Source organism: Arachis stenosperma, chromosome 9 (genome assembly GCF_014773155.1).
Source record: "Arachis stenosperma cultivar V10309 chromosome 9, arast.V10309.gnm1.PFL2, whole genome shotgun sequence".
Lineage (NCBI taxonomy): Eukaryota > Viridiplantae > Streptophyta > Magnoliopsida > Fabales > Fabaceae > Arachis > Arachis stenosperma.
In genome coordinates, this window is record NC_080385.1 from 21,400,504 (window position 1) to 21,472,592 (window position 72,089).

At 31.3% G+C, this 72,089-nt stretch overlaps 1 long non-coding RNA gene across 3 annotated transcripts; it reads right to left on the bottom strand.

Annotated features, from left to right (window-relative positions):
* Positions 1 to 19,387: 19,387 nt before the first annotated feature.
* On the bottom strand, positions 19,388 to 23,223 carry LOC130951425 (uncharacterized). Of its 3 annotated transcripts, none has more exons than XR_009073968.1 (6): positions 22,812 to 23,223; positions 22,424 to 22,525; positions 20,670 to 20,762; positions 20,431 to 20,538; positions 19,902 to 20,264; positions 19,388 to 19,689 (listed from the first exon to the last, which is right to left on the bottom strand). It is a non-coding gene; the product is annotated as an uncharacterized LOC130951425 (long non-coding RNA). The 3 variants fall into 3 exon arrangements; XR_009073969.1 differs by having other exon boundaries at positions 22,424 to 22,530; XR_009073970.1 differs by lacking the exons at positions 22,424 to 22,525; positions 22,812 to 23,223 and adding an exon at positions 20,867 to 21,023.
* Positions 23,224 to 72,089: the final 48,866 nt, after the last annotated feature.

Here is a 72,089-nt window from a genome sequence, read left to right on the forward strand (position 1 = left end):
TCATGCCTTCTCTGAGTGGCTTCAAATCCAAACCTTTTAGGATGGGGTCTCTTAAACCTCAAGAACGATTATTAATTTATCGGCTGGAGGTTCTTTACATAGAAAGACCCCCCTGAAGAGGCATTGAAATTGATAGAAATAGTGGTGGCCAAAATGGTGTGATGGCATTAGATACTATGGATGCAATTCTAGCTCAAAATAGACTCATGACTCAACAACTCTCCTCAGTTACAAGACAACTCAGACATAAGCAAGTTTCAGCCATTGGAACTCAAACCTCATGTGATTTGTGTGGAGGAGCACACCCGAGTGAGGAGTGTGAATTGAGCAAAAAAGACCATTCATTCACTTATGAAAAAAGGATGAGCAAAAAATCTAAGAGCCTCCAAAAGATATAAAAGAGGAGATCTTAGAGGAAGAAAAAACTCTTGCACCAACAAAGATCAAGAAAGAAAAGGTGAAGACTTATGAACTGAGGATTCTATATCCTCAAAGGCTACAGAAGCAAAATCAAGAGAAGAACTTTTTCAAGTTCTTAGATGTATTTGAAAAGCTACAAATTAATATCCATTTTGCCGAAACCCTAGAACAAATGCCACTCTATGCTAAATTCATGAAGGAGCGACTGTCGAAGAAAAGAACCCTCAAGAAGGATGAAATGATAATTCTCACCAATGAGTGTAGTGCCATTATTCAAAAGAAACTATCACGAAAGTTAAAAGATCTCGGTAGTTTCTAAATTTCTTGCACTATTAGGGATGTCACCATTGGAAAAGCTTTTTGTGACTTAGGTGCTAGCATCAATTTGATGACTCTATCCATGATGAGGAGGCTACAAATTGAGAAAGTAAAGCCAACAAGAATTTCATTACAACTAGCCGATTGATCAATAAAGTTTACACATGGGATAGTAGATAATGCATTGGTCAAGGTCGAAAAATTTATTTTTTTTGTTGACTTCGTGATCCTTGACATGAAAGAAGACCATGATGCCTCCATCATCTTAGGAAGACCATTTTTAGCCACCGAACAAACACTTATAGACATCCAAAATGGTAAGCTAACATTAAGGGTTCATGATGAGCAAATGGATTTTAATGTTTTCAAAGTCATGCAACACCCTAGTAAAACAGAGAGTTGTATGAAGATTGACATAATTGACTTCCTAATCCAAGAGATTGAAGACAAAGGAGCCCTTGAAGATCCTCTTCAATACATAGATTCTAAAACGGATGAGGGGCTGGAGAATGCACAATTAATGGAGGAAGGCACTGGAAGGTGCTATGAGACAACTCGACTCTCAACCTAGAAGAATCATATGTCAAGCTAGTGACATTAAAAGAGTGCTTGTTGGGAGGCAACCCAATCTCAGTTAGTGTCTTTTCTTTTCTTTTTCATTAACGCATTTTCATTAAATTTTGTTGCATTCTTCTTCTTCCCTTTTCTTTTGCATATGAGCATTTGTATTTTTCTTTTTTCTTTATTATTTAATTTGTTTTTCAAATTAAAAAAAGGAAAAAGTGTGAAGCCCAGCGCCCAGACAAGGAAAGCTCCCTGGGAGCAAGTTTTTGGGTGACGCCCAACGCCTACTTCCTAAGCCCAGCGACAGTGCTCAAGCCCAGTGCTTGGTACACAAGCCTGGCGCCTCCAATTGCTCCTTAAAGGGTGAAGCCCAACTTCATAACTTGGTGCCCAACGCCAAGCAAATTATACCTTAGGTGACTCCTTGGGTCATGCGTCCTCTTCAAAAAGATTTTAAACCTTGTTTCTTTAATTCATGTTTTTGTTCTTTAATTTTAACTTAGTAAAAAGCTTTCACAACCATTGCATGCATAGTTACTAATTGTTTTTACTTTTTTTCACTACCACCATGAATTATCTTTCAAGAAAAGTCCATTATTATGCATGCATAACACATCAGTTTAATCACACATCTAGCATGCATATCACTCTTTCCAAGCTAGTGCTGCATATCATAATTCACATGCATGAAAGCTTGCATTAACACGTTACCTCTGTACACCTCAATTTCAACTTTCAATTTTTCGTTTAGTTTTTGTTTTACACTTATTTCACTACACACATGCACACCACATATATCATCTTGCATTCACAGTCATATGATTCATATTTCACTGTATTATAAGTTCACATGCATTTTTTATTCATACCACATCATATACACATTCAAACATCTTTTCTTTTCTTCATGTAACATTCCATTCTTTTCATACGACCAAACTCTAAGTTTGGTATTGTGATTGTGTTGAGTACTACTATATTTGCTAAAAACTCAAAATGCCTCTATTCAAAAAGAGAAAGGAAAAAGAACCGGCTATTCCGTCCTTTGATATAACCCGGTTCTGATCCAAATTACATGAGGATCAATATAGAATGTGGGTAAAAGAGAAGGCAGTGATTCCCAATGTGAGGTTTGACTTGAACCAGAAGAATATCCGGTCATTCAAGCCAAAATCTTCCAATGAAAGTGGAGTGTCTTGGCAAGTCCAAGTAATATAGGCCTTACTTTGGTCTATAAGTTCTATGTTAATTCTTGGCTAACTCATGAGGAAGAGGCTCAAAAACCCGAGAAACTAACTTTCTTGAGCTATGTTCAAGGCCAACCCATTGACTATGGGTCTCGAAATATCCGAAGGATTCTCTGCTTTCCTCCTCCACCTCATTCTTCTAACCCAAATTATTGTGAGTATGCCATAAGAATGATAAATAACAGAAAAAAGTTAAAGGTGCTCTATGATATCTGTGTTTCTGGGACACAATGAAAGCTTGATGCAATGGGGTGCCAAATCAATTGAGAAGGTCGGACCTTGTCCCTGTTGCTAAGGGATGGTTAAATTTTATCCAATATTTACTTGTGTCTACCTCCAATCATTCTGTGGTGATAGTGGACCAAGCCATCCTTATCCATTCTATCATAATTGGAAAAGAACTTAGAGTGGAGAATCTCATTTCCCGCATATAAGAATCATAGCCCAAAGCTCAGATTTAAGATCAAGGCTCGGATTCCTGGGCGTCATCCATCATCTCTGTGAAATAATTAGGGTGTCCATTGAACAAGACACCCCTATAAAAATTGCAAGACTCATCACTGTGGCAGTAATGAAAAGAAGAGTAAGAAGATACCACAATAAAGGGCAAGAAGAAGAGCCGCAACATCAGCTTCCTCTTACTTCTCTTGCATCTGAACCTCAAGCTGGACCAGTCAACCTCAAGTTTAAGGGTTGACTTGGAAAAGTTCTAGTAGAAATTCTAACAAATTCCTCAACCCACAACAAGTTTCTCCTTTCGAGAATCTGTATCAAATATAGGAACAAAAAAGAAGAGTAGAGAAAGTTCGAAGACCATGGGAGGAGGCACAAACAAGAGAGAAGAGGTGGCGTCCTAGAACTCTGGAGGGAACAATTGAGAGAGAGAATGAGGAATGTGACAATGATGATAAATGAACTTAGTAAATATTTTGTTTCTGGTGGTTAGTTTTTCTTTCTTTTTCTTTTTTCCTTTTCTTTACTTTGTCATTTTTTTTCTTTTTATGCATCACGTTTTCTTTTATTTTTTTTGTTTTCTTTAGTACTTACAACTTGTACTTGTTCTCTAGCGCTCTACTAATATAAAGAGAGGGAATTTTAATGAAAAAGTTTGAATAATAACAAGAAAGTTCAATTAAAATGTGGTGGTTATTAGAAGTGTGGTTATACTTTATGGATCCAAGATATTTGAATGAATCTTGAGAAAAAGGGGGATAGAATCTTCAGAAACAAAGTTTTGGAGACATATTATGAGACTCCAACATTCAAATCCTTGAAGCAGTTTAATCAAAAAAAAAAAAAAAAATGAAAAGATCGTAAAACTCTAAAGAAATAAGGCTCTGATATCTAATTTGTATAAATAATTAATTGATATTTTTTATTCAATCTTATAAAATTTAAAAAATTATCATTTTTTGTTTTACCGAAACAAAAAACCTTAAAAAAAAAAGAGAATTGGATTATTTTTTGTTTATAAATATCCAAATTTTGATCCTTAATAGGCTACAAATAGTTCGAACTGTATAGAAATAATAATCATTTATTCAGTAGAGCATGTCATAGTCAATTTTAAAATTTTTATTAAATTTATTTTTTTAAGGTAAACTTCTTTCAATTATAAAAACACAAAAATCTTATTTTAATTTTTGGTATATTCATATCATATGCAGAATACATATAAGATATCTAAATTAGATATTATTTCTATAATAATTTTTAGTTATATTTGGTTTACGTATACTAACAGTTACTATTATTTCATATAGGCATATAGCATCTATCAATTATTTAAAATTTAGAATTTTCACCACAAATAGATGTATTCACAATTTATCAAAAGTATTTTTGTTTTAATAGTAAGAATCGTAATTAAAATTATTTGAATCAGCGAAGATATAATACATTCATCCTCAATTTTTTTTTAAAATTTAACTTTAAAATAGAATTAGATTTTTTTTTTTAATTTTAAAATATTACATTTCCAACTAATTAAACAGGCTTTGTGTCTCTCTATTATCCCACCACCAAGATTACACTTGATCATTTAAGACTTATTTGCAGTTAATGACTTTCTTCCCAACAGACTTTGAGGTAAGACAAGAAGTTCTATTATTGTCAAGATCCAAAAGTTCATTATTCGTTTTTCCTCAAACATTCTTCCTTCACACCCTCTTCAAATGACATGGGCTCAACGTTTGATGATATTCAGAGGGAAAAAAAAAGTTTGAGATTTTGAAAATGCACCTATATGATAAGTGAGTTGAAACTAGATATTTGAAAGATATATAGATTGGAATGAGTTGGTGTATTTGTGAGTAGCATACAGTGATAATCTTTTAACACTACAGGAAATAAGGGGTTTAGCCACACAAAAAATCGTGGTTAAACTCTAAGATAACCGAAGTAATTATACATTGGCCACGAAAGAATATTTGTGACTAATCGAGGGGTTACATTTTCAATTTGCCACGATATTAGCATTATTAGCCACAGTTTTGAATATCGTAAAGACCTTTAAAGAGACACAATTTGTATATTATTGTCCATACATAATGCCGTGACTATATAAAAATAATCAAATCGAAAAGTATTTTACCACACTTCATTTGTGTAGGCCGAATTTTTCAGTCACAGTTTTTTTGTGGCTAACATTAGATTATTCATCACACTATTTTTGTGACTAACTCACTCTGTTTTTCACATGCAATCCGTGACTAATTTGTACTAATTTATTCTAATTGAATAATTTTATTAATTTAAAATTATATTTATATATATAACATTAATAACAAAGATCAAACTTTTTAAATATATAATATCTAACATTTTTTTATAAAAAATATTAATAAGAATTCAGTATAATAATAATAATAATAATAATAATAATAATAATAATAATAATAATAATAATAATAATAATAATAATAATAATACAAGTCTAAACTTATATATAATAAGAAATAAAAAAAAATTTAACATAAATAAAATAAATTTTAATCCCTTCTAGAATAAATATATTTAAAATTTCAACTATTACTTATTAAATACACCAATTAAATATCTGGCATATCACAGGATAAAGTATACACTTTATTCTTATATTTTGATAACAAAAATTTGTACAGAGCTGTCAACTTAATTTTGATTTCTTCATCTCCATGGCTTTTTCTCTAAAGTTTTAGCCAACTTCTCTAAATTTATCACACGTCCTATATTTTCAGCACCAAAAATCTTTTCAATTTACAACGTTGCTCTACGGGCCATTACACCCAGAAATCGCACCAATAAATTTGCGTCATTATCTCGACTTTGTCCATGTCCATCAAATTTCATGATGTCTTTTTCATCAATTTTCAAATGCCAAACTTGAATTGTCGTTCTTTTGCCAATTGTGATTTTTCCTGTAAAAGTGTCCACAACTGAATACAAAATTGAATAAAATAAATAAACTAAATATTAGAACTCAAAAAGTCACGTGAAAAAAATTGAAATTTCATATACCTTTGACATTCACAACTAAAGGGTCATTATAATCTTCATTGGTAGGTACAGTTAGTTTTGACTTATTTCGTCCTAACCTTCTGCAAATTTTTCATTGTTGTTGATATTCTGTGGTTATTAAAAGCTTCAATGTTGGAGCTTTGGAATACCTTACGTTCTTCAAAAAAGAGTGCTAAAAGTAAAGTAAAAGATAACATGAATGATGGGAAGTTATATTGGAATTTATCCATGGTTACTTTAACTTTCCGCCAAAAGCTACCTGAGAAGTTAAGCGCACATTAAAATTTTAAATCTAAAAAAATCAGTTTGATCATTGTTGTTTAGATTTTTTAACTTTCTTTAATCTTAAAAATATTTTTTCTATTCTACTGTTTATTATCTACTAAATATACTTTAAATTATTTTATTTTTGATACAATAGTTATTTATTTATTTTTTAATAGTCAAATATGATTAAAAATTTAAATTTAAATTTAAATTTTGAGCCTGTAATATTTTATCTTTAATTTTTATTATAATAACAATAAATAACAAAAAAACTACTTTAATAAATATATAAACTTCACAATCTCTCATTTCATACGGTTGATAGTTGATGATTCAAACAATACACTATCCTTTAATTATTTACCTATTATACACGAAACAATATAATAAAAATTATACATTTAAGTAAGTTTTATAAATACTTTTACCTGAAAAATTTAATGTTTAATAAATTTTAATTACTAAATTATTTACTAAAATTTTATTACATTAGACAAATTAATTATTATATAAAATTGTTATAAGAAATTTTACAAATTAATTTCTTTGTTACTTAATAAAATTGCAAACTTTTATATAAGTAACTCAATTAATATTATTAATTTTATAACTAAAAATAATTATAAAATAATTAATTAATAGAATATACTAATTAAATAATAGTATAAATAAAAAATTTAATTCATAATTTCACCAAATAATTTTTAAAAAGATAATTATGCATGTAATAAAAGTACAGTACTCACAAAAATATATAGTAAGTACTAAACCATGTAAATAAAGATTAAATTTTTTTTTAACTTATCCTCATTTCTTTAAATTAAAAATGATAAAATAATTTATTTTTAATAAAAGCTGAAAAAAATTTATACTTAAAAATTATTAAACTTTTTATTATCTATTCAAATTATATTATTTTAACTAAATAAATTTTATCTTTATAATTAACTTAAATATTATAATATTATCCTTATTTTTATAATTTTTTATTTTATCTAAATTTATTTTTTATATTTTTAAAATTAATTTCATAAATATGTGTTAATGTCAGACTATTTAAAAAAATGATACTGTACATTAATAAATTTATTTAAAAAATTAATTTATTCAAGACAAGATAGCCATGTCACGTTAATGTAAGCAGGAAATACAGCTATGAAAAATATGATCTGTGGCAAAAGATTAAATTTTAGCCACTGTAACAATGTTTCGTAGTAAATAGAAGACACGCTCATTTATTTTTATCACGATTTAGTGTTCGTAGTTAAAATTTGGTGGCTAAACTCCGTTTTTGTGGTAGTGTAAGTTGGTTGTTTCTTGAAACAATTAATGATGTATAAGGGGAAGAGTTATTTTTTACGTATAAGCGTTTTTTCATACAAGTCATATAAGTTATTTATATTCACGCGTTTTTTACATTTTTTTGTCTGTGCCTCTTCTTCTTCTTCTTCTTTTTTCTTCGTGCCTCCTCTTCTTCTTTTTTCTCCATGTCTCTTCTTCTTCTTTTTCATAATTTTTCTCTTTCGTTATCATCGTCATCAACACCACATCTTCTTCTTCCTCCTCTTCCTTCTTCTTTTTTTATTTCCTCTTTTTTTTCTCTTTCTCCTCCATCATCAGTTATCTCGTTGTTGAAGATAACAAATAATTCAGGTTCAGATTGTCAATTGAACCAGAACAAAATTGATTATTGTTTTTAATCCAATCAAGTGGCTAAGGTGTGGCTCAATTCAGAAGAAAAAATATAGCATTAGAAAAAATATTTTTCTGCAGCAAATTTGGGTGTAGCACAAAGATATTTGGGTGTAACACAAAGATATTTGGGTGTATTTTAAGAATTTTTTGGTGTATTTTTATTTTGATAAGTTCTGCATAATTCAAAACTCTTCCTCTTCGTCCTCCTCATCTTCTATATCATCATCATCTTCTTCTTCTTTTTTTTCTTATTCATCTTTTTTTTATTTTACCTTCTTAAGTTTTTTTTTTTGTTTTACTCTCTTAACAAGAATAAAAACAAAAAAATCAAATAAAAAAGAAGAAAAAACACATAATACTACAAAATTACTTAGAATAGGATGAACTTACATTCATTTAACTAAAAGAAATAAATAAATAAGGAGAAGAAGAAGAAGAAGAAAAATGCAGCATTAGCACTACAAGAAAAATCACTTTTAACGGCCATTTATTTTACTTTTAGCGGTAATAAAAATAGTCGCAATACATTTACCAGCAATGAGACATTAGCCGTCTTATGCATTGTCGCTAAAAGGTTTTAGCGGCAATTATAACATTTGCCGGTAAAGACCTTTTTAATGGCCGCAAAAAGTATATAACTATTAGCGGCCTTTTTCTTGGCAATTTATATGGCCACCAAAAGTATTTCTAAAATTGCAATGTTATTCATTTTTAGCGGCCATTACTATTGCCGTCGGAACCCATTTTATCGGCAATTTATATGGCCACTAAAAATTATTCTAAAATTGTAATGTTATTTACTTTTAGTTGTCATTACTATTGTCGTTAAAATCTTAAGACTTTTTTTATTTATATTATACTCATTTTCTTAAAAACAACAAATTACTTTTTTTTTCTAGAATCTCAATTATTTGTACTACCAATTATTATTATTATTATTATTATTATTATTATTATTATTATTATTATTATCATTATGCATATTATAAATATACTGAAATTAATTACTACAAAATGAGATATTTCATTAAACTCAAAAGATTGATATACAAATTTCTCTTAAGTATACATTTGTAAGCAAGTTGCAATGAATCATAAATACAACCATGTCTTGGATCACAACATAATCAAACCAATTGAAACCTAACACAAAATGTATTGACGATAGTAACCTGACCATGAACAAGTCTATAAATATAATCCATACTTGTGCTTCCTGGATCTTCATAGGATTTTCACTGGCCTTTGCTTCTGATAGAGTCCATTATCCCTTCATCACCCACCGTTATCCTATCCCCAAAAAATTCCATTGTTTGTTTTGCAGAAAAACTCCCGTTTCTTCGCCGCCCCGTCGTGTGCGCAACAACCTCCAGAACTGTCGTGCTCTGCTTCCTCGCGCTAACGCTCTCGCCGGAAGAACCTCCGTCACTTCTCATGCGGCCGAACATCCGTGACCTGCAACTATCAGCGTCGCCGACGTGAGTTGCAGCCACGAACCCCGTGCTCGCATCATCCCAGTGCCAGCCTGCTGCCTGGGTCTTGTTGAATTACTCGAAGAATAAACATCTATGAAAACTGAGAAAGTGAACATCCAAAATCATATAAAAACGAACATCCAATGTGAACGTGTATAAATAACAACGTAATTACTTTATAAAAGGACTAGCTACCAACCAAATGACCGTGTACAAACCGGCGACGGGAAAAAGTGAACATCCGGCGACAGGAAGAAGGCACAAACCGGCTACGACGGAGGCGCTGGACGTCCAGATTGCTGTAGTGCCGCGAGCTCGACTCACACAATCTGTGCGTCCTCCTTACGTACGGTGGCCTGTGCGGACGACGGCGCCAGTCGGAAGAGTGTCGGCGCGATGTCCGACGGCGACTGGCAACCGTGGTGGCGCTGTACTGGATTTTGCTTTGAGAAGAGAGTGAGAGAAGAAGTTTATACCGTATTGAGAAAAGGAGGTAATCCTAATTTGATTCCATAACTGACGTGAATCATGATTTAATTCAAATTTTAAATTTGAAACTATTCAAAATTAATTAATTGCCTCTAATTTAATTAGGTAATCTTAATTTAATTCCATAACCGGCGGGAATCATGATTTGATTCAAATTTTAAATTGAAAACTACTCAAAATTAATTAATTGCCTCTAATTTAATTTTAATTTCAATTTAACTCCATTGTATACATTGTATAAAACATACATTAGTTCCTCGTACTTTTCCATGCTTATATTATAGAAGCTTATATATCACTCTATTACATAACAATGATCTTGACTAACGTAATATCATTAGCTAATTAACTTATTTTATCAACTTAATTTGTTTTTCCACTATTAAAAACTGTAAATACATTAATCAAAATTGAAAATAAAAAAAATTATAGATCTAAGTAACATTATTATGACCAATAAAGTTTTTTATGTTAAAAAAAAGCACCTAAAATTTTTTACTTTTTGTACATGATTACGTGCAAAATTTATATGGATCGAGTGCCAAATGCTAGTTTGAGAAAATGATACAGACGTAATTTAAAATTGAGATGAAGAATAAACAACGATAAGAACCAACTATTTATAATTTAGTGACACATATACGTAAAAGTAACAAGCAGTGAATGAAAACGGTCAACAGAAGATTAAAGATTGAGATGAAGTATGTCCTAATAAAAATAACATACAAAACATAGCCCTTTGTAAATTAGAATATTCATTTAAGGTGGCTACATCTGAACTTCTCAGTGAGGGAGTTTTGTTAGAGCAAAAGGGCCATGGCCTCCCAAAATTTTTGTAAAAATATTAGTAATTTTACTTTAAAGAAAATAAAATTAGTTTGTTTGATTAAATTGATATATTTTCAATTTATGTATTTAAATTTTATGTTTATCTTCACCATTCTTTCAAACTTTTTATCCTATCCTATTTGACATAACAAATAGCATATATTTAAATTAACAACAAGTGACATATGTTTAAATCAACGGTACAAATTAAATATCATTATAGAGTTAACACTAAATTATATTTAATTTTTCATATAGTTTCATGCATTATTTTATTTTATTTTATTTTTAAAATAATAAAAATTATAATATAACTAATAGTAATATCAGTTATTAATAAAAAATTATTATTTTATTTTTAAATTAACTTTACAAATTTAATGCTATTACAGTATAACACTTTTTATTAATAAATTTTGATATTTTTATTTTATTAGAAATTTAAGATTTTGTTTTGTTGTATTATATTATTTAATTTATAATAAAAGTAATAATAAAAATAATTAATTTTGAGACTTTTGAGAAATAAATATTATCAAAAATAAAATTAATTTTTTAAAATATTAAAAAATAATTTATAAGTTATAATTAATTTTATATAATTTAAATAAAAAATTAATTTTTAAATAAAAAAAATTAGTTTTTTAAATAAAAATAAATTTTTATGTGCAAAAACTAATTTTTTTCTTGTAAAAACTGATTTTTTTAAAATTGATTTTTTATTTAAAATCAAATTGTCTTATTAACTTAAACAAAAATTTTTATTAATCAAAATCAGAAATATTTTTTGTTAATCTTAACCATATATAATTCTACATATTAATAATAAATTTAAAAATAAAATAATTATATTTATAAATTTTATTTTAATATAAATCTTATTATATAATTTTTTATTAAGATTTCTCTCTAAAAAAAATTTTCAAGCTCAACCACTGCTTCTGACCAATGTATATTGATAAGGAATGAACTCAAATAAAAATTACTCCATTCTCTTTAATGGTATCGATAACAATACCCAGTTTATTCCATGATTTCCTGTTAGGTTTCTTTGCAGCTTCCCTTTGAGATCTTCGGGTCCAAAAACACAGATGTTGATACAGAGAGTTGATTGAGCATGGAGAAGGCGAAAGAATTAAAATTGCTTCCAATATCTAATCATTGCAATGGTCAGAATTCAAGTCAATTTCTATGAATAATTAACAACTAACAAGTAGAAATGACAATAATCATATATAGCAACATATAGAACTTGGAAAAAAATCAAATATGAAAGTGAAAAAGGTTCATCACTGACAAAAGAAAAGAATAAACAAAACAAATTCACCCAGACTTATATCAAAGTTTTCTGAACATGCCAATACCACCGAATAACCACTTTTCTTAGCATCTCCCTAACAATGAGTTCCTTCTATTAATAATGAGAAAGCATACCAAGTGATGGAAATATGACGAAATGAACCACAGCTCCTCAAATTTTATTCAAATTCAATCCCAATAAGGCATGTGGGCATTCACATTTTCTCAAAATTTCAAACTACATATAAAATCATTATTTTAAAAAAATAATTCTCCAAGAGCATACATCTTAAGCTGAAAACGTTAACCAAAGGGCTTTCGCTCACATCAATCAATCATCCATCCATGAACCAAATAAATAAATAAAATATATGAAACTGTAAATAAAAATGTATAGGATTAAGGTTAACAAAAAAGAAAAAAAACTAATTTCAGTTAACCAGAAATTTGGTTTAGGTCAGTAAATCAAACTAGTTTTAAATAAGAAAACCAGTTATTAACGGGTTACAGAAGTAGTAAGACGATTTTAAAAATAAAATCCAATTTTAAAAAGGTTATAAATTTTTTCATTTAAAAAACAGGTTTTTTTTTTCATTTAAAACCAGATTTTGCATTTAAAAGCCAGTTTTATGCAAAATCAATTTTAACTTATAAGTCAATTTTTGATACTTTAACAAGTCAATTTAGCCTTTTTACCATTATAAATTCGGTTTTAAATCTATAAACCAGTTTTTTACCCTTTTAAATGAAAGATCACCGGATTATACTATAAATACACATATGAAGATCGAATATATCAATTTAGATACGCATTCTAAAAAAATGCTAGTATCATATTGAAAGCAGCATAGCCACCACAAATTCTGAAGCATTTTCTCTAGCAAATCTAAACACTTATTTCTTTTTCAATTCTTTCCTTAAAAACGGCTAAAAATATAACCATTAATATTACATTTTTCTATAAATTTAAGTTTAAGTTTTTGGATAACTAAAAGATCGAGAATTCAATCATTGATAACCCAAAAATTAAAAAAAATAGCATAAAACAAAAAAAATAAAAAAAATGTCTATGCAAAATTTAAACAAACCAAAAAAGACCTTAACTTAAAGGAAATTATTAAAAATATAACAATTAATATTATTTTCTCCTATCGGCAGGGACGGATGTATTCAAAAGACAGTAGAAGCAACTGTCCCTAGTGAAATTTCAAAAAGTAGTGAGTAGTTCTTAATGAAATATCATAGTTACCCCTACTACATAATTAATTTTGCCCCCACCCCAAATCCCTAACTCTTCTTCTTCTCCCCTTTTCCAATTTTCTTCCTCTGCTCATGCCTCTGCCCTCCAGACTCCAAAGTTATTGCCGCCGCTCCGCGTCTCCGCCAGTGCGACAATGTTACTGGCTCACTACCGCTGATGTTGCTCCCTTGTTCAGCATTTCTCCCACGTGACTCCGCCATTTTCTCCTTGTATCGCCGCGATTCTCCCGCGTGGCTCCTTCAGTTTCTCCTTGCATCGCCGCCGCGCCGCGTCTGGTGGTTCTACCTTCTTCTGCATAACTGCGTTCTTCTTCTGCATCATTGGTTTTGATTTGTGTGGTTATGTCGCTGCATTCCTCTTTTGCGTTTCTTCCTTTGACAGTTCGGCATCTGGTTCTTTCTTCTTATTCTACGATCCTCTTCTCTGTTAAGTATTCAGTCTTCAACAGTTCAAGTGTTCAACCTTCGTCCTACTGCTTGTTGCTGCTGGGTGCCACACTGCTACTGGCTTCTTCCTCTTGGAGTTCAATAGTTCAGTTTTGGACTATTAGTACTCATGATTCACTAAAACCGATATATGCTTGCTTAGTTGTTTTGTTGCTTAGTTAGTTAGTTGCTTTATTCAGTTCATTATTTATTTGTTTCATTGTTTGATAATTGATATAGTTGGTTTGATAATTGTGATTGAATTTGTTTTAATGATGTAATTGCTAATTTAGTTTCATTGATTTGTTTGTTAATTATTTTTTTTGTATTGAGTTGTTTTGAATTAGGAATTTGGGATATTATTAGTTGTTGCTGTTGTTTGTTGGAAATTAATTTAAATGGCACATGTGTGTTAATTTTGTATTTATAATTTCATACTGAACTTTTCAATTTGTGTAGAATTGTGAATTAATTTCATTAATTAATTAACTTAGGTTTATAATTTTATCCTATTAGTGATGGAAAAATATTTCAAAAGAATTTTATTATTGGTGATTGGATCCCAAAATAATTTATTGACCTCTTCTAACAAAAGGAGATTTTTAGAATTCGAAGTAGAAAGTTTTATAGCAGATCCAGGACAACGACTAAAGATTTTAAGTTATCATCCAAATAACAGAGACAAAGTGCATGTTTGGGTGCCATTATTTTGTTAAAAAAATATCTTTTTTCATTAAAAAAAAGATCTTTTTATTTTTTAATGTATTTGACAAATTTCTAGTAGTAAAAGTAAAAGTACTAGTAAAATAAAAAAGATCTTTTTTGAGAAGCTGTAATTTACATCTTTTTTAAAAGATATTTTTTCCTTAAAAAAAGATGTTTTTCATGTAATAAATAAACAAAAAAGTACTTTTATATTGTTATACCCAAAAATAATTGATAGATAAAAAGATCTTTTTACATGAGATATCCAAACATAAAATTACTTTTACTTCTCTATAAGATCTTTTAAAAAAAGATAACTCGAAAAAAGATCTTTTCTTAAAAGCTCACCCAAACAAGCCCAAAGTTAGATGTGCATATTTGCAAAAAGGTCCTTGTCAACTAATGACTCATGATTTTTCGCAAACTACTTGTGGTTCTTCTTTTCGAAGATTTAAGACTAATTGGTTTGATGATTATGATATTTGGCTAGAGTATAGTATATCAAAAGATACGGTTTTTTGTCTTTGTTATTATCTTATGAAACTTGAGACTGAAGGTGGCGATACTTTTGTAACTAATGGCTTTTCAAATTGAAAAAAAAAAAAGAAGAGATTACAAACTCATGTTGAGATTGATGATAGTGCTCATAATCAAGTTTGGAGAAAATGTGAAGCACTTATGAACCCAAAACAACACATTAGTGCTACTATTGAAAAACAACCTGAGCAAGTTGAAAAGAATTATCAAATTCATTTGATAGCCACAATTAATTGTATTAGATTTTTTTTGGGACAATGATTGGCCTTTCTTGGTAATGATGAGACAGATGATTCTGTTAATTAAGGAAATTTTTTGGAACTTCTAAACTTTTTTGCACAACATAATGAAGAGATTGATCATGCTTTCAAAAATGCTCGCATGAATCTTAAACTAAGAGCACCCTTAATTCAAAAAGACATTGTAAGAGCTGCTACAAGTGAAAGGATAAAAGTTATTATTGTAATCTTGGGGATATATTGTTTGCTGTTTTGGTTGATGAAGCCCATGACATTTCTATTAAGGAGCAAATGTCAGTTTGTTTAAGGTATGTGAACAAAAAAGGGCAAGTTAGAGAGTATTTTTTTAGTCTTGTTCATGTTTTTACAATGCTTTATCTCTAAAATTAACATTGGAGTCATTATTATAAACATATAATTTAAGTTTCTCAAGAGTATGTAGCCAAGGATATGATGATGCAAGTAATATGCAAGGAGAATTTGATGGTTTGAAAACTTTGATATTGAAAAAAAATCTTATGCTTTCTATGTACATTGTTTTACCCACCAACTTCAATTAGTTCTTGTAATGGTTACAAAAAAAATAAGTTAGAATTGCTTTGCTTTTTAATTTATTAACCAATTTGTGCAATGTTGTTGGAGTTTCGTGTAATTGAAGAGATATGCTTCGTGATGATAACTAAGACAATTGAAGCATTACAAAGTGGAGAAATTTCTAGTGGACGCGGTTTGAATCAAGAAATAGCTTTAAAAAGAGTTGGGGACACTAAATATGGTTCATACTATGGAACTATACTTACTATACTTAGATTAATTTTTTTTTGTTTTCTTCCGTGGTCAATATTCTTGAATATGTTGAGGAAGATGGAAATAATTCAGAACAAAGAGCTGAAGCATGTCATTTATTGAATATCATTCAATCCTTTGAATTTATTTTCAACTTACACTTGATGAAAAATATCTTGGGAGTTACTAATGAATTATCTCAAGCGTTACAAAGGAATGATCAAGACATTGTAAATGCTAAAACATTGATTAAAGTGTCTAAGCAATGGTTGCAAACTATAAGAGATGATGGTTGGTCTCTTTTACTTGACGAAGTCTCATTGTTTTGTGACAAATATAATATTACTATTCAAAAAATAGATAATATATTTGTGTCAGAAGGAAGATCAAGATGCAAAGCTCAAAAGATCTCAAATTTGCATCGTTTTAAAGTTGAAATATTCTATCAAGTAGTTGATAGCAACTTCAAGAACTCAATAATCATTTTACAGAGGTGAATACTAAATTGCTTCTTTGTATGGCTTGTTTGAATCCAAAACACACATTTCTTGCATTTGATAAGGAGAAGTTGATCCAGTTAGCTCAATTCTATCCATTAGAATTTTTTTCTACTCAACTTTTGGCACTTGATAGTCAATTTGAGAACTTCATATTAGATGTGTATTCTGATGATCAATTCTCAAACTAAAATGGGATTGGTACTCTTTCTAAGAATTAGTTGAGACTCGAAAAAATATTATTTATCTATTATTGTTTCTTCTTTTGAAGTTAGCTTTAGTTTTGTTCGTAGCAACTACATCAGTTGAAAGAACTTTTTCTATTATGAACTTCATAAAGAGTTGGCTTTGTAACCGTATAGGAGATGAATTTTTAAATGATTGTTTAGTGACATATATAGAAAGAGAGACATTTAATTGTATTGACAATGAAAAGATTCAAGATTATTCAATCTTATCAAAATATGAAATCTAAAAGAATGGTGTAACACCCTACCACATAGAGTTTTACGCCTAGGACGTAAATCAGAGGTGGCGAGGTGCTACGACTACTGAAAATAAAAATACTTGTTTAATATAGTTGGAAGAAGTTATAACTAGGAGCCTTGAAAAAGGGAGATAAACAAAAGCGTAATAGAAATCGCGTCGCACTCGAACGGTTAAGTTTAAAACGAATATGCAAGATTGAAAGTAAGGATAAACTATATATATCGAATGGAATTCCAAAAGATACAATTATCAAGCTCATGACTCAACCTGTGAAGGTAAGGTCGGCCAGAGTATATATACATACATATATAACCCAAAAACATCCCAAGCGACATGATACATACACCTGTTTTTTCAAGTCGACCTCTAGGAGGGACAAAACATAAAATATAAATAGAAGAGAATCTATATACATATATGCAAAGCATAAAATAGAATACAGTAATTTTAAAATAACCAACTTCACTTGTAGAGAAAACTCCAGACGTTCACTGAGGTGCCTCTAGACCTGTATCTAAAACCAACAATATATATATATATATATATATATATATATATATATATATATATATGGAATGAGAAATGGGAGTTCTCAGTATGGTCAATGTGCCAACGCACATAATGTATAAGATTCCGAGAAAGTCAGAGACAATCTTAGAACTCCGACACTCAGATTTAAAATTTAGAGTTATAAAGTAAACCAAAAATTAGGTAAACTATCTAAGATACTCAGGTTCTAATCCAAATATAACCTAACATTTCAATCTCACTCTCCTCCAATCCTTCGAATCACTGGTGGAATAACCCTCGTCACACCTTCACCACACGAGGGATCTCTTAGTTGCAGAGACATACAATACAGACAAAAAAATATAGATAGGATGTAGTTACAGCAAATAGCTCAGATAACAATAATAACAGTTACGCAATTAGGCAAACCAAAACAATGCACACTCAAAAAAAATCATATAAATGCACATGATGCATACTTGCCCTACTGGCTGTGAGTTCACGCGTCGATTAAACTGCCAGAACCCGACAGCGACAGATCCAGTAGCTAACCTGGATATTGTGTCTAGGTTGCGTATCCCCGGGAGGAACACAAATGAAGGGGAGTGTCTTTCCACCTTCTCCTGGAGGAATTACGAAGGAGAATTTCTTTTCACATTGAAGGAGTGTGCCTTTCTACCTTGCAACGAGAAAAAAAAGTGGGAGAACAATACGAAAGAGAGTGTTTTTCCAGCTTTCCCACATCCACATCACGACAAGAGAGGGAATCCTTCCTCAACTTGCCAACCTCATGAGCAGGATAAAACCTCCGACCTCACCGTAGGCGGGATAAAACCATTATCCCCACGAATTCACGATGCATTGAGCAAGCGGGACTACGTCACTGTCCTTTCCAGGCAATCAATAAACTTTAAATTCACAGTCACAAATCATACCTCATCATTTTCATCAGAATCAACCATAATATTTTTTATACATCATACATCATACAATCACGCTTGAAAACTCGCTATCTGATCCTAAACGGGTATTAAAGAGGTTTGAAAAATCATAGGAATGGTTGATAGTTTGAAAATGGTGAATTTTCATCAAAATAGTGGTTTTGGAGGTTTACAGACTTGCCAGGAAGCTCAAACAGTGAAAAATAGAATTTTAGTACTACAACAAATAAGGGTTTTCACAACGGTCAAAAACAGTTGCTATAAATAAAAAAACTGTTCCTAAAACTTTAGGCAACGGTTCAGCAACGATTTTTGACCTATGGTATATGCGGCCGTTGCCAATACTCAAAGGCAACAGTTTTTTACCTAAGGCAACGGAAACAAAAAAAATATTGCCATAGTTACTAGCATAGACAATAGTTTTGACAATCATTTTTAAAGAACGGTTTTGAACCGTTACCGTATAGACAACGATTTTAAACCATTACGATATAAACAACGGTTTAGAACTGTTACGATATAGACAACGGTTTAGAACCGTTGTCTTTGATAAAGTCAACGTTTAATACCATAGCTGAATAGGCAACGGTTTTAAACTGCTGTAGTTTTGTTGTTCACAAAGACAACGGTTTTAAGTTGTTGCCTTCGTTTCTTTTGCAACGGTTTTAATACCATTGTCATTGTGTGTCTGGCTTTGGCAATGGTTTTAAGACCATTGTCTTTTGTAACTTTTGACAACGATTTTTGTAATTATTTAATTTTTTATTTACAACAATTTTCTCATGTCGTAGTGAAATTAGTTCCAACTATTTTTTAATTTAGTGTCAATAAATGATCATAACTATTTGAATCAAATTACTAAAAAAAATTAATTACATTTACCATCAAATATGATATATAAAATATTATGTAAAATCCACAATCTCACATTACATCATCATTGCAAAATACCATAATTACTTCTAATTGTATCATCATCATTTTTCAAAATACCATAATACTAGCCTAAATCATAACAACATCGAACTATATCATCTAAATTTGCAAAAAATACAATAACAAAAGAGAGTTGAAAAAGCTATGTAGCAAGTAGGTTTATCATCATTATGTCCACAAGTTCATGACTTTTACTCTCTAACATTTGCACTTCAAAATTTGTGACCTTAATTAAGTTCGATTTTTCCTTCAACATAATTTTCCTGTAAACAAAACAATAAATAGTAAATCAAATATAAAACTACACATTTCTAATACTAATAATGGTTACTAAAAAAATATTTGAGAGAGAGAAGATAAAGGTATATAAAACATTCTTCTATTTGGATACTGAAAACAATTGAATCAATTTCAACATAAATAAACCATTATTTAAAATATGATCACTTATAGCAAGTTTTACAACAAATAATACCTCCTCATTAGCATCATTGTTCGGACTCATTAGCATCATTGTTCGGACTGCCTGACATGCTTCCTAGTTGAGCAGCTAACATCTCAAGGTCCACTCCTGAGTTTTTTTGTTGCAGCATTATCTTAACAAGAGACTTTAGTTCATTTACTTTTTTTGCATCACATCAACCTTACTCTCTAATGTTGCTTTCTCAGCTGTATGTTGCTGCTTAAGGGTGGCAATTTCTTCATTTTTCTTCAACAAAGTTGGTGTGGTAACTCTTCCATGACATCACACTCGCCCTGCCTTCTTTTTTCCAAATATGAATCGGAAAGCTCTAATTACCGATTCTTTAGACTTTTTATTCTCAGCTTGCAGATGTGCCTATGTTAATTTAAAGAAAAATAAGAATAATAAAAAAATAGAATAACTAACCAATTGGACTAAAAATATATATTGACAATATCCAAGCAAATACTACAAATTAAGAATATCATCAAGACACAAGAAACCATAACCTATTTTACCAAAATTAACTCCCAATACTTACAATAACATCCAAAGTGTCTTCATCCAATGATTTGCCCTTTGTGTTTTGGCGAGTCTCAACAAACATTTCTGTTTAAGTATGTGATTTATTATTTCCCTTAGAAGCAGCCTGTAAATTCAGTTCCAATAGCATTTATATAGAGTTAAAATAAGTTTATTTTCTAAAATCAACACATACTTGATACTCAAAGACACATACTGCACATAGAGACACAAATATACAAGGTTTAAAAATTGTACCAATCTTGCACGTATTCTCGCAAAATTTATTGGCCCCTTCCGATGCACAAATTTCTGTTGTGCCCTATTTTTCTTATTTTGCGCAGACATTTTCTACATAGCAAGAGACAAATATTATAAAAAAGTCATCATTTTTTGGTCATAAATGTATATAATATAATTGCATAAACAATTAAACTAGGTTTCACATAGCTTACCTTAATTTTCTCAGTTCTCCAATAAACAATCAACTTTCAAAAATGACTCTCAACCACTAATGCTTAAAAGAAATTTCTCAAGCAATCATGAAACTAAAAATTTGTATCAAATAAAGTATTCAAAGAAGCTTAATCAATCAATCAATCACTAAATGTTCTTAATAATTAAATCTTTAAAAGAAATCAAAGAGATAACATGTTAAGTTATTTACCTGTAGTATAATTCAATTTCTAAGATAGTGGCAACTACAAAGAGTGGTGTAGTTGAATGCTTAATACAGTGCAATTCTCAACAGCTTGTGCTTTGTCGTTACCTAGAAAGTGCTCAAGTTTGTACTTTTGAGCTACGACATGAATGCCTTAATAATTAAGTGGAAAAAACAAGAAGAAATTTAAAAGTAATAGAAAACATCAAATTGAAAAGCTAATTGTGCCATGTTTTGAAAACCAAAGCTAGTTTGGAATTGTTAATATTAGTCACTAATGAATGTTAACATTTTCTCAATATTAGTGATTAGTGAATGTTAACATTTTCTCATTGAAAACTTTTCAAACAAGCTATTAGAAAATAAAAATTACAATCCATAGACATTTTCTTTATATAATCATTCATTAATATAGCTAAAATACTTTAGATTTCTTAAAAAAATAATAACGTTGCATAAACTGTGAGGAAAAAAGAAATAACCGGAGCATATTATAAATTAGATGAGAAAGTTTTGGGTCGGTGAGGAAAATGACTAGTACTAAATTTGGTACTAAAATATGAATATGAGTCCTAACCATATATATACTAATCGAATTTAATATGTTATAATTAAAAATGCAATTTTATAGTCACACATGGTCTTAGACATGCATATTAAAAAGTTAACTCTCCTGTACTTATTCTAAACAATTTGCTTGAATTTATTGAAATCAGTAGCATATTCATTATTAGTGTAAAGATAATTAAAGACTACGAGCTAGTAAAGAGATTTGAGCTTTGAGGCAAAGAGAATAGCAACTGTTTAATGTATAGTAGGTTTTTAATGTTTTTCCCCCAACTTTTTTCGCCTTTTAATTATATAAGTCAATGTGCTCTGTTTTTCTTAAGTTTTTTTCCAATTAAATTTTTTTTACAAAGTTTTAAAAAGCACAACTTATATACATTTTGTTGTACTTGTAGTATTATGTTTTTTTTTTCTTTAGGTGCAATAATGGTGTTGTAGCTTGTTTTTCTCTTCGGAAAAATCTAAGATTAGTTAACATATTTTTATTATAAAATTAATTTTTTAATCTTTATCACTTTTTAAACCGTTAAGAGTTTTGAATTTGAAACTTAGCATTTAGTATTTAAAATACAGGGTTTATTTTAATTTCTTGATCATAAATCACAAGTTCTTATTTCTTAATTTCAAACAAGCTATTAGAAAATCACTATAAATTTTGTCATAGTCAACCATATTAAAAAGGCAAAAAGTTTTTTACCTTAGTTTATATCATTCATAAACCTAAAAGCAATACCTTACTTACATAAATAGTTTCTAAAAACCCCAAAATCTAATTAAAAAATACCTTATTTAACTATTGAAAGAATCAGCTCTAAGAGGGAGCCATCCATGAACAGCTTCACCAGCAGTAACCGTGAGTCAACTTGGGAAAATCTCCTCCTCTTACCTGTACTAGTATTGTTCCAAATCGAGATTAGAGGAGTGGGTTATTTTCTAATTAAAAACATTGACATAGATAGATTCTATTAACAAAAGAGAACACAGTTTCTCCATATGCCCTGCTTCTAAGTTCCTCTATGTATATATTATTATTATTATTATTATTATTATTATTATTATTCATGAATCACATAATAATCAAATAGTAGTTAATAGTGAAAGAAAAGAGAATATAAGATCAAAGAAATATATAAGATCGAAGCAATTTATTAATAAGAAGAGACTTGAGTTACCTAAAACGGTGGTTGAGCCACAACGAGCTGAGGAGGCAAGGACCGCACGCAATTCAGAAGCAGAGGAACCACGACAGGGGCAGACCACGACGCAATGCGAGGAGCGGCTTTAGCAACGATGGCCAGGAGACAACCAGTAATGACCACGCATTCCGAGAAGAGGAGAGGGGCAGACACAACCAACATTTGCGGCGAGGAGAAGGGCAGACGCGACCGACGTATGCGGCGAGGACAGAGGCAGAGACGGAGCAATAGCGCACCACGAACGGCTTTCTTCGGCGGTGGGTTGGGGCTTCCTAGTATAGGGAAGGAAGATGGTAACTGATGGCTTATGCTGGTGGGGGTTAGGGCTTGCTGCTAGAGGGGTGGGAAGATGATGAATCGCGTGGAGGAATGAGCGAGAATTGAGAAGTCTTCTATTGGGCTTTGATTAACTTTTTGGATATTTCTTTTAAAGTTTTAAAGTAATATTATATATTAAATTTTAGAGGAACTGAATGAAACAAAACCTAACATTTGTTTTAAATTTATTTTTTTATAAACAATATTTATTAAATTATCTAAAGAATATTAAAAATTTATTTTTTTGGATTTTTTTAAAGTGTCAAAACAATATTATATGTTAAATTTTAGAGTGAAAATTCAATGAAACAAAAATTAATATTTGTTTTAAATGTATTTTCTCCATAAATAATAATTGTTAAATTATTTAAACAACATTAGAAAATTATTTCTTAATAAAAAAATTGATGTAATGGTCATAAAATAGTCAAAGAGAACGGTTTTATTTTGTTGCTATAACATAGTGAAAAATAGAACTTCAACAGCAATATCGTAAAAACCGTTCTCTAAAATAATCTAATAGAACAGTTTTAAAGTGTTACAATATTGGCAACGGTTTTTATGCGTATCCTTTGTACAAATATTTAAACAACAATAAAAAACCGTTGCCTAAAAACAAATCATTGTAACGGTTATAAAACTGTTCTTTAAAATAGTCAAAGAGAACAGTTTTATTTTGTTGTTATAATGTAGTAAAAAATTAAACTTCAGCAGCAACACTTTACAAAACCGTTGTCTAAAACCATCTAAAAGAACGGTTTCAAGGCGTTACAAATTTTGGCATTGCTAAACACCATATTTGTGGTAGTAGTGTAAAACAGGGTGTTGTGCGTACACACCAGAAGAACTTCCCAGCCCATGTGTACGCATAATAGTGTGTACGCACAATTCGCAAAATCTTCAGAGTGTGCGTACGCACCTCCTCGTGAGTACTCAAGAGCAAAAATACTATCGTTGGTCTGTGCGCGTGCACACACATTGGCGTGCGTACGCACGCAAACCAGAAATCCTAATTTTCTGCAACTTCAGAAATATTTAATTTTCTGTACCTAACTTCTGACGTCTATAATTTCCTCTACAAAACTCCGATTTTCGCAAACTTTATATCATTTTAAAGCTCTTGAATTTATCTTCATTTTGAAAGAGAATCCACTCAAATCCAAAATCCGACTCTCAAGTTATATACCATCGGGGTAGGTTAAAAATCAAATTTTACTAAAAATCACCAAACCTCCTCTTTTACCAAATTCTCAATCCTAAACCAAAATTTAATAACCCAAAACAAAACCAAATAAACTCAAAGCAATTCCATATCCATCTCATTCCCTTCCACAACATTCCAATACTCAATTTTACCAATTGTAACTCAACAATTAATAGCTAACACAATATAATTCATCAATAAATCATAGCACACTCATCAATCACTACAATAATCAATTATCACACATTTATATAATTAGATTCAACATATCCACCAATTCACTAAACTTTAACAAGTTCACATGGTTTAACTTATCTTTACGGTCAACTAACTTAAGTTTTTACGTTATATTACACATTATTTACGAAAAACCAACCTATACCTTGATCGATTCTTCGGAACACCTCAAAATGCCCTCTACCACAAATTCCAAGCCTCCAACTCCTCGCCAAGTGAAATATCATCTTCTAAGGTTGAAGTCAAGTATCCCACCACCACCAATTTAATTCCAAATCATACAATTTAATCTAACACCATTCAATTTTACTATAATAAATTATAGGGTTTACCAATATCAAAAATTTACAGGAGTTCAAAATTTTCTTACCGTTTCCATGAATAATCGAAACAATACTAATATATACTAACTATATATATATATATATATATTGTTTTAAAAAAATTAGGGGACATGGTTATTATTGACCTTTTATAAATTGATAGGAACCTACATAATAATTCGATAAAATTATAAAGATTACTGAATAATTAAGCTTAGACTATATTCACTAGTATAATAATGTGTCAACTGAAAGCATTCATATACCATGAGTACTTGAACAACAATCTACTCTACTAATTCGTGAATAATTATGATGCAAAAACGTTTTTTGATTTTATCTTTGTTAAACATAAAAAATTATTGTTCTAAAACGTTATGAAGCTTACTTCAAATCAAAACATAGTTAACTACTAAATCCTCCTTGTTAAAGTATATTTAGAGATATCACATTTGTTTATTTTTATTTATATATAATAAATAAAATTAATAAAAATTAATTATAAATATTTTTAAAATATATACCAAATTAATAATATTTTGAGAACATTCTCCAATAAGTCATACATTATTTGATTAGTAATAAATAATACTTTACTAACTCTGGTCGTGAGGACAAACTTAAAATTCGGTGACAACTAATTAAATGTTATTTTACTTATTTCTAATTTATCTTCTTGAAAACTTAAAAAACCTTTCTAATTAAAGTTTTCACTTTATTATAATTTTTTAGTAATATACTTTTAAGTTATGTTTACTTAATTTATAATTTAAAATTTCAGAGAAAAAAATATAATAATCACTAAATATAATTTAATTTATTTTTTAAATACTTTTTATTTTTCTTTTAAATTTTTTAAAAAATACATATAGAGTTTTTATTAATTAAATAAATTTAAATAAATTTTTATTTTTAATATTTTTAAAATTTTTTATTGTTCATATATATTTTGCTTAATTTGTCCCAAAACTTAATTATTTGGTTTTATTGATTATTGCTGTATATTATTGTTAAATAGTTACATTATGCAATTAAAAGTAAAAATAAAAACATAAATATTTTAAGTTCTCTTAAGAACTTAATACTAAAAATTATATAATTTAATAGAAGAACTAAAATTTTAAAAATATATAATTTAAAAGGACTAAAATTTATTTAATTTAATAGAATATTCTTAGTGTTTATTATTAAATAATTGCTCACTGATGGCATATGATACAATATGTATAACATAATTTATTATACACTATTAGAGTACTTATCCTTGTTTCTTATACCTGGTTATTTATTTTAATTATTAAGGTTAAAAGACAAGTACTCATGAAGAATAATAAGTAAAGTTTAAAATGGGCTTTAAATTCTATGCTTTTAAATTTTGTACTTGTATTCCAAAAATAAACTATATTACATAACAACATCATTGGCTAATTAACTTATTTTATCAACTCAATTTGTTTTTTCACTATTAAAAACTGTAAATATATTAATTAAAATTAAAGATAAAAAAACATAAATCTAAGTAACATTATTATGACCAATAAAATTTTTTCATGTTTAAAAAAAAATACTTAAAATTTTTAATTCCTTGTACATGATTACATAAAAAAATTATAAAAGAATGACACGGACGTAATTTAGAGTTGAGATGAAGAATAACTGGTGCTAAAATCCAGCTATTTATAATTTAGTGACACATATGCATGAGAGTAACGAGCAATGAATAAAAACTATCAACAGAAGATTAAAGATTAAGATAAAATACGTCCCTAACAAGAACAACATGTATTACATAAGAGTAACAAGGTGAGTGAAAATTGTCAACAGAAGATTAAAGATTAAGATAAAGTATGACCTTAATAAAAACAACATGTGTTACATACTTACATATTTGATTATATCTGACCATCTTCTATACAAATTGAACTTCACATATAAAATCATCTATATTGTTTTTTTCATAAATTACACTATCCTAAAATATTATTGTAAAATTTTAACCGAATATATTTTATAAAATGTTGCTATTGAGTAGATGAGTGAATCAGTAAACATATTACCAAAGATACTGAACCTGCTGAAAATAAAAAATCAAATATCAAACAAGTGAAAAATCCATCATTGGCAAATGCCTAAATCAAATAAATCCACCATGCTTATATCATAGAAGCTTGTCAATAAATAAAATCTAGATTTAGACCAACGCTTTACAAGGAATTAAGATAAATTGAAACTATACTTTCATAAATATTATAAATGGATAAGTAGATTGAACTGTACCCAGTTTACCTTCAATCCTTTCATTGTTTTTTGGTTCATAAGTCAATGCGTATACATCAGCCTCCTTTGATCGCTCGGCAATAGGCCTTCCAACCACTCTACAAGCATTGTGATCTGTCAAGGAGGGGACAGAGATCACTTTGCTTGTTCCTCGGTGCATCACCTTAGCATGAATAAATCTTTTTGAAAAGAAAACGTTTAGTAAGAACGGTCTCATGTACATATCTGTCCTCTGCTTCCATGATTTCCTGTTAGGTTTCTTTGCAGCTTCCCTTTGAGATCTTCGGGTCCAAAAACATAGATGTTGATACAGAGAGTTGATTGAGCATGGAGAAGGCAAAAGATTTAAAATTGCTTCCAATATCTAATCATTGCAATGGTTAGAATTCAAGTCAATTTCTATGAATAATTAACAACTAACAAGTAGAAATAACAATAATCTAGGTCCTGCCGCGCCGTCCGTCGCTCTCGGCGCCTCCGCACCGTCCGTTGTTCTCGGCGCCTCCCCACCGTCCATTGTTCTCGGCGCTTCCGTGGCCTCCTCCTTCCCCCTGTCTCGAACCCAGCCACTCTCTTGTAGCTCGGGACGTCGTCTGGTTGAGGGTTGGAGCTACTTGCCGTGTGTTTGTTGCCGTCGTCTCCCCAGTCGCCATCGTCTGTTCGTCGCTCTGCTCTTCGTCGGATGTTAGTGGCACTGCTTACAGGTTTACGGTGTTTTTTCACTTCTTCAGGTCTTGCTTTTATGTTCTGTTTAGTGGATTTCTGAAAGGGGAATTGAAATTAAATTGTTGATTTTGTGTTGTTAAAACTCTGCTGCTCTTTTTAATTTCTGAGGAAGTAGTGAAGTGGAGAAGAAGGAATAACAGTGGTCGTCGTCTGGTGGGCGTCCTGCTCGGCGTTGTCTACTCGCTGTCACGCTCAGCTGCTCAGATCGAAGGTCGGTGCACATTGCTAGTGCTTGTTCTTCTTTTTTTGTGCTCTGTTCAGTAGTGAGAACAATGGGTTTAGGATTTTAGTACTGTTAATGCTGTTGTTGAATGATTAACACCGTAGCTACTGCTGGGCTGTACTCTGTTTGGTTGTTTTTCAATGCTGTATTGAAAAAAATTATGCTTAAACTTTGATCATTCTTTGTTAACTTATGTTAAAATTTTGATCAATATGCTGTCTGCTGAAAATATTACTAATCTTTGTTAAAATTACGGTGAGGTGTGAGCTTATATTTGTTCAATGTAATCACTATGTTAAAATGATACTAAAGCATGAGCTTTTATCTGAATGATTGAGTCTTCTCTATTGTATTGAACTGAATTTATTTATTAAATTTCTTACTTAAATTTCGCTAAGTTGTATCTTGTTTTGAACCGATTTAAATGAATGATGGAATTTTTATTGTTGAATTTTTGTTGTTAAATCTTGTTTCCATTGAAAAAAAAAACTAAAAGGAAAAGAAAGCTTCCAGAAACTATGGAATATTAAGTTAATTCCCACAAAAAAACATAAGCAAATGTTATGAGTTATGCAAAATATATAGACTGTTAATAAGCAGTAGCATAAACAACTTAGATCAATTCCATGTATTGAAGTTTATTAATGATCATGTTTCACAGCGATAGCATAAGCAAATGTCAATACTTCTACAAATTATAAACTGTTAATATCTATTTTTGTACAATTGTGCTATCTGTTTTAGATGTTGAGTGTTGCTAATTTTCAAAATGTCAGTGCTCAACCCCCTCCATATTTGGTCTATGTTCACTTATCTTTTCAATCATTTGGTTGCCAAAGAATTAAGGAGTTTTAATTTTTATTTGTTTTTTAATGACCTTCAAGTCAATAAATTAAAGTTATTGAATGTCACCTCTATGAGTTATTGCACATAAGATGCTTTTCCATTAAAATTTAGCCTTATACAGAGGACATATATATTTGGTAACAGTTGTAATTGGGAACTTTCAACTGGAACTTTCTCGTGTTTTTAGGGTTTTGCATATTTTTAATAAGCTTACTTGTATAAAGCACCTTATAATTTATTTATTATTTTATTTTAAAACGGTTTTTCGAGTTGAACCACGGTTGGACTGGTTGAACCAATAAACCAATAAACCAGTGACTAGAACGATTTGATGACCGGTCCGGTTCTTAGAACCTTGGTTTAACGTGGTAGATTTACGGGAAATTTGCTTGCCATCAATGTAAAGTCGATGGTGTTAAAGGTATGAATGTGTGAACGAATTCTTAGTTGCTATTTATGCCTCTGCTTTTAGAGCTATATGACTGCTTGTGAAGTAATGCAAACATAAAGAATTGTTGAAAATTCATAAGGGTATAAATGGTAATCTATTTTATAATTTAGCTGAGACCTGTTTATCCTTTTTATAATTTAGGTGAAAAATAATTTTTTTATGAAATATCAGAATGAATAAAATAGTATAAAATTATTTGTTTGTATTATTTACTATTTCATTGTTGGATTTCATTTAGTTCGATGTAATTTAACATGATAAGCTTATGTTTGCTATCATGAAGTAAAAAATAAGAGTCAAATTGAAATGTTTGTTGACGTTTAATGAAAAGAATATATATAAAAGTGAAAATCAGATGAACAACTTATTCCAAACAAAAAAACATGATCATGACGGTTTATGTAAGTATTCAGTAGATGAGTTGTGAGTTGTGGTAAACTGAAATCGGTGATACTAGGCCTTGGAAATTTAAGTTAGAAAATCTATTAGACCACTTGTTTAATGTAGTCATGGTAGTGTTATCTGAATTTTGATTAATTGTTATTTAATTTGGTACTTGCGATGAAGTATGTGGTGGATGCAATTTTAGCAGTGGTTGTATTTGTGGAGTGATACTTGTTAGTGTGAATGTGCCTAGTACTGCCGAAAGGATTTGTAATGTGTCACAGAAAGATTAAGTAGTAGCAACATTCTTTTCATACGGATCGGACTTGGAATATATTAGGGAGCGTGAGGAAATTAGATGGTGAGTAATTCCTTTAAAAAAATTTATTTTCAGATGGAATACACTGGTCATAGCAAGAAATTCTGCATGGAGGATGAAAGTGAATGTTTTGGCGAAGTAGTCAGTTCAGATGCTGATGAATTTGATGTTGAGCAATTGGATCCAAGTGGGCAGGATGACCTGTCGAATTATGGAGATGTATTTGGTCTTACTGCAGCTGAAATAGAGAACAAGATTTTCAGAACCGAGGAGCGTGCTTATGAATTCTACATGAGGTTTGGGAAGTGCCATGGGTTTGGTGTACGCAAGGGAGACTATGGGAAGGATGATGACGGAAATATAATTAGGAGGAGATTCTTTTGCAACAGAGATGGGTTAAGGGATGAAAAGCAATATAATAGATTAGACAAAAAAAGATGTCATAAGCCTGAGACACGAACGAACTGCCAGGCTAAGTTGTCGATATATCTTAACAAAGAAAGTTCGAACTGGAAGGTCCAGAAAGTTATCCTCGAGCACAACCATGACTTAGTAGCTAGGTGTATGGTACACTTGATTCCAAAGTTTCGTCGGGTTTCAGATGCGGGAAAGGATCAGCTAGATGGTATGCAAAGTTATGGGCTACCTACGTCAAAGATACTTGGGTACATGGTAGGGATTGCGGTGGGGGGGTATTCACTATTGGGTTTCACAAAGAAGGATGCTTATAACTACCTTGATCGGACTAAGCGCGCAAGAATTGCAGATGGGGATGCAAATTCTGCCATTGTCTATTTGGAGGGAAAGGCTTCTGTGGACCCCATGGCAATGGCGAGGTATAACCTGACTAAGGAGGGTATGTTGGCCAACTTGTTTTGGGCCGATGGAATGAGCAGAGTTGATTACCAACACTTTGGTGATGTCCTCGCGTTCGATTCGACGTATAAAAAGAACAAGTACAAGAGACCGCTTGTAATATTCTCAGGTGCAAACAACCACAAACAGACAACTATCTTTGGGTTCGGGTTAGTGTTGGATGAGACGATTGCTTTGTACAAGTGGATGCTAGAAAATCTCCTTGAGGTGATGTGTAATAAATTGCCATCTGTTGTAGTCACGATGGCGATGATGCCATTATTGCCGCAGTTATGGAAATTTTTCCTAGTGCAACCCATCGCCTATGTGCTTGGCATCTACAAAAGAATGTTACATCTAATGGGAATGATCAGATGTTTAGGGACTTGTTTTCAAGGTGGTTGTATGCGGATATGTCGATATATGACTTTGAAGCGGAATGGGTTGAAGCAGCGGATGAATACGAGTTACATGATAAGTTGTTGGCTGGCAATGCAGATGTACGAAAAGAGAAAGATGTGGGCGAATGCATACCTTGGCGACAAGTTCTGTGCTGGGTTTCGTACCACATCGTGATGCGAAGGTTTAAATTCCCATGTGAAGAAATTCCTTAGCTTGAAGCACACTATACTGGAGCTTGTGCAAAACCTTGAGCTAGTCCTTCGTGAATATCGGAACAATGAGATGGTTGCACAATTTAACTCCATTTATAACGTCCCTGTTATGACAACGTGCCTTGATCCAATTGAAAAATGTGCTGCCATGGTATATACACGGACCATTTTCACCAACGTGAAAAAGGAGATAGATGCGGTTGGAGCTCTAAACTTTGTTAGTAAGCGGAGAATGTCGACGACGGTAGTGTACACAATGGAGGAGTATGGTAATCCAGGGAAGCCAATGGTTACTTTGATCGACATGAACACGACAAAGTTGGAGTGTAGATGTAACTTTTGTGCTAGAGAGGGGATACCTTGTCGACATATATTTTTTGTGATGAAGCATGAGCACTTGAAGACAATTCCTCATGGGTTAATTTTGAAACGATAGCGTAAGGACGCTAAGGCCGTTGAAGACTACTCGGAGAAGAAGGACGTAGCCAATTATCGGGGATTCTTGCTTCGGCATGGTGCCTTACATGCGGTAGCTCAATGGTTGTTGTTTCTTGGTGCGCAAAGCCATGAGCTATTTAATGTAGCGATGAGGGAAATTCATAGCATGTGTGTTGACATGGAGGAATTGCGCGGGAATGGCTATGATCAGACCAACACAGATCCTGAAGTTGGTGTGCCGGGATGGCTATGATCACACTTTTCATTTTATTTTTATTTTTTAAAAAAAATGCATATAGATTTTTTATTAATTAAATAAATTTAAATAAATTTTTCATTTTAATATTTTTTATTGTTCATATATTTTTTTAATTTGTTCTAAAACTTAAATATTTAGTTTTGTTGATTATTGTTGTATATTATTGTTAAATTGCTACATTATCGTACATAGCAATTAAAAATAAAAATAAAAACATAAACATTTTAGATTCTTTTAAGAATTTAATACTAAAATTATATAATTTAAAAGGAATAAAATTTATTTAATTTAATAGAATAATCTTAGTATTTGTTATTAAATAATTGTACCTTAATGGCATATAATACGATATGCATAACATAACTTATTATACACGGTTGGAGTATTTATCCTTATTTCTTATGCCTAATCCTTTATTTTAATTATTAAGACTAAAAGACAAGTACTCATGAAGAATAATAGGTAAAATTTAAAATGAGATCTAAATTCTATGCTTCTAAATTTTGTCACAGCATAAACTCTATTACATAATAATGATCTTCATTAATGTAATATCATTGGCTAATTAACTTTTTTTTATCAATTCAATTTATTCTTTCACTATTAAAAACTGTAAATATATTGATCAAAATTGAATATAAAAAAATCATAGATCAATTTATTCTTTCACTATTATTATGACCAATAAAATTTTTTTATGTTTAAAAAAAACACCTAAAATTTTTAATTTTTTGCACATAATTACATGCAAAATTTATATGAATTGAGTCTCAGGTACTAGTTTGAGAGAATGACATAATTGTGATTTAGAGTTGAAATGAAGTACAAGCGGTGATAAAAATCAGCTATTTACACATATGCATGAGAGTAACTAACTGTCGACAGAAAATTAAAGATGTAATACATACTTAAATATTTGACTATATCTGACAGCTAACTCACTTATAGTATCAGACAAATTAAACCTCATATGTAAAATCATCTCTACTATTTTTTTTCATAAATTACATTATCCTAAAATATTGCTTTATTATAATTCTTGAGTAATATACTTTCAAATTATGTTTACTTAATTTATAATTTAAAATTTCAAAAAAAAAGAAAATATAATAATTACTAAATACAATCTAATTTATTTTTTAAATACTTCTCATTTTTCCTTTTATTTTTTTTAAAAAAAATGCATATAGATTTTTTATTAATTAAATAAATTTAAATAATTTTTTATTTTAATATTTTGTATTGTTCATATATTTTTTAAATTTGTCCTAAAACTTAAATATTTAGTTTTATTGATTGTTGTTGTATATTATTACTAAATAACTACATTATCGTACATAGCAATTAAAAATAAAAATAAAAACATAAACATTTTTTATTCTTTAAGAACTTAATACTAAAAATTATATAATTTATTAGAAGAATTAAAATTTAAAAAATATATAATTTAAAAGGACTAAAATTTAATAGAATATTTTTAATATTTATTATTAAATAATTGCATCTTGATGGCATATAATAAGATATGCATAATATAATTTATTATACACTGTTGGGGTACTGCTCTTTTATTTTAATTTTTAAGGTTAAAAGGTAAGTACTTATAAAGAATAATAGATAAGGTTTAAAATGGGATCTAAATTCTATGTTTTTAATTCCTTATATATGATTACGTGCAAAATTTATATAGATTGAGTAACAGGTGCTGGTTTGAGAGAATAACACCGACGTAATTTAGGGTTGAGATAAAGAACAAATGGTGATAAGAACAAGTTATTTACACATAAGCTATTTACACATATGCATAAGAGTAACGAATGGTGAGTGAAAACTGTCGACAGAAAATTAAAGATTGAGATGAAGTATGCCCTTAATAAAAACAACATGTGTTATATACTTATATATTTGACTATATCTAACTATCTGCTATACAAATATTATAACATCCAACTCACAGCTAACTCATTTGTGGTATCAGACAAATTAAACCTCATGTATAAAATCATCTCTATTATTTTTTTCATAAATTACATTATCTTAAAATATTACTTTATTACAATTCTTGAGTAATATACTTTCAAATTATGTTTACTTAATTTATAATTTAAAATTTCAAAAAAAATAATTACTAAATACAATCTAATTTATTTTTTTAAATATTTTTATTTTTTCTTTTATTTTTCTAAAAAAATGCATATAAGTTTTTTATTAAATTAATAAATTTAAATAAATTTTTTATTTTAATATTTTTTATTGTTCATATATTTTTTTTAATTTGTTCCAAAACTTAAATATTTATTTTTATTGATTATTGTTGTATATTATTGTTAAATAGCTACCTTATCATACATAGCAATTAAAAATAAAAATAAAAACATAAACATTTTATGTTTTTTTAAGAACTTAATACTAAAAATTATATAATTTATTAGAAAAATTAAAATTTAAAAATATATAATTTAAAAGGACTAAAACTTATTTAATTTAATAGAATATTCTTAATATTTATTATTAAATAATTGCACCTTGATAGCATATAATAAGATATGCATAACATAACTTATTTAGACAGTTGAAGTACTACTCTTTTTTTTTTTAATTTTTAAGGTTAAAAGGTAAGTACTCATAAAGAATAATATGTAAAGTTTAAAATGCGATCTAAATTCTATGCTTTTAATTTTTTATATATGATTATGTGCAAAATTTATATAAATTGAGTGACAGGTGCTGGTTTGAGAGAATGACACAGATGTGAGTTAGAGTTGAGATGAAGAACAAGCGGTGATAAAAACTAGTTATTTATAATTTAGTGACACGTATAGAACAAGGTAGTGAACTCGTAGTTTTTATCTCGACTCGTTAAGCTAATTCAAAATCAAAATCATAATTCATTGAATCGTAAATATGACTCATAAATTATAAAAATTTAGAAAAATTTAATAGCAAAAATTAATTTTACAGAAAATAAAATAAATCTCAAATAAACTAAATTACCCATAGAATTATAACTAATATATATTCAAGCACAGTATATGAAGATATGTTCAAAATTGCTAAGATTATAGGATGTTTATTGCATTAGAAGATTCAAGTCAGGAAAAGATAAAGCCATATCTGATATATAGATATGGGGTTAAGAACAGCATATTAAAATCCCTTGCACTCTAGTCAATTGAGTTACAAAACCTAGCTTATTGATTTATTGAGACAAAAAACTCACTTGGAACTTGACAAATTGCTTATCAAACTTCCAACAAAAATGCAAGGACTCAACAATATCAGAGTAAAAAAAAAAAGTAGCATATATAAAACTAAGATGATGAGGATATGGGTTATCACTTATCATCACATAAAATTTTAACCCAATATACAAGCCTGAACATTTATAAAAAAGACCTCATTTTTCAGAGATCATGACTATTCAACTATGCAGCAACATTCAAGAAGAAAGCATAGTAGCACCAGACCAAATCAGACCACTACTTTAACTTTTTCAAACTAGGAAAAATCAAATTCAAAACAATAGAAATTAAGAGATTTAAACAAACAGAACATAGGCAACCTATATTGATCCAAATCTCTACACATAAATACACAACCTGAATTTAAGAGGTCTCTAATTATGTTATAACAATGAGATAATTTTATCATTCTAGTCTTCTGCAGCATCATCAATTTTCTCATCCTCAGGCACACCACGAAGGTAGAGAACATTGTTACATCTAGAAATAAAAATAATAAAACAAAACATATTTATTTTCATTCAAGAGGTTTAGTCAAATACAAATCAAACAGGCCACAGCAATTTCATTTTCATGACAAAGTCACAACTCATAAACTTATACTTGCTAACCTCCTTTCTATTAAAGGCAACACACAAGGTTTGTAAGACCAAATCATGAATTCATTTATGAGAGGTAATTACCGATGAAGCTATGCTGGTAATCCACAACAATATGATGATGGATGAAATTGGCCTAATTAATCTAATTAGTTAGGTACATTGCTTGTACTTTTAACACAAATTAGGATGAAATTTTGCCATATATTGACATAGAACCACAGAAGTCGTTCAATTATATTACTAGAGTGAGGAAGTGATATGTTTCTTCTTAACTTACCTGAAGAACTAGCAGCAAAGGGGAGGAGAAGAGCAGCGACCAGCGATCCAGATTCCAATCCAGATTCCAGAGCCAGAGACAGAGAGGCAGAGCCACTGAGCCAGAAAGCCTCAATGTGTTACAATCGCAAAGTGACGCTCATGGCCTCACGCAATCCAACCACCACCAGTCCGAGTCGATAACACCAGCGACAAACCTCACGGAGTCACGGCGAGTCGGCGATGCTTCAAATTGGAGTTTCTGGTCGCGCAAAATTCAAATTTCATAGGGAAAGAGAGATAGAGTCAGAGATTGAGACTTGAGAGAGGTAAAAATTTAAAATTTTGGCCATGGAGAATTGGAGATAAACTGTAAAAGTAAGGGAGATTAAGAGATTAGAGACTGTTACTTTGCTAGGGCTCTTCTTCCATTGGCTTCTATTTAGATTGGGCCATTGGGTTGGGTTGAGCTGCAATCAGGAGGCTCAGGGTCAGGGCCAAGAAAAAGAACTTCTTCAACCTGAAACGCAACCACGTAGCAGAAGCTATGATTCCAGCGACTCTGTGATTTTCAACGGCAATTTCACATGGAGCAGCCTGGTTTTGGATGAGAAGCAGAAGCACAACGGAAAGATGAAGTAGAAACGCATAATTGTACGTTTCCACGAGTTTACACGCGATGGTGAGTAAAAACTGTCAACAGGATATTAAAGATTGAGATAAAGTATGTCCCTGATAATAACATGTGTTATATATTTACATATTTGACTATATTTGACTATTTGTTGTACAAATATTATGACATCCAACTCACGGCTAACTCAACTGTAATATCAGACAAATTAAACCTCACATATGAAATCAACTCAATTGTTTTTTAGAAAATTATATGGTACGGATCAAAAACCTATACAGATTTAAAGATATGCTTACGTGGCAAAACCTAAACCACACATCCTAAAGCCACACTTTTCACTTAAAACTGTAACTCTTCACAAAGAAAAGCGTCACCTAATGGAAAAAAGTAAATTAGAAGATTTAAGAGAAGAAATAATTAAGTTATCAGAATTAATAGACCAAAAATTAATGATTTTAACTAATATTAACTGTAATGACACCGAATTCTTAAAATCAATACAAAATGATTTTTCTCAAAATCTTTATTTTACTATAAGTTTTATTGAAGGACTTCAAAAACCTGAAAAAACTTATTTTTCACACGGAATTTCTAAAAAATGTTACCATGGAAATGATTCTCCACATCTTTATCATACTTTTAACCCACAATTAAATTCTATAGTAGATATGCTTGAAGAAATATTAGTATCCATAAAATTTCAAAGAAATAAGGAAAAAGAAAATCTCAAAGAAGAAAAATTTCAAAATATAATCAACATAACAGATTTAAAAGTAAAACCACCACTAAAATTATGAATATTGAAGAAAAATTAGAAGAAGTTACAATACTTTTTAAACAATTAAAAATGGCTCAAGAAAATAATATTATGGAACAGGATTTTCAAATAGAAGAAGAATTAGTAAATTCTGAAAATATAGAAAATGAAGAACACATCCTAGATTACTCAAGTGACGAAGAACCAGCAATTCCAATACAAGTAAAAAATGAAGCTGGAACATCTAAGGATAATCAATCTCAATTTAAATGGGAAACAGGTTTTGATAATTATGCTTTTAAAAAAGGATTTATAAATAAAGATTCAAAATATACAAAAATATCATCAAAATACGTTCCTAAAATCCAGGAAATAGAAGGAGAAAGAATGCTCGACTTAGACTGTAAAAAGAATGAAAAAGAAATTTTCGAAAATTGGTTGAATTCCTTTTTATTAGAAGCCTTTACTAATCCAAAACTTAGTGAATTGTCTGGAAGAGATATTTGGAATTACATTGGGTTTCATACTAAAGGAACTATAAGAGATTATATGACATCAATAGAAAACCAAATAACAGAAGAATTAGCAACAAAAATAACAGCTTATGATAAGATATTATATATAATGATGATTCTATATAAAGAATTTTTTGGAAAAAATATTATAGATCATAGACAAGAAGTCTATAATAAAGAATATCAAGAAGCAAAAAACTATTTAGCTAATATTCAGATATATGATCTAGGTAATGTGGAGTCTTATATATGTGAATATAGAATACATTATTACAAATTAAAAGAAGAAGATAAAAATCATTATCTTAGTATGTATATAACAAAACTTCCATATCCTGCTAATGAATTTATAATGGGAAGATTTATAAGAGAAATAAATAGAGGGACAATTGAAAAAAATTTTGGTGGAGCAACCTCTGCAATAAGAGAGGAAATAAAAGAACGTTGTATGCAAGAAGCAACTCAAAAAAGATTTGCAAATATAATTAGAATTTGCTGTCAGGATAAGGAAGAGATACCCCAAAAATATGGTCTTAATAAAAATTTTCAAAGAAAAAGAAAATATCAATTTAGAAAAAGAAAATACTATCCAAACTGGAGAAAAAAGAGGTATTTTAGAAAAAGAGATAACAATAAAAACAAAAAACAAAAAAATGACTATTGCCCGAATAAAAAAGAAAATTGTAAGTGTTGGTATTGCCAAGAAGAAGGACACTATGCAAATGAATGTCCGAAAAAGAAGGATAAAAAGGATCTTACTAAACAAATAGAAATTGCTAAGTCTTGTTTCATGGAACCATTAGAGGAATCTGATGATAACTTAGACTATATTTTTGAATATGTCTCAGAAACAGACTCAGAGACTGAGTAATAATGCCACATTTATTACTATAAAAATAACAGAAAAGTTTATAAATGCTTTCATAGATTCTGGAGCAACACAATGCTTTGCTAGTTCAAATATAAAATTTGATTGGAAAAAATTAAAGAAACCATTAAGAGTTAGAATAGCTGACAAATCAATACATAAAATTGACCAAAAAGCAGAGATGGCTGAAATTTTTATTCAAAATTATAGGTTCATTGTTCCATCTATATATATGTTAGATTCTGGAATGGATTTTATCATAGGAAATAACTTTTTAAAGCTATATCATCCATTCATTCAAGAATTAACATATATAGTTTTAAAAGCTCCACACGATTCTTCAATAAACCAAAAATCAAAACGTATAAAAATACCAACTACTACTATAGATAAGATCTTAAAATTTAAAATATTTTCTATATTAGAGACATGTTATTTAAATTTATACTTTCAGATAAATATTCCAAAAAATAATCTTGAAATAAAGATAGAAGAACTTTTGGATGAAATTTGTGCTGAAAATCCTTTAGATATTAAAAATACAAATAACGAATTAGTAAGTATTAAATTAAAAGATCCTACAAAAGAGATAAATGTTCCAAATAAAATTCCTTATTCCGCAAGAGATAGAGAAGAGTTCTCATTAGAATGTAGAGATCTTTTAGAAAAAGGAATTATAAGATTAAGTAAAAGTCCTCATGCGGCTCCAGCCTTTTATGTCGAAAACAATAATGAAATTAAAAGGGGAAAACGAAGAATGGTTATTAACTATAAGAAGATGAATGAAGTAACTATTGGTGATGCTCATAAACTTCCAAGAAAAGATTCTATTTTAGAAAAAATCAAAGGAGCAACTTGGTTTTCATCTCTTGATGCAAAATCAGGATATTGGCAACTTCGTTTAGACAAAGAAACAAAGAAATTAACTGCTTTTACTTGCCCAACAAAAGAATCAACAAGTGTGTTGCTCTATGAATGGAATGTATTACCATTCGGATTAAAACAAGCCCCAGGTATTTATCAAAGATTTATGGAAGAAAATCTAAAAGAGTTAAATGAATTTGTTTTAGTGTACATTGATAATATACTAATTTTTACAAAACAGGATAAAGAAGATCATCTTCAAAAATTATTAATAGTTTTAGAAAGATGTAAAGAAAAAGGATTAGTTCTTAGCAAAAAGAAAGCAAGAATAGCAAAACAAGAAATAGAGTTTCTTGGATTAATTCTATCCACTCAAGGAAAGCTAAAACTTCAACCAAATGTTCTAGAAAAAGTAAATTTATTTCCTAATAAAATAGAAGATAGAAAACAATTACAAAGATTTTTAGGGTGTATAAATTATATTTCTGATCAAGGATTTTTAAAGAATATAACAAAATACACTAAAAGCTTATTTCCAAAAATAAGTACTAAAAAAGAATGGAAATTGGATGAAAAAGATAGTATGCAAATTCAAAGAATTAAAGAATTATGTGAAAAACTTCCAGAACTTTATATTCCAGAAGAAAATGACTACTTAATAGTAGAAACAGATGCCTCAGACATAACCTGGTCAGGATGTCTAAAAGCTAAGAAAGCTATAAAAAGCTTGGAACAAGAAAAAGAATCACTAGATTCTAAATATTCCCCAAAGGAATTACTTTGCAGGTATATTTCAGGGACTTTTACTCCAACAGAACAGAGATATACCACTCATGAAAAGGAAACTCTAGCAGCAATTAAATCTCTTAAAAAATGGAAAATTGATTTACTACCCAGAGAATTTACATTAAGGACAGATTCAAGTTACCTAACAGGTTTTATACAATATAATTTAAAAGTTGATTATAATCATGGACGATTGGTAAGATGGCAATTATTTTTGTTACAATATCCAATAAAAATTGAATATATTAAGGGTGACAAAAATGTTATTGTAGATACATTAACAAGAGAATGGAGTTCGTCTACAACGCATTAGATCAAGAAATTCAAAAATATGAGCAAGAACTCGAAAAATGCAAGCATTGCCAGCAAATAAGGACACAGATCCAATCCCTCAAGAAGGCCATTGAAGCAATGAAATCAACACAACAAGCAAAACCATCAGAGTTCAGCCAGCTAAGCATGGTGGACAAACCAGGTGAAGAAAAAATTTCAGAAAATAAAACAATTGCTGAAATTATTAAAAAATCCACACAAGACAAAAAATATTATGTGATTTATAATGGCCCCATGAAAGGAGTATATGATGCCTGGGAAAAAGCAGCACCATTCACGCATCAATCAAAAATAGTTCATAAAGGAGGATTTTCAACACTAGAAGAGGCAAAGGAATCCTTCAGGGAATATGAAGCTCTTCATCCAGAACAAACTCTAAAAAGAGCAGATAAAGCTCCGATTCAAGCCCAGAGAACAGGAATAATGAGAAATATTCCTACAAGAGCTGAAATCAAGGAAAAGAAACGGGTCTGTAGATCAAATCTCAGAGAAATCCTTAACATAGTCCTAAATTAGACTGAAGAAAAAAGGGCAATTTTGGGATATTATCCTATTGCCAAAGAACAGCTAACAAAGCTGGTTATATTTCCAGATGCTTCCCCATCTGACACATATCAGTTTTTCCAGTATGGATTAATTGATACAATTTTAATTTTTAATGATCTAAAAATTATTAGTGAGTTTCCTGCAGGATTCGTTGATGCAGTAAAGAGATTTAAAAATATAATTGACAATGTAAATCCAAGGGATATATCCCTAAAATTTACGAATAGTCAACCTATTTTTAATGAAGAAGAAGAATGCTTGGTTCCAGCACATCAAGTAATATTCATGTCCGTCTTCCCAGGAAATTTTCAACCAATTGATCAAGTTCAAGATTTAACAATCTACAGTCATGAAGGTAGATGATGAGCGGATAATTTATACGCTTTTTGGCATTGTTTTTAGGTAGTTTTTAGTAAGTTCAAGCTACTTTTAGGGATGTTTTCATTAGTTTTTATGTTAAATTCACATTTCTGGACTTTACTATGAGTTTGTGTGTTTTTCTGTGATTTCAGGTAAATTCTGACTGAAATTGAGGGACTTGAGCAAAACTCTGAAGAAGGCTGACAAAAAGGACTGCTGATGCTGTTGGAATCTGACCTCCCTGCACTCGAAATGGATTTTCTGGAGCTACAGAACTCCAATTGGCGCGCTCTCAACGGCGTTGGAAAGTAGACATCCAGGGCTTTCCAGCAATATATAATAGTCCATACTTTATTCGGAAATTGACGACGTAACTTGGCGTTGAACGCCAAGTTCATGCTGCTGTCTGGAGTTAAACGCCAGAAAAACGTCATGATCCGGAGTTGAACGCCCAAAACACGTCATAACTCGGAGTTCAACTCCAAGAGAAGCCTCAGCTCGTGGATTGATCAAGCTCAGCCCAAACATACACCAAGTGGGCCCCGGAAGTGGATTTATGCATCAATTACTTACTCATGTAAACCCTAGGAGCTAGTTTATTATAAATAGAACATTTAACTAATGTATTTGACATCTTTTGACCACTCTAAGTCTTTATTCATTCGGTCACTTGATCATGGAGAGGGCTGGCCATTCGGCCATGCCTGAACCTTCTTTCACCTATGTATTTTCAACAGTGGAGTTTCTGCACACTATAGATTAAGGGTGTGGAGCTTTGCTGTACCTCAAGTTTCAATGCAATTACTATTTATAATCCTATAAACTTCATTTATTCTTATTCCAAGATATTCATTCGCACCCAAGAACATGATGAATGTGATGAGTCAATAACCCTCATCATCATTCTCACTGATGAACGCGCGTGATTGACAACCACTTCCGTTCTACATGCAACAGAGCTTGAATGTGTATCTCTTAGATTCCCCAACAGAATCTTCGTGGTATAAGCTAGATAGATGGCGGCATTTATGAGGATCCGGAAAGTCCAACCTTGTCTGTGGTGTTCCGAGTAGGATCCTGGGAATCCGGAAAGTCTAACCTTGTCTGTGGTATTCCGAGTAGGATTCCGGTAATGAATGACCGTGACGTGCTTCAAACTTGTAACCTGCTGGGCGTTAGTGACAGACGCAAAAGAGGGATTCTATTCCAGTAGGAGCGGGAACCAACCGGTGATTGGCCGTACTGTGACAGAGTGCGTGAGCATTAGCTTTCACTGCAAGGATGGGATGTAGCCATCAGCCATGGGTGATGCCTCCAGACTGGTTAGCTGTGCGAGTGACAGCCGCATAGGATATTTCCCCGAGAGGATTGAAAGTAGCCACAGCTGATGGTGAACCCCTAAACAAAGCTTGCCATGGAAAGGAGTAAGAAGGATTGAGTAGGAGCAGTGGGAAAGCAGGCGTCCTTGAGTCATACAGCATCTCCATCCACTTATCTGAAATTCCTACCAATGAATCTGCATAAGTATTCTATCCTTTTTATTATTTTCTTTTTATTATTAATTTTCGAACTTATTAAAAGCCAATTTTAATCTGCCTGACTGAGATTTACAAGGTGACCATAGCTTGCTTCATACCAACAATCTCTGTGGATTCGACCCTTACTCACGTAAGGTTTATTACTTGGACGACCCAGTACACTTGCTGGTTAGTTGAACGAGACTGTGAAGTTGATTTTAACCCATGGTATTATGCACCAAGTTTTTGGAGCCATTACCGGGGATTGTTTCGAGTTGAAAAAGAATGAATCACAATTTCGTCCACCAGTAGACTAGCCAGCACACTAGCAAGGGTCTTCGAAAGAACTCAAAAGATAACAAGGGAATCTCACACAAGAATCAATTATAAAAGCAAAAATACTATGCTTGTGTCCAGTAAAAGAAATGAAATTGAAGAAAGAGAAATGAGACTCTTGGTAGAGTTTGAATCTGCATTCTACAATCTATCCGGACTCTTAGAAAAGCTCCCTGAAGGGATAAAAAGGAATCTCTGCCATTTGATAAAAGACAGAGAAGACCACAAGTGCCAGCTATGTGTCTCAGAAATATCTGAAGAAAGTAATAATGAAATGGGATCCACCCACATGATAAAAGAAGAAGACAGCGCATCCACCCACATGATAAGTGAAGAGGACAGCACATCTGAAGCATCCCTCAATATTATTGCATAATGACGTAAGCGCTTATGTCATAGAGCACCAACAATGTAGCTGGTGCAAGATAATAAACAATGACGTAAGCAATGACGTCATAAGAAGGGTAAGGATGGGAATTGTCCATCAGACCCAACCATTATAAATAGATTGCTTAGGTAATTGTAGAAGGCATCAGAAAACAGAAAGCAGGAGGCTAAGAGTACTCATATGCTAGGAGAGCAAGGAGGAAGCTGCCGAGGCGATTCTGTAGTCTGACAAAAGAATTCCCTTAGGAAAAAATAGTTCTAAACTCCCCTCTGGAGTTAATATCTATAATCTCCCCTCTGGAGATAAAAACATCTTATATAAAATATACTAAATAAAGGAAGTTTTTCTCCAGAAAGGTACGCCTTTATCCTAATCTCTTAGTTATGAATTATTTAGAAAGCTTAGAATTAACGGAAGAATCTGATTATTATAGATTATCTGCCTTATTAGATAATGAAAAACAGGCTGTTCTAAAAACAGAATTAAATCTCAAATCAAATGAAAATTTTAATAAACAAAATCCTTTAAAAGAAGTTTTTAATAGAAAAAATATAATATAGTATGGAAAAATTCAACTTGAAGCCCCTATAAAGATAAAATCCGCCAATGGAGAACTTGAAATAGCTTTGATAAATGATGAAGAATTGAGTAAACAAATTGAGAAAATTAAGGATCAACAAAAAAGATCTAAAATTGGATGGATTCATATTAGTACTATACAAGTCTTAATCAAATCTACATATATGAAAGGAATTAATTCACCAATAAGTTTAGCAATCTGTGATAAAAAAATTACTGATGACCCAATAGATCAAATAATTGGAATTGTTCATGGAAACCTGGCAAACGTAAATGTTAAATTCAATGCCCATCTTGGATATGCTATACCTTTATCAACTGAAAATCTTGGAAGGTCTATAAGTTTGGCTTATAAATTTCACAGAAAGAATCTAATGGAAGAAGATGATGAACCATTTTCAATTACATATGCAATAAATTATGCCTTAACAAATAGCCATCATAGTATAATATTTAAAAACAGAGAAAGGATTTATGTTGATGAATTATTTCAGAAAATTGTAAAAACAGAAATACCAAGATATAAGGCTATTGAAAACCCAGTTCTATTATTAAAAGAACCATCAGGAAAATTAGTTTCATCGAATTTTCAAATAAGGGAATCTAAAATTAATAGCCCTTTAAGTTTATCTAAGTTAAAAATTAAAGAAGAAAATTATGAAATAAAAGAACTAACAAAAAAGGTCGAAAAATTAAATGAAACCCTAAACACTAAATTATGACAATAAATAAAGAAGAAATATATGTAACTTATCAAGACAAGAAACAAGAGCTCTTTGAAAGAGAAAATCGTTTGAATTATTTACAGTTTTCTGAAATAAATCAAAGAGCATTTAAAGCCCTAAAAATAATCTATGACAAGTTGAAAAGAGAAGTTGAAGAGCTAGAAAAATTAATAGAATCTCTAGAAAATAGTGATAAATCAATGATAGAGTTTGCAGAAATTTTAAAATAAATAATGAAGCATAAAAAGATTGAAAAACCAGAAAATAAAATAAAAAGAAAAAGGACGAGAAAATTAAAAAGTAAAATAAAGGAGTATAAAAGGGAATTAAATAATCTTCAGATTGAAATTGATGATCTTATAATAAAAGGGATAGAAATAAGAATAAATATAAACAAGTTGGAATTAAACTTAAAAATTTTTATAAATGCCTGAAAAATCATATTATGACTTAAAAGAATTAAAGCTGTTAAAAGAAAAAATGGAGAATGAAATTGAAAAATTAAACAGATATTTAGAAATAAGAGAAAGTGTAGAAATAAAAGAAGTTACTGAGGATTTGAGAAATTATATTAAAGAAAAAGACAAACAGATAAAAGATTTTATATACAATAATCCATGCAAAAAAGAATATTATAAACTAAAACAAGATTGAAAAGTTATAAATCAAAACTATAAATATACATCAAGGACTAGTAATAAATGCAAGAGAAATAGTAGAAATGGTCAATACTTTAGATTATGAATTTGCAAATTATTTTCCTTTAAATAAAACACCACCAATTGAATTTATACAAATTATAAACTTATTCAAAGTAAAATATGAAGAGTTGATAGAAATTTCAAAAAAGAAATTAAAAGAAAAGTCAACGTTAAAAAAAAAATTGTTTAAAAAATTGGTATCAGAGCCAAGTTAACGATTAAGGGTAACACTTTCTCTTTAAGCAACACTTTTAGTGATACACTTTTAAATCAAATAAAACAAAAATCTGTACAAAAATGCATCTGTACAATAGATGGACCCTTGTTTTTTTTATAAATTGCATTATTCTAAAATATTATTATAAAATTTTAACTTTGAATATATTTTATAAAGAATTGTTATTGAGTACATGAGTGAATCAGTAAATATTTTAAAAGTTAGAAAATTTTATTAAAAAAATGTAAAAAATATTTCTTCATTTAAAATAGATGTCCAAAACTAATACTCATATATAAAATTAAAAATAATAAAAGTTAATCATTTTTGTTTAATTATCACAATTTAGTTAATGTAACATAAAAAAATTAGTTGATTTAAATAGATTTAACACAATTAAAAATAATTTCTATTAAAACCTTTACAATTATACTACTAATTTTAAATAGTTGATAATAAAAATATTTTTGTTGTGTATATAATTAATTAGGATATATAATTATTTAGCGTATATAATTGTTCTCGTTAAATTTGTATTTGTGTATAAAAAAATTATTAAATGTTAATATTAGTTATTAGTTTTAATAGAATAAGTATAGTCAAATATTTTTATTTTTCTCGTAAAATATCATTCAAGAATCTATGTGAGTTAATCTACATATGCCTACATGTTGTACTAAAGTTAAATATCTCATTATTCTTGCTCATAATAATTAGTTTTTCTCATACAATCATAGTGTTAGGTAAAAAAACATTGAAACTATTGCCATGAGCTAATTTTCACTCTAAGTAACAATACAAAAATCTCCAGACTAATTAATCACCCTTTTTTTTCAATGAGATTTAGGATGTCTTCTCTTTCAACTTGGGTATATATTTTGTCTTTCATTATCCATTTTTGAAATAATATATATTGTGAGATTGTTGAACTTTTATTGGAGAAAAATAAACTAAACTAGTTATATATGTTGTATTAATTAGACGATAAAAGATCAACAAGAATTAGGTAAAAGAAAAAATGATTGCTGTATCAAGAATGGTAGGAAAAAAAAAGTAACTTACAAGATTTTTCAGGTAAGGACTTTAGAAGTTCTAAATCTCAGGAAAGGACTTTCCCAACAAATTATAAGTAGCAACATTTTTGTAAGAAATCATCCCATCAACACTTTTTCAAGTTTTATTATTATATTACATTTTTTTGTTATTATTATTCTTCTACTCTTTCATATTTTACTCATACTCACTCATTTACTACTCATCATCATGACGACTGTTTTCGCTGAACAAGATAATGATAGTTTTGGTAATGTTTTTTAAAATCTTTATTTTAGATATATTTTTTGAAAATTAATTTTCTCTCTTTATTGTATCATATAAAAAAAAGTTTAAAACTTAGGGTATATACTTATTTTGTTCCTCAAAGAATTTTAAACCAGACATTTTAGTCTCCAACTAAAATTAATTACTCGATTGGTCCCTAACAATTAATTTCGTTTGTCACTTAGGTCTTTGGCTCCGTCAACTCTAACGGAAGACAAAATGGTCCCTGAAAACTCTAACATGGGACAAAATGATCCCTAACAACTCTAACAAGGGACAAAATGATCCCTGACCCCTTTATTCGAAAACGACACTGTTCTTCCCCAATTTTTATCATATCTCACATAACCCTAACATTCATACTCTCCTTCTTCACCTTCACAGTCTTCTTTTCCATCTTTTCCTTCCTCCTCTTTAACTCCAAGATTAAGTCATGGTGTAATTGTCACACGTATCGCACCTACTTCAACATGTCATGGACCACACACTTCCTAAATCTTTGTGACTGGTACATCCATCTCCTCTGCACTTCACCCACCAAAAGCATCCACTTCCACGTCTTTGATAACATCACTTCCAACCCCAACAACGTCTACGACATCCTCAAGACCAAGTTCCACAACTACTCCAAGAGCACGCCTTTCTCCACTCTCCGACAAGCAATATAGATTATTGGATATTAGGACATCATGAGAAGATTCTCCTTCAACATTATATACAAATTCTTATTTGAAATAGACACCAAGTGCTTCATTCCTTCTTTTCCTAAGTCTTAACAAATGACTTCCTGTCTGGATTCATGGGATCTATCGAAGACGACAACTAGTTGAGAGACATAGCCATTAGTTTTCTGAGTATGAATTGGTTGAGAACAAGTTGATGATTTTTTTCTTTTTTTTAGATAATTACATCTCCACCCAATTCCAAACAAAATGGGCGTAGTTCCAAAAAACAGTAACAAAAACAGAGGAATAACTACAAAGAAAACTTAAAAACTAGCATAAAACAGCAAATAGGGAGCAAAAGAATATAATGATTTTAGCTCCTCCAAAGACACTTCAAGATGAACCCGATCAGTTATACAACATCAAATCATGATCATTCTCCTTCCAACTTTTACTCTGCAGAATTATTGGCCTTTTTCATAGATTAGTAAATCATGCATCAAAAATCAACTTCATATGTCTTCTTATTTACCTTAGACTTGATATTTGCACTCATAAGTACATTAATTACTCATATATTGTCGATCTTGACACTATCAATTTGTGCATTCTACAACTTCTTCCTTTAACTTCTCTAATACCAACACTCCATTATTAAAGACAATGTTATTTCTACATCTCCATGTGTACCATATTACAGAAAAAAATAACACCATCTACACTTCCTTCATATCTTTTCTTATCTTTCTATCCATCCACACCTCAAAGCATTCTTTGGTGGTTCCTGGCCAAATCCAAATCACACTCCAATCCACCAAGATTGATCCCCACAACTTCCATATATGATCACATGAAAAAAAATAAGTGGTGTACCATCTCCAATCTATCCTTACATAAGACACAAAAGGATTCCGCTTTTGGTACAATCTTAAACTTACATAATCTATCTCTAGTATTCAATCTTTCTAAAATTACAAACCACATCAGCAACTCAACCCGTGGAGGATTTTTTTCTTGTGAATATTAAATTTATACAGTGTGCATTGTGTAGTTTGAAGTTACAGTGTTAGACTATTAGTGTTATGCGAGATATGATAGAAATTGGGAGAGAACAGTGTCGTTTTCGAACAGAGGAGATCAGGGACCATTTTGTCCCCTGTTAGAGTTGTCAGAAACTATTTTGTTCTCCGTTAGAATTAATGGAATAAAGTACCTAAGTGACTGACAGAATTAATTGTTAGGAACCAATCGAATAATTAATTTTAGTTGAGGACTAAAGTGTCTAATCTAAAATTCTTTGAGGACCAAAATTGATATATACTCGTAAAACTTATTTTTTATCATTGTAATAACTGCTTCATTCATTTAAATGTTGAGTATTTAAGTATTAAAATAATAAATAAAAGAAAAAAAAGTGGTTTGTAGATAATTTAAAAATAAATAATTGTTATTTATTTATTTTAAATTCCTTTTTCCAAGTTTAAAATAAACCGAGTTTTTTTACTGTTCTCGTAATTTTATATTGGTCTTAGTGCATTCCTATCTATATTAAACTTTGTTTTTTTCAAAAAAAAAAAAAAGGAAATACACGGTTGGATAGTGTGGGTAAATATATGTCAGTTTTTTTTGGTTATTTTTTTAATTATTAGTTTATTCTAAAATTACAGGGAATGATGAAGAAGAAAAGATGGCACCCATAGATGAGAAAGAACTTGCGTTGGATCGTGGATTTGTGGTGCCACATTTCAACTCATTTGGCCACAGATTTAGGTTCATTTCTTCATATTAATAATTATTGTTATTTTCACTGTTTGTGCCCCCATTCACTATTATAATTTATAGCCATCAAGGATCATATTAATCAGAGTACCAGATATTAAACTTAATATTCTTTTATAAAATATTTGGAATTTTAACATATTATAGGAACAATAGTTTTAATATTTATGTTCTCAAAGATGCTTTGTCCAAATTCTTTTAGTTAAATTAAATTTAAATTGACACACAAAAAAGTGTTAAATTGACTCTCTACTTTAACATTTTCTTTTATTTTTCTCAATATGTATTTTTTGGGCCAATTTTGTTTTTTCAATAAGCGATTAAACTTTTTAGTCTTTCGTTAGGCCAATTATTCATGTTGTTAATATTTAGCCCAGGCCCATCAAATCACAAATTTTGGAATTCTTATTTGATATAGTAGTTGGTACGCCCCCAATTTTATTTGCACTTGGTACACATAAAATAAATCATATTTTTGGCTCTTAGAATGTCTAAATATGGTATTATTATTATTATTATTATTATTATTATTATTATTATTATTATTATTATTATTATTATTATATTATTATTATTATTATTATTATTATTATCAGGGATTATGATGTACAAAGTATGAGACAAGAAGGAGTGGAGAATTTTTACAGAAGAAACCATACTTATCAATGCTATGATTTCGTAAGCATCTATAAAAAATTCTTGATCACATGTTTAACTTTAATTTCAAATATATTAAAATTTAAATTTTTTATATACAGGTGAAGAAAATAAGAGAAGAGTATGAAAAATTGAATAAGGCAGAGATGAGCATATGGGAATGTTGTGAACTTCTTGATAAAGTAATGGATGAAAGTGATCCTCATTTAGATGAATATCAAATTCAGTATTTGTTGCAAACTGGCTGAAGCTATAATAAAGGATTACCCTAATGAAGATTGGCTTCCTTAACTGGCCTTATCCATGGTACACTTTAATATAATTGATTTTAAAATTTAATTTATAATGTTGTACTTGCATTGTTAATTAATTATTATGCCATAATTAATTTAATCAATTTGTTTGGATATAGATCTTGGCAAGGTGCTTCTGTTTTCTAGTTTTGGAGAACTTCCACAGTGGGCTGTTGTAGGTCAGTGATCTTTCATCATGATATATATAAGATTTAATAAACCAACCCTCACTCGTCCGCTTAAGTAAGCGTCGGGAGTTCGAACCTCGTCTTGTGCATGCATCAACCCATTGGCCAGCGGCAGACCCTTAAATGGAGCTCACATCCGCGACGGATTAGTCCTTAACCTGTCGGTTGGGGGATACCGTTTGAGTAAACCAAAAAAATATATATATAAGATTTAATAAAAATTGAATTTACTTTTAATTATAAAATTAGTTTCATTAAAAAATTAAAAAAAGATAAGCCTTGTTTTTCATAATAATAATAATAATAACAATACTTTTTATTTGAAATATCTTATTTAATCTATACTCACCAATCATGTACAGGTGATATATTTCCAATAGGTTGCAGATTTGATGAATCCAATGTCCATCACAAGGTAAAAAATCTATGCAAATTTTGTTTTCTTCAATTAAACAAGATTATGAAAATTAATTTTACAAACTAACATATATTTATTTATATGTTGAATTTTTTCATAATTCAGTATTTCAAAGAAAATCCAGACTATAACAATCCTGTATTCAACACTAAATATGGGATTTATTCTGAAAAATGTGGACTTAACAATGTGATGGTGTCATGGGGACATGATTATTATATGTATCTTGTAAGCACCCATCAAATCTTAAATCATATAATTTAATTATTTTATATATAAATTTTAACTAAATTAAAAGTTTGAAATTTGGGTGTTGTCTATATATATAGGTAGCAAAGGGGAACAAGACTACTCTGCCGTCAGCTGCTTTGTTCATTATTAGATACGGGTTTGGATTCTCTAAAATTTAAATTTTATTTTAGAGAGTAAAATATAATTTTTTATCCTTTGAATGGTTTCTCTTTCATATTTATTTTTGGTCCCACCTATGAAATAAATGGTGAAAGATCACACTTTACTCTTTAAAATAAAATTCAAACTTTAAAGAATCCAAATTCATTAGATACCATTCCTTATATGGTAAGTGCCCAATTAGAAACTAATTAAAGTTAAAATTTTGTAAATTTATATAACTAATTATTCAAATGGTTAATTCATAATTCATAATTTTACTATTTGGTACACTATGATTTATTTTGCAGCATTACACAGGGAAGGAGCATATAAGCACTTGATGAATGATGAGGATGTTGAGAATCTGAAATGGGTTCACATTTTTAAGTATATTATAACATTATTACATATGTTTTATTTTATTTTATTTCAATTATTTATCTATGGATAATGGTGGTTATTACTAATTAATTTTTGCATTATGTAGCAAATATGACCTATAGGCTATACAGCAAGAGCAACGTTCGAATTGATGTTGAAAAAGTCAAACCATACTATCTCTCCCTCGTTGAGAAGGTAATAATCAACAAAAATGCTATGCAAGAAAGTAAACCTTTTATTTCCTAATAATTCAATAAAAAAATTTTATTTTTTTAAACTTAAAATTAACACTTATGTGTCTTCCTTTTTTTGTGTGCAGTATTTTCCTACTGCAAAGCTGAGGTGGTGAAATGTTGAATTGGAGCTATATATATTGCTTAAAGTGCCAATAATAATTTAGTATGATAATGTATCATAGTCTGTATGGAGAAGAGGTAATAAATTATATATTCGTATGTGTTTGTATTTAATGCTAAATAATTAAAGGGTAACATTTATTTTTTGTCTCTGAAATTTAACAAAAATTTTAAAAATATTTTTAAATTTTATTTTGTTTCAATTTTGTTCTAAAATTTTTTTATTTGTATCAAATATACCACTGACAGTTAATTTTTTAAAAAATTTAAGATTAATTCAATAATTTTATAAAAATAACCATCAACACAAGTAAATCAAGCATAGTTTTTGTACATTATTGTTTGATTGGTCTTAAAATTTTAAAAATTTAGTCATCGAAAGAATATTTGATGCAAATAAAAATTTTTTAGGACAAAATTAAAAAAAATATAATTTAAAGATATTTTTAAAACTTTTACCAAACTTCAAAAACAAAAAATATACTTTATCCATAATTAAAATATTATTGTGTGTTTGTATTTGGTGCTAAATACTTAAATATCGTTGTATGAAATAATTATATTAAGGTTTTTTTATTTTCTCTTCTTAAATTCTCTTCTCTAGTTTGGTCAAATTTTCAATAGTAAAGTGTTTTGCGTTACAATATATGTCATGATAATATTCGATATTTATAAAAAATTCTATTGACTACTATCATAAATCCTAAGCTACTAATAATCAACTACATCATAAATAGTTAAGTTACATAATAAATATTTAAGCTTTTAATATTCTAATATTCTCTAATATAATAAAAGATGTAATTATATTATTTGTTAAAAATATATAAAATAGACCTATTAATATTATATAATAATACATCTAAGAAAGAGTACAATAATTACGGTTAGAGTTATTAATTATATAGTATGATACACGGACACTGATACGAGACACGAGATACAACACGACACGCGACATATTAATATGCAAATTTTAAAATCTTACATGACACGAAGATACGTATATATATAAAATATAAAATATTTTTAGATAAATAATAATGATATTTTGATACTTTATTGATATTAAAATATAAATTTATTTTTTTAATTATTTCTAATGTCTTATTTTAATTATATTAAGTATTTAAAATATTTTTTGTTTTAATAAATAATAATATATATTATATCTAAATTTATTTTAGAAATATATGTTAAGAAAAAGATTAGACACGTTGACACGTGATGGTATTTAGGTGTGTCCAAACGTGTCCAGAGAAAAAAAATTTATTTTTTATTAAGATACGATTGGATACAGCAAACATGAGTGTTGTGTCTAAAATATATCCGAGACGCAAATATGGCAACTCAACAAAATATCCGTGCTTCATGTATATGTTAATAATTACTTAAATTGTTTATTAATTGTTTGTTCATATAAATAGGTTTCATAGGGTAGCTTGGGCATAATTCTGCTCGAGTTAATACATGAACAATAAAGTTCTTTACATGTTATGTGAAATGAGAGATTAACTAACCTCCTTTTATTATATTGATGTTTAATCATATTACAAAAAGTAAATATTTAAAATTTGGAACCATTTTTAGCGCACATTTAACCCATAAAAAAGTTAAATAAGTAAATGAATGTGTTGTTATATAAGATTAACTATTGAGATTGTTCTTTGACTATAATCATTCAATAGTTAGATGATCTCTTTTTATTTGTATAATTATTTCAACTTAATATTTAATATATATTTAATTCATTTGTTAATATTTCATTAAACACAATTCTTTCCTTGATGAATGACAATAATATAGAGTATAGAAAATAATCAAATAGCAATTTTTTTTTTAAAATATCTTAATATCATAACATCAAGTGAACTTTTTTTAATCCATGATATATTGGTGTATAATCTAATTAGTCCACTCATCATTATTTTAACAATTATGTATTATGTTTCAATAAATAGAATTTTTTCATTATATAAAATTCAGTAAAAAGAAAATATATTATTTAAGATTTTAAATTTTTGTTTATTATTCGTGTTATTACTTTAAGAAAGCTTTAACAATTTGCCAATATTATTATTTGATGCCTTTGTTTGTTTTATTAATAAAAAAAAGAATAAAGTATATACAATTAAAAGTATATGAAGAGAGTCGTAACCTGAAGAAGTATGATAAAGACATTCAAAAATAGTGTTACCAAGAATAGAAGAAGGGAGTCTATTGATAACATGAACAACAGAAAAAATAGCTTCATCCCAAGTACGCCCAGGATACAAGGAAGAAATAGCAAACATAGTCAAGAATGTGACGGTGTTTGCGTTCAACTCTTCCATTTTGTTGAGAGGTATCAGGACAAGAAAACTCAGATAAAGTACCTTGTTCAGCAAGAAAATTTAAAATTTTGGAGTCACGATATTCCATAGCATTATCGTGTCGAAAGATTCTAATGACCTTGGAAAATTGAGTTTTTATCATAGTAGCAAAGTTAATATAAAGTTGAGGCAGCTCATGACAATTAGTCATCAAATAAACCCAAGTAAAACGTTAATAATCATCAATAAATACTACAAAGTATCGAGCTCCTCCCATAAAAGTGGTGGGAATAGAGACCCAAATATCATAGTGAATAAGATCAAAAGGAGAGTAAACAAGAGATGAATTATTATGAAACGATAAATCTGGTTGTTTTGCAGTTAGTTTAACAAAAAATGCAATCAAAAGACTCATTATTAACTTGACCTAAAATACCCATAGACATAAGAGGACGCAATTTTTCTAAGGAGTTATGTAAATTCCGTAAAATTAACGAATAATTAACTAATAAATTAAATTTAATAAAAAAAATTAGGAATGTTAATTTTATTGTTTAATAAGATAAAGCTAATTAAAATAAAAATTTTGACTCTAATTTCAAAAAATTTAGTCCAAGATTGGGCTGAACTGGGCCTAAGATGGACCTAGGGCTCAACCCATCAGGCATCAGCTTAATAACTTAAGAAGAGTCCATCTTCTTCTCCATTCAGCAAAGGAACATTGAAACAAGCCAAGGGAAGAGAGGAGGAGGTTCCAAACTCTTGATTCCACTTCAAATCACCATATCTTCTTACTCCGAATTCTGATTGCCGCACTGTTTGCAGCCATGCGCCCGCGGCGTCAAGCTTTACAAAGTCTAGTGCATAAATTGGTAAGGAATCTTCATTCTTGTTCTCAGCCTCTCCTTCCCCAAAATTTTTGAAATTAAATAGAGTGGTGTTGAGATTTTGGCTCTTTGATGTTATAGGATCTAATTAGCTTGAGAAAAATGTTCAATCCTGCTTCTTTGGTGCTTGGGTAAGGTGAGAATCCTAAAACTCTAGCTAATTCATTAATTTTGTGTATCGGGTATTAAGTTTTGGATATATATATAGGCTTTCCAGTTTAATGATAATAGGCTCTGATACCAGATGGCCCGGTGTGGATCAAGGAGGTAAAGGGGAAGAGGATAAAAAGTAAACGTCAGTATGAATGCAATATGATAAATGCAAGAGCAAGAAAGTAAATATGAAATTAGATGCGGCGGTAGTCCGCACGCATATGCAGGTTAGTTATGTAGTTAGATGTGGCGGTAGTCCGCACACATATGCAGTTGCAGAAATGTAAATATGGGAACACGAAAATGAAGAACTGAATAAAAGATCTTTATCTTTATTAAATGATTGAAGAAGGAAGAAGAGGGAAAAAGAGCTGGAGAGCTTACAAGGGGAACTCTCAGAGCTTCTCTCACTAACTTCTCTCTATGTTTTTTTTTTTTGTAAAATGAAGGGTGCCTTACAATGAGAATGTGGCCTCCTTTTATAGTTGAGAAAGTTATTGTTTCTACAGTGCAGGTTATATTAACCAGAACTATTAGTACAGTACAAGTTGATACAACTTTGGTTTTTGCAAATTTTTCTTAAAATCTACTCTTCTCCTAGATTGATTCCAAAGCAATCGTCTTGATTTTGATTGTAATCACTTGATGATTCTGCTGACGAAGTAGGATCTTCTTTGTGTTTTTTGTCTTCTTCGATCATCTGCATGATTTGTTGAAGGTGTCTTGTTAAGGTTTCTTTTGATTGGGCTCCTGCAAGGGCTGCTGCAATTTAGGCTTTCTGGTTGAGGAATACTGATTCTTCATGGTCGAATGGTTTGGTGAACTTGGGGTGCTCTTTGAACCAATTTCGCACTTTATCTGGATGGGCCATGGCGGCATCGAACTGAGACCACCATTTTACATAGGCATTCCTTTGAAGCATAGGTGGTGCCTTTGGATGTTCTTGTTTGCCATACCTGTACTGCCATGAGAATACCCAGGCCAGGGAGAAAACAGAGAAAAATTGAAGATCTGCAGGAATGCTTGTTTCCTGTTGGTCAAATTTCTTGGTGAAAATTTTGAACCCCTCATCGGCAGGTGGGGGCAAGATCTCTGGTAGAGGACCAAAGTAATCCCACCATTGGGAGAACCAATTTGGAAATTGATAATTGGTATTTTTCTTGAAATAAATGAGCCAAGAATGTCTGTTCTGATTATTTTGTAACCAAAATACTCTTGTCCAGGCATCCATATAATCCCAATAAGAATATCCTATCGGGTCATAAGGATGAGAGAATTTTTTAGTATTGTTTGGATTTTTACCAAATTGATTAGGGGTGAGTACTTTTAGAATTTGAATGGTTGAATGAGTTATGTTGGTGGCATCTTTAGGATCTTTGTAATGTTTTATTGACGGGCTGGGTTTGGTTTGATTGAGGTGGCGTTGTTTGGGCAATTGTCTTTCCTTTTGGATCATTGCAAATGGTTTTTTGAGTTGCCATTTGTGAGATAAGTTTGGTAAGGTCTATTTCATCTTCATTTGAGCTGTCACATATGTCAGCCCAGGATTTTTTATGGAGCTTTGTAAGGCCTGCATCTTGTAAGGCCAACAAGGTTTGGATTGGGAAGGCATAATCTGCCTTTGTTTGTTTGGCTGTTTGACTACTTGGGGGTTGAGTAGAAGACTCAACTTCATTTTTTGTGATCTGAGTAGATGACCCAGTCGGCTTTTGGGTTATAGGGGAAGGTTGTTGGGTAGATGACCCAGTTGGGGTACTTGACCCAGATTTCTTAGACGGCCCAGGAAGGGCTAGTCGAATACCTCTGCCTCTTACCAAGGCTAATGTTGCCTTTTTAGGCATCTTTCCCTTGATTATCTCCCTGCAAATATTCACGTGTGAGAAAGTCAGGGAGAGAGTTTGAGTTACCCTTGATATGCTCAATGTCGAAATCAAAGACACTTAAAATTGCTTGCCATCTGGCAAAAATTTGTTTTGATGCAAGATTTTTTATATCATTTTGTAACACATCTTTAGCTGATTTGCAATCAACTCGGACTAAAAATTTTTGATTGAGTAAGTCGGATTGAAATTTTGTGATGCATAAAACAATGGCTAAAATTTCTTTTTTGATTGTGGAATATTTTTGTTGAGTAATATTCCAGTGTTTGGATGTAAATGCAATGATACATTCTTTATCATGCAATTTTTGTTTTAGAATACCACCATATCCTAAATCTGATGCATCAGTTTTTACTATTTTAAATGCATGAGGAATGGGCAGGTAAAGACATGGAAGATTGCGGACTTTGGTTTTAAGAAATCTGATAATATCCGAATGTTTGTCTGTCCAAGGTGGAGGGTTTTTCTTAAGCCTATCATGGAGGGGCTTAATGAGATTGTTAAGATTTGGGATGAAATCTGAAACATAATTGAGACATCCTAGGAACCTCTGGAGCTGAGGTTTATTGAGGATATAATCTGAAAACTTTTCTGCAAACAAAATTGATCTTTCAATAGGAGTTATTGTTCCTTGGAAAATTATGTGACCAAGAAATCGGATTTTTGTTTGAAAAAGAACAATTTTTGGTTTAGAAACAGCAAGTCCATTTTTCTTGATGATGTACATAAAAGTTTTAACATGTTTGAAATGTTCATCCAGAGTCTGGGAAAAAATTAAGACATCATCAATATAAACGATTGCAAAGTTTAAGTATGGATTGAAAATATCATTCATGATTTTCTGAAATTCGGAAGGGGCATTTTTCAGACCAAAAGGCATTACATTCCATTCATATTGCCCGAATGGAACTGTAAGTGCTGTTTTATAACGGTCTGATTCAGTGATTTGGATTTGCCAAAACCCCGACTTCATATCAAATTTTGAAAAAATATTTGCTGAGTTTAACCTATTAAGCAAATCCTTTTTGTTTGGGATGGGGTAACAGATCCATTGTAAAGCTTGATTCAAAGGTTTGTAATTGATGACAAGCCTAGGAGCTCCCCTTTCTAGCTCAGCTTGTTTATTAACATAAAAAGCAGAGCAAGACCAAGGACTTTTGCTAGGACGGATTAACCTTTTATCCAAAAGATCTTTAATTTCTTCTTGACAATGCTGCAAAAGCTGCTCATTCATCTGAATGGGGCGGGCTTTGTAGGGATTTTTGATTCTTTGAAATCCTTTTCATATGGAAGATCAACAATGTGTTCTTTCCTATCCCAGAAGGCATGAGGCAAATCAGAACGGATAGATTTTTTAATTAGATTTAAAAGATTTTTTATTTTTTCTTGAATCTTTGGTTGAGAAAGCTGTGATTCAAGGGTTTTGAAAGAGATTTCTTCTTTTAGAAAACAAATCTGTTTGGTTTTGGATTCAATAAGGTTTAGAGATCTTTGCTTTGGCGAGTCTAGGAACTCAAAGAAAGTTACTTGTCCACCTACAAAAGAGGCAAGTCCAGGAAAATCTGCCAGATATGGAAACAACAGATTTATGAAAGGTGTCCCCAAAACTACATCATTTTTTATATTTTTTGCTATGATGAAATCGGTGGGAATTCTGATATTTCCCTTTTCAATAAAGACATTGGTTATTTTAAAATTGATATTTAGCCTTTCACCCGTTATTGAGCAAAGGTGTTCAGTAGTCTTTTCGAAATATTTTGTGGGGATCAGTCCTTCTGGTGCACGAATTTGTAATCCGCACAACTAACCAGCAAGTGCACTGGGTCGTCCAAGTAATACCTTACGTGAGTAAGGGTCGATCCCACGGAGATTATTGGTTTGAAGCAAGCTATATTTATTTTATTAATCTTAGTCAGGAGGCCAATAGGATTATAAGTGAAATTACTAGATTTGATTATAATAATAAAAGAGAATAATAGCGTTACTTGTTTTGCAGTAATGAGAAATATGTTGGAGTTTTGGAGATGCTTTGTCCTTCGAACTTCAACTCTTCCTTAAAATCCTTCAACACACGAAAAGTCCCTTCCATGGCAAGCTCTATGTAGGGTGTCACCGTTGTCAATGGCTACCTCCCATCCTCTCAGTGAAAACGTTCCTATGCTCTGTCACAGCACGGCTAATCATCTGTCGTTCTCAATCGGGTTGGAATAGAATCCATTGATTCTTTTTGCGTTCACTAACGCCCAGCCTTCAGGAGTTTGAAGCTCGTCACGGTCATTCAATCCAGAATGCTACTCGGAATACCACAGACAAGGTTTAGACCTTCGGATTCATAAATGCCGCCATCAATCCGGCTTTAACCACGAAGATTCTGCGTAATGAATCTAAGAGATACTCATTCAGTCTGATGTAGAACGGAGGGATTGTCAGGCACACGTTCATGGTTGGGAAGGTGATGAGTGTCACGGATCATCACCTTCTCCATAATTAAGCGCGAATGAACATCTTAGATAAGAACAAGGTGTTTGAATGGAAAATAACGGAATTGTATTAATTCATCGAGACGCTGCAGAGCTCCTCACCCCCAACAATGGAGTTTAGAGACTCATGCCGTCAAAAAGTATGTAATTCAGATCTGAAAATGTCATCAGGTACAGAATAATTCTCTAAAAGTTGTTTAAATAGTAAACTAGTAACCTAGGTTACAGAATATGAGTAAACTAAGATAATTGGTGCAGAAATCCACTTCTGGGGCCCACTTGGTGTGTGCTGGGGGGCTGAGACTAAAGCTATCCACGAGTAGAGGCCTTTTGGAGTTGAACTCCAAGTTATGACGTGTTTTGGGCGTTCAACTCCGGATGACGTTTTTCTGGCGTTTAACTCAGACAGCAGCATGTACTTGGCGTTCAACGCCAAGTTACGTCATCTATCTTCGTGCAAAGTATGGACTATATATTGCTGGAAAGCCCGGATGTCTACTTTCCAAACGCCGTTGAGAGCGCTCCAATTGGACTCCTGTAGCTCCAGAAAATCCATTTCGAGTGCAGGGAGGTCAGGATCCAACAGCATCAGCAGTCCTTTTTCAGCCTAAGTCAGATTTTTGCTCAGCTTCCTCAATTTCAGCCAGAAAATACCTGAAATTTCATAAAAATACACACACTCATAGTAAAGTCCAGAAATATGATTTTCGCTTAAAAACTAATAAAATTCTATTAAAAACTAATTAAAACATACTAAAATCTACATGAAATTACCCCCAAAAAGCGTATAAAATACCCGCTCATCACCTTCCTTAATACAGTTTGAATCTGCACCTGAGTCAAAGAGTGCAATGGTGTCAAAAACAAAATCTTTAACGACAATTCGGACATTAACACGATGTTTCATGAAAGGAATACATTTATTATTCTCAAAATTCTTTTAATCATTGTCGTTAGAAATTTATTTCTTGTTCCTTAGAGCATTCAGTTTGGTTTAAAAGAGAACCAAAATCCTCATCACCAGATTCTTCTTCTTGTACTAATTGCGAGAGAATGAGATGATGACGTTTGATTTTTTTGATTCCTGGATCTCTCTTAAGACTGTTAACCTCAGTTTGGAGGTCCTGAATGGTTATGGGATGAATAACTTGTTTTTCTAATTTTTTGAAAATGGGTTTGACACATTTATTGTTAAGGACCAAATTTTGGGTTTTTCTCCTTTTGTAAAGATCTTTTTAGTTTTAAAAGAAAGTCTTTCTTTGTTCTGGATGTCAATAGCCTCGATAGCATCAAATAAGAGATCTTGATCTTTGGATAAACTTAATTTGCTTGATGTCTGAATCTGAGGATGACTCAATATGTTGATATTATCATCAGAAGATTCTGGTCCAGAGATATCTGAACTGTCGATCATAAGATTATTAATCTGTTCCTCAATCTGAGGATCAAGGTTTAGATTATTAATCTTTCCTTTTAACCGACAATATTTGTTAACATGTCCTGGTTTTTTGCATGTGTAACAAATAATGGGATTTTTCTGGGGATATTTTTGGAAATTCTTTTGGAAACCTATTTCATTTTTAGGTTTTTGAAAACACCCCCTTTTGAATCTTCTGAAATTCTTTTCAGGGATTTTTAGGTTTTTGAAAACACCCCCTTTTGAATCTTCTGAAATTCTTTTCAGGGTTAGGTTTAAAAACTTTTCGGTTGGAAGGTCTTTTAGATTTCCTTGGATGACAAGCAGGAATACCAAATTGTTCACAGAAAGTTCCCAGATCGATACGATTTTGGGTTTTCTCACGAGCAAGTTGCCTTTGGATTTTATCATCTTGACAAATCTTTAGGGCAACCTTTTGGATAAAAGAAATGAGTTGGCCATAACTTAACTCATCATAGGGTATTATCCCGTCTGGGGTTAAGCTACGAATTTTGTCCCTTACTTTATCTCCAAGGGATTTGGGGAGTCCAGCAAGGAATTTTTCTTTCCAGAAAGGTTGTTGACTGTCTTCTCTGGTATAAACCCTAGTAAGAAAGGTGTCTTTATACCATCGAAAATCAGACAAAGTTTTGCATCTGAGATTGGAAAGCAGCTCAGCAGAACGGTCTTTCCAAAGAGATGGATCACCAATGAAGTGGCTTGCTATGGTAAAAATTAAGGTACTGACAGCATCGGGAATAGGTTCCCCATCTTCACCAATGATGGGTTCGTTCTGGTCGTTGACTTTTATGGCAAAAAAGATTGAGTGTTTTTGGTTATCAGAAAGGTAGTTATCCCACCATCCCTTCAGTTGGCCACTAAACCCGGAAACAATAACATTGGCTATAGCTTCTTCAGAGGTTTCATGGGCTGCTTGATAGGCTCTGCCTACCATTGTCATATGCTGAAGCATACTCATGATATTATATTCTGTTTTGCCATCTATATTCCATTCATAGACATTATTGGCATTGAAGCTAACAGAACCTAGTTCTCTTTCTTCAAGAGCTAGATCTAGAGCGGATACACGATTATGACCATATGTAGAGGGTTTAGTTAAACCCTTCCACTTTGTTAGGGAGTTGGTCAAAATTGGGCTGATTTTGAGGGATGATTTGCCAGAATCATCACTTTGCTCAGAGCAAGATTCATTGGACTCAAGGCCGAGAGGGCATTAATAGCTTTAGATGAACGTGTTTGGATATGAGAAGTAGATTCACCAGAGTTTGTAGGAGTTTCAGGGATAGTAGTAAAACGATTTAAAAGTTGGTCAATCTTTTGAATAACTTCCGAATCACTAGATTGTTGTTTTAAAATGGAGGTTTTAAGACTTTGCTTTGCCTTGCTACTTATTTTGAAAGGTTTAAAAAGAGGTTTCTCAATACTTTTGGAAGTAGATGCTTCAGAAACATTTTTCAAGGAGAAAGTAGATCCTGAAGATGAAAGGTTGTCACCCAAGCATTGTAAAAATATGTTGGTATAATTTGATTGTTCAATGAGATTTTTAATATCTTTAGGGGCGACAGCTTCATCCACATTTTTTGTTTTAAAGGGAGAGGCCATAACAGGATTATGTCCTTCCGTATTTGAAATAATAAAAGCTCCTTTTGGAGGAAACTCAGATCTGACTAAGTTCCCATCTTTGATTTTCCAAGTTGAAATAATATTTGCTGAAAATGAAGTTTGTTTAGTTTTAAAAGGATATTCAATGTTGTTTTTTATGGAATAAGCATGAAACCATTCAAAAAAGGAATATGCATTCTAACATCATTTAAAAATTTGTAATATTTTTCTTTGAATGATGAGATTTGAGAAGCTGAATAAGTACGTAAATACCATTCTCTTTTGGAGGTCATACTCTTCAGAGTTAAGGTTTTTACGTAAGGCTTCTCTGTTTATAACAAATTCTGTGTTATTCATTTACCATTCAAAGAAGAATATGTTGGAGATTAATGAGATTGATGAGAAGATTCAACTTCAAATTCTACATCATCATCATCTTCTTGGTAAACTCCTTGAGAAATATTTGAATTGTTTTGTAATCCGGAAATATGTATTTCAGAATTGGTAGGCCTCGACATTTTTGAAAACTGAGATTAGGAAGTTATTGAAAAAGATCTTCTTGCTGAAGCAAAATCATCTGGGATTACAAGGGGAACTTATTTCCAGATGGCCCAGTTTAATGAATCTCAGATAATATATAATATATATATATATATATATATATATATATATATATATATATGGAAATGTGAATTAGGTGTGTATATATATAAATTGGAGCTTGGGTGTAAACATTGGAGACTTAGTGGAGTTTGGGTATTATTGCTTTGGAGATTTTGGATCCTTGGGGTTGTGCTTGGTGCCTTTTGGTGGTGTTTCGGGTTATACGTGGAAATCAGCAAAGGTATGGTTTAGGTTTCTCATATTTAATATAATGTCTTGTGAAAATTTAGGTTAGAGGATCATAGGATAGGTTGGAATGATTAAGTACGTTGTATGCTTAGTACTTATGATAATGATTGATGATATGGATTGAGCATGTGTTGGAAATCATTGTTATGGTAGAAATAGGATGCTAAATAGTGATTGAATAATGATTTACTAGTTGATGATATTGAATTATGCAAGTAAGATAGATTGTTGATAATCTTGTTGATTAAAGTGAGAAATTTAGGTGTGAAATTGTGTAGTTTGATTGATTATGGTATGATGTGGGGATTTTAATGCTGTGTTGGTATGCTATGATATGTTGTTGTTCTGAATATATGTATAGGAGGTTGGATTTGAGTTTGGGTTTTAATGAAAATTAAGGTTTGAGGTTTTTATTTAAAATGAATTTTTGGCCAAATTTTGGCGAGCCATAATTTGTCTTTCGGACCCCAAATTGTTTCAAAACTATTTCATAGAAAAATTGGGTCCGTGAAGTTTACACCGTTTGAAAAACGGATGAAAAATATTTTAAAACGAGAAAGTTATGCACGTCGGAAGTTCGAAATATAAAATTGAAATTTTGCAGACCTAGCCATTTTTTACTAATCTGCAATGTTTGCGTATGCGTGACCCCTGTTTTCAGCAAATGGGATTTTAATATTTTAAACCTCTAAAACTCTATTTTCATTCTCTTATCCCTAGATCTTAATAGTGTGCCTAGTAATGAGAAGAAGTTAGGAAGAGGTGGTAACTTAGGGGTAAAGTAAGGTTGAAAAATGATGATTTAAATATGAAAAATGCAGAGAATGGAAGTAAATGTGATCCCATGACTGTAAATAATGATTGTACAATTATTATGAATAACTATGAATTTTATTGGCTTATGCAATCAATTATTTGAGATACGAGTTTCCCTGGGTAAAGTACCGTGACTTGCCACCACGTGTTCCAGGTTGAGACTCGATACTCTATTGATCCTACGACGTAAGGGTGACCGGGCACTTATAAATTATCGGAAAGGTTCCCCATAGAGCAATTATATATATAAGAAAAAGTTATGCATAGACTCTTGGGGATGCGCGCCGGAGGATAATCCAGGGTTTAGCAGCCGGACGATGAGACTCATCAGCCATAGGACAGACATACATCATGTGCATATTATTTGAATTGCTTGCTTGTGCATTAATTGGGAATGCCTAATTGCTTATAATATGCTAATTGTTATACTTGCTATTTGTATTACTTATATTTTACCTGTGTTTGCCATTGTCTGCTTGTCTATCTGTGCAAATTCACTGGAGATGGAGGAACAGAGGAAAGGTGGAGAGATTTAGTTTTCTAGTTAAGTTTTAGTTAGGTTTAGGAATCCTTAGAAGACCACCCACTTATGGTTTCTGTTTTAGTTCTTTAAGTTTTATAATTTGAGTGTCGGCGTTCTAGGATTGCCTTTGGCATTCCCAGGACCTTATATCTTATGTATGTGGCACATTTACCATGCTGAGAACCCCCGGTTCTCATTCCATACAAATATTCTATGTTTTCAGATGCAGGTCAGGAAGCATCTCACTAGGCATATGAAATTCTGCAGCGAAGTGGATCATTTTGGGACTTTGTTTTGTGTACTTTTATGTATGACTATATGTATAACTCTACTAACAACTTGTTTTACTTTTGTGCCTCTTTGAGGTGTGAGGAGAACTAGATTTTTATATATGTATTTTGGACTTTGGGTTATGTATATATTTAAGTAAATATTCTCCAGCCAGCCTTAGCTTTGCAGGCTGAGTCAGGAGTTTGTTATTTTGTACTCTTAACCCTCTACTCTTGTTTTCTGTATATATATGTTATGTACCTCAGTTTTCTTCATACGCAAGTGATGAGCGAATATTTTATACGCTTTTTAGGGGTAATTTCATGTAGATTTTAGTGTGTTTTAGTTAGTTTTTAATATATTTTTATTAGTTTTCGAGCAAAAATTATATTTCTGGAGTTTACTATGAGTTTGTGTATTTTTCTGTGATTTTAGGTACTTTCTGGCTGAAATTGAAGGAGCTGAGTTAAAATCTGATTCAAGCTGAAAAAGGACTGCTGATGTTGTTGGATTCTGATCTCCCTGCACTCGGAATAGATTTTTTGGAGCTACAGAAGTCCAATTGGTGCGCTTTCAATTGGGTTGGAAAGTAGACATCCAGAGCTTTCCAGCAATATATAATAGTCCATACTTTGCACGAAGATAGATGACGTAAACTGGCGTTAAACGCCAGTTCCATGTTGTAGTCTGGCGTTCAGCGCCAGAAACAGGTTGCAAGTGGGAGTTCAACGCCAGAAACAGGTTACAGCCTGGTGTTCAACTCCAGAAACAGTCCAGGCACGTGAGAAGCTTAAGTCTCAGCCCCAGCTTACACCAAGTGGGCCCCAGAAGTGGATTTCTGCACTATCCATCTTAGTTTACTCATTTTCTGTAAACCTAGGTTACTAGTTTAGTATTTAAACAACTTTTAGTGATTTATTTTGTATCTCATGACACTTTTAGATCTGAATTATATACTCTTTGATGGCATGAGTCTCTAAACTCTATTGTTGGGGGTGAGGATCTCTGCAGCGTCTCGATGAATTAATGCAATTATTATGTTTTTCATTCAAACATGCTTGTTCCTATCTAAGATGTTCATTCGCGCTTCACTATGAAGAAGGTGATGATCCGTGACACTCATCACCTTCCTCAATCCATGAACGTCTTCCTGACAACCACCTCCGTTCTACATTAGATTGAATGAGTATCTCTTAGATTTCTTAATCAGAATCTTCGTGGTATAAGCTAGAATTGATGGCGGCATTCATGAGAATCCGGAAAGTCTAAACCTTGTCAATGGTATTCCGAGTAGGATTCAAGGATTGAATGGCTGTGACGAGCTTCAAACTCGCGATTGTTGGGTGTGATGACAAACGCAAAAGAATCAATGGATTCTATTCCGACATGATCGAGAACCAACAGATGATTAGCCGTGCTGTGATAGAGCATTTGGACCATTTTCACTGAGAGGATGAGAAGTAGCCATTGACAACGGTGACGCCCTACATACAGCTTGCCATGGAAGGAACTTTGCACTTTTGAAAGTGAGAAAGCATTATGTTACACGAATTCAGAAGACAAAGCATCTCCAAAACTCCAACATATTCTCCATTATTGAGTAACAATTACTTATTTTATGCACTTTCACTTTTTACAATTGAGGCTAAAGAATCCTATTGGTATCCTGTCTAAGAATAATAAGATAACCATAGCTTGCTTCAACACAACAATCTCCGTGGGATTCGACCCTTACTCACGTAAGGTATTACTTGGACGACCCAGTACACTTGCTGGTTAGTTGTGCGGATTGCAGAAGTGTGATTGCAATTTTGTGCACCAAGTTTTTTGGACAACTAAAGGTTTATTTTGTTGCTTAGATTAGGAATAATTTATTTTTGATGCTATAGAGTCATTAAATCTGAGTCCTTTATTTTCTTTTCAAAAATATTAATTTTTTCCTTATTAATTTTTAATTTTTATGTGAGTTTAGTTTTATATTTTAAGTTTGGTTTCAATTGCATATTTTATATTTTTCTTTAAATTTTCGAATTGCATGTTATTTATTTTTCCTTGATCTTCAAATTGTTCTTGTCAAATTTTCATGTTTGATCTTTGGTTTTTTCTATTTTTGTGTTTTTCGTGTTCTCCTTGTGCTTTTTCAAAATTTTAGTTTTCAAAAATATATTTTTTATATACAATATTAAAACACGTTACATTTATAGCTGGTGGACGAAATTGTATCTCTTTATAGAATATGATAATAGAATATGGTCCAAGATCAACTTCGTTCAACTGACCAGCAAGTGTACTGGGTCGTCCAAGTAATACCTTACGTGAGTAAGGGTCGAATCCACAGAGATTATTGGTTTGAAGCAATCAATGTTATTTTATTAATCTTAGTCAGGATGTGAAAGAAAATTGTTTGGATTACTTGAACAATAGAGTTATTTGTTTATAAAGGATTATGAAATATATTGGAATAATAAAGAGTACTAGCGTTACTTGTTGTGCATAATGGAGAATATGTTGGAGTTTTGGAGATGCTTTGTCTCTGACTTCAACTCTTCCTTGAAATCCTCTTCTCACACGCAGGTTCCTTCCATGGCAAGCTCTTTGTAGGGTGTCACCGTTGTCAGTGGCTACTTCCCATCCTCGCAGTGAAAGCTAATGCACGTACTCTGTCACAGTACGGCCAATCACCGGTTGGTTCCCGCTCCTACTGGAATAGAATCCCTCTTTGCGTTTGTCACTAACGCCCAGGTTAAAGTTTGAAGCACGTCACAGTCATTCAATCCCGGAATCCTACTCGGAATACCACAGACAAGGTTTAGACTTTCCGGATTCTCAATGCTGCCATCAATCCGGCTTATACCACGAAGATTCTGTGGGGAATCTAAGAGATATTCATTCAATCTGATGTAGAACGGAGGTGGTTGTCAGGCACACGTTCATGGGTTGAGGAAGGTGATGAGTGTCACGGATCATCACCTTCTCCACAGTTAAGCGCGAATAAACATCTTAGATAAGAACAAGCGTGTTTGAATGGAAAACAGGAATTGTATTAAATCATCGAGACGCTGCAGAGCTCCTCACCCCCAACAATGGAGTTTAGAGACTCATGCCGTCACAAAGTATGTAATTCAGATCTGAAAATATCATGAGGTACCAGGAATGTCTGTAAAAGTTGTTTAAATATAAACTAGTAACCTAGGTTTACAGAAAAATGAATAAACTAAGATAATTGTGCAGAAATCCACTTCTGGGGCCCACTTGGTGTGTGCTGGGGCTGAGACTAATGCTTTCCACGTGTGGAGGCCTTTCTTGGCGTCAAACTCCAGGTTTTGACGTGTTTTGGGCGTTCAACTCCGGATCATGACGTTTTTTCTGGCGTTTAACTCCAGACAGCAGCGTGTACTTGGCGTTCAACGCCAAGTTACGTCGTCAATCTTCGCGCAAAGTATGGACTATTATATATTGCTGGAAAGCCCTGGATGTCTACTTTCCAACGCCGTTGAGAGCGCGCTCCTGTAAGAAAATCCATTTCGAGTGCAGGGAGGTCAGGATCCAACAGCATCAGCAGTCCTTTTTCAGCCTAAGTCAGATTTTTGCTCAGCTCCCTCAATTTCAGCCAGAAAATACCTGAAATCACAGAAAAACACACAAACTCATAGTAAAGTCCAGAAATATGATTTTTGCCTAAAAACTAATATTATTTTACTAAAAACTAACTGAAACATGCTAAAATCTACATGAAATTACCCCCAAAAAGCGTACAAAATATCCGCTCATCACAACACCAAACTTAAACTGTTGCTTGTCCTCAAGCAACTAGATGAATAAAATAGGTTCTAACAGAAATTAAGAAGTATAATTTTAGAGTTTTAATTGAAGCTCAGATTCTTATTAGATGAGCGGGGCTTGTAGCTTTTTGTTTCTGAACAGTTTTGGCATCTCCCTGTATCTTTTTAATTTCAGAATGATTGGCATCCTTAGGAACTCAGAATTCAGATAGTATCATTGACTCTCCTAGTGTAGTATGTTGATTCTTGAACACAGTTATTTTATGAGTCTTGGCTGTGGCCCTAAGCACTTTGTTTTCCAGTATTACCACCGGATACAAAAAAATGCCACAGACACATAACTGGGTGAACCTTTTCAATTGTGACTCAGCTTTGCTAGAGTCCCCAATTAGTGGTGTCCAGAGCTCTTAAGCACACTCTTTGCTTGGATCACGACTTTAACCACTCAGTCTCAAGCTTTTCACTTGGACCTTCATGACAAGCACATGGTTAGGGACAGCTTGATTTAGCCGCTTAGGCCTGGATTTTATTTCCTTGGGCCCTCCTATCCATTGATGCTCAAAGCCTTGGATCCCTTTTTACTCTTGGCTAGTGCCCATGGCTTGTGAATATTGTTTTTTTTTTTTTTTTGAACTGCTTTTTCTTGCTTCAAGAATCAATTTCATGATTTTTCAGATCATCAATGATATTTTTCGTGTTCCTCATCCTTTCAGGAGCCAATATTCATCAAATTCAAAGTACATATTATGCACTGTTCAAGCATTCATTCAGAGAACAAAAGTATTGCCACCACATATAATTAATTATAAATTTTATTATTAAAAACTCGAAAAAATAGATTACTTCTTTATTCTAAAATAAAATCTACTACTTTATTCATGCCTGATGATGAGAAAAATAAACTATAGCTTAATTGGAAATAAAATCAAAATAGACATACTAATTACTACTAAATATCTCCTAAGGTGAATTTCAATAAAATAAAAAGAACGCTATCACTAAATTAAAGCAGGAAAATTGGAACTTAGCAACCTGTTATTTTGAGGAGTGGATGCTCCTCTAATTATTCTGAGTGTGGTTCAAGGATTAATTTTTGGCGCTTCAGCTCCCTTATATCACGCCCTTGCTCTTCCTGTTCCTTGAGCAGTTTGCAGAGCATGCTACTTTGATTATTCTGTTCTTCCTTTATTTGGTCCATAGCTTCTTGCAATCTGGAAATAGAAGCCTCAAGATGTTCCTAATATTCGAATTGGGGCAGTTCTGGGAGGGCTTCTTGTGCTCTCTTCTTGGTTGAATCATCTTGTTGCTGTCTGACCATTGATATTCCAGTAATTGGCTTTTCAACTGGGATGTACTCTGTTATTCCCATCTTCACTCCGGCATCTTTGCAGAGCATAGAAATTAAGCTTGGATAGGCCAATCTGGCGTCTTTAGAGTTCCTGTTTGCTACTTTGTATAGCTCACATGAGATCAGTTGATGGACTTCTACCTCTTTTCCCAACATGATGCAGTGAATCATGACAGCTCTTTTGATGGTTACTTCAGAACGGTTGCTGGTGGGCAATATGGAACGCCCTACGAAATCCAGCCAGCCTCTGGCTACTGGTTTTAGATCCTCCCTTTTTAGTTGAACTGGGTCGCCAGTTGTGCTGGTAGTCCACTTGGCTCCAGGAACGCATATATCTTCCAAGATCCTGTCCAATCCTTTATTGACCCTCATCATTCTCCTATTAAAGGAGTCTGGGTCGTCTTTTAGTTGAGGAATCTTGAATATCTCCCTGATCCTGTCAGGATTGGTATGAATGATCTTTCCTCTGACCACAGTTTTATGATCAAAGATAGCAGCTCCAACGATTCTTTGCCTTTCTGTCTGCCATAGATTAGCATAGAACTCTTGAACCATGTTTCTTCCCACTTTTGTTTCAGGATTGGCCAGAATTTCCCAATGCCTGTTTCTGATTTGCTCTTGGATCTCCGGATATTCATCTTCTTTCAAATCAAATCTGACTTCCGGATCACTGATCTGTGACTCATTATTTATAATAATGATCTGAATGTTCTTTAGATAAGAACTTCCCTTGATTCCAAAGTGGCTTTGGAGCGCTTT